Source organism: Carassius gibelio, chromosome B3 (genome assembly GCF_023724105.1).
Source record: "Carassius gibelio isolate Cgi1373 ecotype wild population from Czech Republic chromosome B3, carGib1.2-hapl.c, whole genome shotgun sequence".
Classification (NCBI taxonomy): domain Eukaryota; kingdom Metazoa; phylum Chordata; class Actinopteri; order Cypriniformes; family Cyprinidae; genus Carassius; species Carassius gibelio.
This window is the reverse complement of record NC_068398.1, coordinates 6,934,914-6,999,306: the sequence shown is the minus strand read 5'-3', so window position 1 is coordinate 6,999,306 and position 64,393 is coordinate 6,934,914. Positions and strand designations below refer to the sequence as shown.

Below are 64,393 nucleotides of genomic sequence, written 5' to 3'. Positions count from 1 at the left end.
ATATTAAAATTGTGTTTGAGTATTGTCTCAAATTCTTATTGTGAGAAATGTGTCGTCTTTTTTAAAGCTGGAAATGTGTGAAGCAATTTATATACATTCTTCGTTAGGCTATTTAGTATAGGGTTAATAATATTTAGAATTTCCATGTTCTCATCATAGTCTACCCTCCAATCAGGATGTGTCAGAGATTAGAAACTAAAGTCCGCAAACATGAATAGAAGAGAAAGATGCGTGCAGCTTTAGTACACAGACCCAGATCTCTCGTTTGAATGACTTGAGCCCACATTTGACAGGCAAATTTTTAGGATGTAAAAAAAAAAAACTCAAACCATCTTGAGTTATTACTGGCATGTAAGCCAACAGCATAGTCTATATGTGATATCTGTGCCTGTATTCACAAAACATCTTAAGGCTAAATGTAGCTAGTAACAATAATAATGGGAAAATAATGGGAGTGTCAGTACTTAATTTAGGAATCCTACATTTTTTATCTAAAAGTTTTTCACAAAGCATTTTAGTTCTAAAACTAGCTCCTAAATCTGTAAAAGGTTAGGAGTAGTGAAGAGGACTCCTAAGTCACTAAGATGGCTTTTAAAATGACTGTTGCCAGTAATCTGCCTCGGGAGGTAAGCATTTTAGAAATATCTTAGGGTAATGAGATTTTATAAAAGTATCATCTTTGGTTTTTGATTATATCCTTGTTTTCATTAACTAATTGGCCAAGAAGTAAGTCAAAGTCTGCTTTATTGTCAGTTCTTCCACATGTACAGTGCACACAGATAACAGTGACAGTAGAGTATAAAACACAGATGGATACAGATTAAATGTAAAATACAACTATACAAATAAGAGCATGTAAAGAAAAAAATTTAGTTAAATAAAACAGCACAAGGCACATGGCAGATAGATTGCAAACCAGTGAAGTAAACAAACAGTGCAGATAAAATTGTTGTAGCACAAAAGAGCTTATTCAGTCTGATTAAAGTGCCAAAAAGGTCAGAGAGCAGTTATTTATTTAAACTGACTGAAGAGACTGAATGAGGTAGTGAGCAAACCACAAAGTGTCTGGCGCAGGTCACAGTTTGTTATTGGGAGAGGGAGTGGAAGGACCTAAGAGTTCACTGGTACCAATTAGCTGAACACATTTCTATTCATTAGTAAAAGTTCGTCTCAGCAGCTTTGTGAATAGGTTTTAAGAGAAAACTCTTTGCTAAAAAAAACGTTTACTGCAATTTAGAAGAACTATTAGTGTTAAGATAAAATGTTTTGTGAATATGGGCTCTGATATCTAGTGCAGTGTGGCCAAATTTACCATTACTCAGAGAAATTTATGGGCGAAATCATTCAAATAGGAATCCGTGCAATTGGGAGTTTTCTGTGGAGATGGGAATTCAACGCATTTACCAACAGAAAAACTGCTTGAAAGTTACTAATTTTAAAGAGGTCCTATTAAGCTTTTTCACTTTTTCAACTTTAGTTAGTCTATAATGTTGCTGTTTGAGCATATAAAAGATCTGCAAATTTCAAAGCTCAAAGTCCTATTCAAAAGAAGATATTTTATTTAACCAAAATCACTTTTCAAAAACTACAACGAACAACTCGTTTGGACTACAATGTATATTGAGTGCTGCCAATCACAACACACACCGCCCCAGCTAACAATCACAACAAATCTCGTTTTTCAGAAGACCTTCATTCGATACAGGAACTCTTCAAGCCGTTGAATATAATGTGTTTTTCGAACAACCTAGTATGAGAGCCTGTTCTAGTGCACCCCAAAACAAAATCAAGACTTTGTTAAAGAGCGTAATAGGATCCCTTTTAGGAAGTTATGTTTTCTAAATCTCTACACTAATAATAGCCTAATGGACAGTCAGTGAACCTTTTATGTCCGCAAAATTTCACAATAGGCTACTATACTGCTGCAATATGAAATTTGTAAATTTACATCGTCATCTCAGAAATATAATGGTTATTTTTTAAATTTGGAATTCAATTTTGTTTAGCAATATCTATGGGTGTAACGGTACTTGTATTCGTACCGGACCGTTTCGGTACAGGGCTTTCAGTACGGTGCACGTGTGTACCGAATGACCGAATGCATTATTTTGTATGTGGAACAATAGGTACATTTTCGTGTTTCCAAACGAACATATTAAGTGGCGGAAGTCTCCGCTTTCAGTGCAAATCCCGCCCATAGACAGTAAAAGAAATGGACACAGCGACCCCATTTGAACTCATGTGAAGCCCATTTTTAGCGTTTTTTAGCTCTTCCGTTTCTGACGCGCAGACTCAAACGAAGCTTGACGACGTCAGCAACCTGTCTGACAGATGTAAATCTTCTAGTAGCTGTGCGTGTAAACTGCCATCGTTAATCTTGCAGAGACGGCGAGCTTGAGCGGGGAGTTCTTTGGCGTGAGTGAGCAGGAGTAAGTATTCTGATTAATTATTTTGTATAGTATTTTAAAATGTAACGCCAGTACGCCATATTAAGTTAATTGCCTGCGAGCTTCTCCTCCTGTCTGTACGGTAATTTCTTTACTGTGCGACAGAGAGTCGAGTGGTTATGACACAATCGTTAGCCTATTTTTACAAAAACTGTTTCTACAGGGCCATAATGTAACATAGAAGGTAATGGAGCCCTTTATACATTGTCGTGTATCTTTAGAAATAAATAATGGACAAACGGAGTCTTTAAACGCCTCAGATGTAAAGTTATTCGCCGTCAAAGTGACGCCAAAAAGGGAATGGGAGTCAATGGGAATGCTAACGCAAGTGAAGTTCTGCTACAAGATGGCGGACACACTGGCTGCGTGGCGTGAGTGTGGCGTTTCTGCTGCGTGTTAGTTGCTTTGCGTTTTCTGTGTCTTTACACACCAGAATCGTGACTGACGTGGCGCTGGCGCGCTGCTGCTACTGTAGGTGACAGAGGTAGGCCGCCGACAGACCAGGTTCTTGTCTTCATGACAACAATATCTATACTTCATGTTGAGCATAAATATAAAGCCTACTGATAAAGGACACCGTCAACCGTAAAGACAAATGCAATATGCCAGTTTGTCACCAGCCTAAGGTTTTCAAAAGGCATCACGAGAGTGTGAACATCACTACAACTAGGAAAAAAATTATTGTAATTCAAACGCAGCTACCGTCGGCATTAAAACAGACCTTTGCTCTTAATTCCGATCGGTCCAACGCTATAACGAAACCTGAGCAGGTCTAAAAACTGTTGGTAGTGCACTTTACACTTTGGAAAAGTTTTTTTTTTTTTTTTTTTAATATGAGCAGGCCTACAAGATGGGATTGGTAATGCTGCACTATAATCATATTTATTTATTTATTTATTTATTTATATATTTTTCATTATATTTTATTATATGATATTGGTTTGAGACTGAGAGTATTTTATTTAGTGCAGAACTTTGCAGCAGTATTTTATTTATTATTATTTATTTTATTTTATATATATTTTATTTAAAAGTACTTTAAAAAAAGTGTAAACAAATTGTTAAAAAAAAGTTTATAGTAATAAACAACCTGCAGTTTAATGTTTGCATTTCATTCCCTCACTGTACCAAAAATGAACCGAACCGTGACTTTAAAACCGAGGTACGTACAGAAACGTGATTTTTGCGTACCGTTACACCTATAGCAATATCACTAACAGAAGTGTATATATGGGGAGTGATACATCTGCTAAATGAATAAATGTAAATGTAATGTAAATATAATGTGATCAAAAAGTTTAAGTTGTTGGGCTAAGATATCTAACCCTTTTATGATTGCAGAAATGTTATTTCAGTACACACATTAATTGTGACCGAACACAAAACACAAATTTTCACACACTGTTCAAAAAAAAAAAAAAAAAATATATATATATATATATATATATATATATATATATATATATATATATATATATATATATATATATATATATATATATATTATTATTATTATATTATTATTATTGTTGTTTATTTCAAAGGGTTAATAATGACACATCATTTTGGATATTTTCGTGTCTGGGATATAATTGGGATTAAACGGGTTAAGAGCCAGAATGGAGATCATAGACTACACGCTATACTGCATAAATATATTAAACATGCGATGTAAGGCCATTTGATTTTGATCGCAGTCCCCCCTGTCAGCAGGCTGCAGCCCTCGTGACGTCACGAGGGCGTTCCCTCCCTGTGCGCCAGGTGCGTCTCACCTGAGCTCGGCAGTTCTTCCTCTAGCGACGGGAGCTGCAGCATCCTCCTCCTCCTCCTGAAGATGCTGGCGCTGAGGTCCATCGGCAGCTGCCTGCCGTTATTCGTCATGGCGATCGTCTTCGACATCCTCGGTGTGATTCTGCTGTTCGTCGGGATTTTCGGTAACGTGCAGATGCACGGCGTGTTTTACGGGGATTTCCTCATCCACACCGGCGCGCTGGTCCTGTTCGCCAGCCTGGCCTTGTGGATCATGTGGTATGTGGGGAACATCAGGGTGAAGGATGAAGGTTTGGCGCGCAGCCCGAGCGCCGCAGACAGCGTCAAAAAACTCGCGAGGAAGCTCACGGAGAGACTTTCCAAAACACACCTGAAGGACAACACCGGTGAGATGCCTTTTATTATTTAACAGATGCTAAAACACCGACTTGAAATCCTAGAATTTAACATATATATATATATATATATATATATATATATATATATATATATATAAATACAAAGATCCATATAGAAAGTCAAAAATCCTGTTAAATCAAACATGTTCTTCAAAATAAAAATAGTCGTCTATTAAACCTAAAGATACAAAGCCACTCTCAAACACATTTTTTTAGTTCTTTCAAGATAATAAGTAAAAAGAAGATTAAATACTGATTAAATAACCATTACCAGTCTGTGTTTATTCTTGTATTTGTGTATATTGATTTAATAATAGAAGCTCATCTGTTATTTTTACACAGGTGAGAGAACAGGAAGCAAAGCTTCCACCCTTCGAAACGTAACTTGGGGGAAATCCACCTTTTTCCCAGGACACAAAGATCCCGAGTCGGATTTGATCAAATGTGATGAACTATCCAAAGAAAAGTCAGACGATGATCAGTTCATGTGCTACCAGAACCAAGGGTACGAGGACGAGGAGTCCTGCAAACCGATTCCAGAGGAGACAGAAGACCAGAGCCGGTCAGAAGACGGTCCTGAAGCAGACGCTGATCAAGCTCAGGAGGAGACGCCAGACGATCAGCCAGAGAGCATTGATGTTCGGCTCTGAGAAGAGGTAACTCTAAACTACCAGCACAATAATGTTCAATTTAACAGAAAAAACTCCCAGTATGTGACTCGATCTTTACAGTTTCATGATATGCACATGACATTTTCATAAATGAACATCCGTGTGTTTTATTTGAACTGGTGTGTATTGTTTACCAAGATAAGCTGCAAATCTAAACCTACAATTTAGATTATTTGCATAAGATCATACTTCTTGTATACATGCAGTATTTCTATGTACAGTCTTGCATGCATTGGTTTTGTAGTATTTATCATTTAAACAACATCATGCCTGACCTTTAATATCCATTTTAGATGTGCAAATGGATTTAAAAATTAAAGCACACTCTCTTATTCATTCGTGAATTCTCATGAAAAATTACGAAGCTTGTTTTCTTTTCTTTTTTCTAGGTCCTAATACAATGACTGAATAGCCAAGAACCTTCAATGGTCTTCAAACTTTTGCCATCATTTAGAGAAACTGCGTGCAATTGAAATGGTACAATATTACTTTAGTAAAACTGCTTAAATGTAGTGAAACACAACCGTCTGTTGTGTTTATATGGGGGTTGAAGTTTCTCAATGGCTTGATATCTATAAAGCAGGGTGGATGATATAACACTGTAATACATTTAATGCACACCAAACTGGTGAAATGAACTCTACTTGCAAAAAAATCATTAGAAGAATTTATAATGCTTCAACATCACCAGCCGAATGTTGATCATCTCAAAATGGCCAAAATACTGTCTGATGTATAGACATTCATTGTGTGTCATTGTGTCCACTTGTGTTTTGTTTTGTTATCATTGATATTCTCTGTTGGTGTAAAGAGCTACCCGGGTACAGCCCTTGTTTTTTTGCACATCCTCATTTGTGAATTCACGCACCACCTCATGCATTGTATGAATGCATTTCCCTTTCAAAGTGAAAGCTGAGAGTTCATGCAAACTCCTCCAGAGTCAAGCCATTTCATTTGTTACACTCAGTGATGTCACCAGCGACCGAACCAGTCCCAAAGCAAACACAGAGGACTGAGAGTTTAAACATGGGACCTGTGGCTTCATCTTGGTACACAAGCGAACATTTAAAAACTTTACATATGTGTATGTATATATATATATTTCAAAATATACAAACAGGGTCAAAATGTTTTCTAAAATGTTTTAAAACTAATGTAAATAACTTTTCTACCAATATATTTTGGCCGTATATATATATATATATATATATATATATATATATATATATATATATATATATATATATATAAATGTATACATGTATAAAAAATGGATGATGTATGTAAATATAAATGTCATCTTGACATGCCAAACAAATCGTGACTAAACACTCCCTCTTTGACTCACTACACTCTAGCTGCTGTTGTTGTGAGCAATGCAATATGAAATGTGTTTAAAGTTAAAGCTGTTTTCAGTTTGTATCAAAGATATACACGATTAAATCACATTTGACCCATATGACTGTACTGTTCTTGGTTCATTAGTGATGTTTGATTAGTCACTTTTGCTTACGGTTAGTGATTTGATCTAATGCCTAACCTCTGAGTGTTAGGGTTAATTTTCAAATTGAATCACAATTCATGTGACTTCCTGAAATGTGCAATGTGTTTTTTTCTGACTCATCTCATACTGGTTGTTTGAGTATTACGTAACTGAGATAACAACTCAGCAAAACTGGTAATGCTTCATCTGCGCCGGTGCTTTGACGAAGCTGTGTTTGACGTCTCTCCGAATCTGTTCTCAAGAGTTTATTTAGTAGATCCACTGTTACGGCGGATATGCGTTAAAGTAAGTCTTGAGATTTTCAGTATGTGTTCGGCTGGCAGTTGAACTTGTTTTGGTGGTTGCATGCCAGCCGTCAAAGAAATGCACCGCGCAAGAATGTGGGAGAGCTGCTTTCTGAAAGTCTTGTGGAGCGAACGTTCCTGTCATTCATTCTTCAGGCTCATCAACCTGCCACACGTCCCTCGGCTCTCCTCACCTGAGCTTCTCCAAGATGGACTGCAAGGAAAGAGTGGGACGCTGCTTCCTCTTTCTCTTCTTGGCCATTCTGTTTGACGTAGCCGGACTAGTTCTCCTCCTCATTGGCATTTTTGCTCCCATCAGTTTTTGGGATTTGTTTGTCCTGTCCGGACCGATCATCATCTTCCTTAGCTTGGTGTTTTGGATCTTTTGGTACCTGGGGAACCTGACGGTGCCATACCGCGAACTCCTGCCCAAGTGAGCATGGACCGGAGGAGGAATATAGACTGGAGACGTCGAATAAATGAACTTCAGGAAAACGAGATGACTCCTGGAATCTCTGAGTGACTGACAGAATGAATGAATGACGTGTCTCTTAAAGTCCTGCTGGAGTCAACCGTTTCATCATCATCGTCTTGGGAAATTCAACTCTAACAGTGATCTCAAGAATGAGAATGAAGATAAATCCTTTCAATGAATTTTTAGTAGCAAAGAACTGGACAGTTTGACATCCAAAAATGCAGCTACTTCAACTACATCTTCCATTTTTTGATCACATCATGAATGTGAGAGACTTCTTTTTTGAGTATCATGTCTAGTTCCTGCCTCTTTTTGGAAGATCCTGTCATGCACTTTATGGAAACTGTTGGAAAACCTCAGGTGAACCTCTCAAGTGCTGAGCTTGACCATAGACACTATGATTATTGCACTCTACTGAAAACGAATGATTGATTTATGATTAATGTCTTGCATTTTCCACAGTCCACAGCCATTATTTACAGGTTTACAAAAACTGTTGTTATTATAACCCGTGTAATCATTAAGAACAGAAAAAATTTTTTAATGTATAATGTTGATGTATAATGTGTTCCTGTAGCTCAATTGGTATCAAACGCAAGGTTGTGGGTTCGATTCCCAGGGAACACATGATAGGTAAAAATGTATAGCCTGAATGCACTGTAAGTCGCTTTGGATAAAAATGCATAAATTTAAATTAAATTATTATTTTTTTATTTATTTAATAGTTTACATTTAATTTATGTATAAAATGATGCTGTGGTTATTGTGAATGTTACACATAAGATTAATTTATAAAATTAAGTTTTTGTTTGGTCAGTGACGACTGGGGTGTTGTCTTCCAAAGTCTTTTGTTTTGGTCAGAGATGTGTTTCTGGAAACCAGATGAACTGGAAACGCCAGGCCAAACATCAGCAGTGAGCGTGAGAGATCCTCCCTGTGAGCATGACGCACAGTGTTTTCTCTTTCTGATTTTGTATCAGGTGCTTCCCTGTCCTGGTGTCCAGCAGGTTGAGATCATGTGACCAGTCCAATACTACACGTATCTCAGTAAACACCCAATAAGTCCTTTTGTGTGCAGTATAAATAGATAATGGTTGACGGTTTCCATAATGCTGCATCCACACCAGCAGGTGTCAGTATGAACTCCGCTGTCACATGATTAAACTTCTTCTAAACAGTTTGACAGGTCTGTTACAGATTATGTAAATCATGGTGATATTAATATTGCATTTCAGTGTTCAGATCTAAAGACATTTCTGTTCGGTACAATGAATACTTGATGTTTTAATGTAAACATTGGATGCTGAAGCAAAACCAGTTGGGATCTACTGACACACTGCATGTTGGTCATGCATTATTTATTTCTAAAGATACACGACAATGTATAAAGGGCTCCATTACCTTCTATGTTACATTATGGCCCCGTATAAACAGTTTTGTAAAAAATAGGCTAACGATTGCGTCATAACCACTCGACTCTCTGTCATATTACCGTACAGACAGGAGGAGAAGCTCACAGGCAATTAACTTAATATGGCGTATACGGGCGTTACATTTTAAAATACTATACAAAATAATTAATCAGAATACTTACTCCTGCTCACTCACGACAAAGAACTCCCCGCTCAAGCTCGCCGTCTCTGCAAGATTAACGATGGCAGTTTGCACAAACAGCTACTAGAAGATTTACATCTGTCAGACAGGTTGCTGACGTCGTCAAGCTTAGTTTGAGTCTGCGCGTCAGAAACGGAAGTGCTAAAAAATGCTAAAAATGGGCTTCACTTGTCTCAATTGAGTTCCAATGGGGTCGCTGTGTCCATTTCTTTTACTGTCTATGATATTTGCTCACTTCTGAAAAATCAATTCGCAAAGGTTAGATGCGTACATATGAACCGGCGGGACATAAGCTAACACACTTGCTGCACGTTGCATAAAACATTAAACAGTGTCAATATGTGTGAGTAAGAGAAGAGCACACTTATGGATAAATCTGACGACGCAAGAGAGAGCTCAATTGGGTCTAAAAACTAAAAACTAAAATGCCTAAAATATGACTAAATGTCATTTTAGTAAAAAGACTATTAAAAAAAGACAGATAAGGATCTGCCCAAGATAGTGAATCCTGGCTTTACTTCTCCTCAATGCCTAGATAACTTGAGATAGCCCATCTAGTTTAGATCTGAGATGTAGTGCTCCCGTGCCACATCTAGTGTTTATAAAGATGTTCATAACAAACGGGTCAAATGGGTGCTCAGGACGTTTCTGGACTGCGACTTTGGCCGTTGGGTTTTTTATGGTTTGTAATTTATCATGCTCCATTTGTTTAAGGAAACACGTGAAGAAAGGCCATCAGCAGATAAACTGACAAACTTACTAGACAGGTATCTGATAATGAAGACAGGTTTGTTATTGAAATATCTGACAATGGAGGGTGGAGGTGTGGCCGAGGTATGTTCACTTGGTCTGGTGAACGCTGCTCTTGTGCAACAGTATAATCTGTAGCTTCGGCTGACTGTTGTACGCACGTTCACGAGAGAGAGGCGTTCCAGCGCGAGACTGACGTAAGCCTAGCACAGGCTTCGGTGAGAAGTGATGAATGTGATAGCACAAAGAAGAGAGCACAACAAAACACCGCTCATAAATTAGAAGTAAAAAACCAGGATTTGTAAAGAAAATGTTGGAAAATTTCAGTATAAGCTAAGAGAGGAGACAGGTTTTCGTTTGCTGTAAACAACTTGATTCTCACAAGACTAGCATATTCTCAACCCATCTTTATGCTCTTACGTCATCCACTGGAACGTCACTCTCTCGTGGACACATATACAACAGATAACTATGGATTATAAAGTTTTAAATATGGATATTAATCCTGCCAAATGCATCAGTTCACTTCAGAATGCCTTTATTAAACCCCAGAGCGGTGTGTAGAACAATTTATGACCGTCATTCATTACCATTATAAATCCTGGAAGAGCCAGGAATAAAACAAATGCTGATTGTATTGGTCTGAAAAAAGAAAGTCATATGCATCTACTCGAGGGTAAGTAAATCATCTGGTATTTTTCATTCATTTTTTTTTTTTTTTGGTGAAAGATCCATTTAATTACTTGGAAAACTTCGGAAGCTAGTTTCCCCCATTCGATTAAAAAATTGAATAAGGTAATAACATATTTTTCATTAATCTAACAGCTTTGACTTTTCTGACATTTTTTATTAATTACGGTCTTGAAATTTACAGTACAGTATATATATTAAATTATGCAAGATATACAGTGAACTCAGAATTGCAAATGTGAGAAAAGGTTTGTGTATCAGAATTGTGAAATACACATTTGCAATTGTAGGAAGAAAAAAAAAGAATATTCTGTAAAACACTGTATACGAGCAGTAAAATCCCATGCTTCTGATTATTCTGATTCATGATGCCCCCGATGTTTATTTACAGTTTAGGGGCTGGGCTACATTTGCTAAATTCTTGTAAAAGCTGCTGAAATCCCATTCTGCATAAGTGGGATGCTTTGGTTAGCCGCGGTCCTCCAGCTGAGTTATTACACTGGTTTCCTAAATGGTTTCTGTAAGAGCTTTCCAATGTAATTGTTGGTTTTCTGGAGTGCTGAATATCGATCGATCCGCTCTTTATTTTAATAACCCATGAGCATGCATCCTGGTGGGCACTGGTAGATACAGAAAATACCACAATGAAGCACAAAAAGCAATTTATGTGTGTGTGAGAAGAAAGAGTGAAGCCATACAGAAGAAGAGAGTTAATGGATGAGGCCAGCCAAACATCATGTTTCATCACATAATAAGGATTGCATTTCGAATGATCCGTATAATTAATGTGGAAACTAATATGTTGGTATAATCCAACAATTCCTCCTTGTCCAATATGTGGATGCACTCGAGGTAAATGCACCAACAATATTAATGACCCATCTTTTTCACAGGGCATATACCATTTTTATTTTTTTTTTGTATCCAATGCTCTCTAGAATGAGCATGTCTCTCATTTCCCACAGTCCATTTTACTGTATTAATCTTTTATATATTTTTGATCGCATGAAGGATACTTCCCCATTTTTACAAAATCTCATATTGAGGAATAGTTCACCCTAAAATGAATACTAGCGGACAATAGTCGAAAAGGCCATCCAAGATGAGTTTGTTTCGTCATCAGAACAGATCTGGAGGAATGTAGCATTATATCAGTTCATCAGTGGATGCTCTGTAGTGAATGGGTGCCGTCAGAATGAGAGTCCAAACATCACAATAATAAACAAGTAATGCACACCACTCCATCAGTTAATGTCTTGAAAAGTGAAAAACTTGATTTGTAAGAAACAAATCCATCATTAAAACATTTCCAACTTCAAACTGTTGCTTCTGGGTAAAATACAAGTCCATAATTCATAATAACGCTTCCTTCTGTGAGGAAGTTGTCTCATCTGAATCAGGAGAGAAGCATTAGTTATGGACTCTTATTTTATTTGTAGGTCCCTTTAGTCTACTGAATGAATTTACATGAGTGTAACATTAGAATATATAAACCATGTGTGCTGTTATTGTTGTTTTCAATGATGTACAACCTGTTTTTATTCGTCATACACCTGCTGTATGCTTTTTTTTTCAATATGAATTGAGGTACAAAAAATATGGCAGTCAAATAACCATTATAAACAATGAACATTAGCTTGAGCAGTGATTTTATTTTATGAGAATGTCACCATACTCTCTCCTCAAGCACATGACGACAGCTTAACGTCTCCCTCTGGTGGCCAGGGGCACAACTTAACACAGAAATCACTTTATTTATTTATTTTTATGTAATATTTCTCACTTTTTAGTTAGGTAATTTGAATATATATAATTATTTTGTTTCACAATTACTTATCAAGATAATTCATGGAAAATTTGCCATGCTAATCTGAAGATTTCAACTGCCAAAATTCCACCTGGTTGAAAAACAAATACTATTAAAATGAATGTCGTGATACCCATTATGACCACTAGAGGATAATTGGCAGCAGAGGATAATTTATTGTCTCATTTACCATTTCCACTTTGTAATATAGTTCTTTTCACAGGTTTTGCTAACGGATTTTAGACATTATCAAATCCCTGCCATAGCATTTTTTTTAAATCTCTTTATTGTCAATGTTCAGCATGGTTTTGTATTGGAGTATGAAGTAGCAAGTGTTTTCAACTCATCAGATCTACCTGAATCACAGATGGCCTATTTTTCTCTCAAATGTAAATCAAACGGCCATTCACAAACGTGTGTGTGTGTGTGTGTGTGTCTGTGTGTGTGTCTGTGTGTGGGCATGTTTTTGTGACATATCAGGACACAACTCTGTATAATGACATGGGTATGACACAGGTATTACAAGGAGAGGGTGACTTATGAGACATAACCCATGTCCCCATTTTTTTAAACGCTTATAAATCATACAGAATGAGTTTTTTTTGAAAAAGTAAATATGCACAAAGTTTCCTGTGAGGGTTAGGGGTAGGGTTGGTGAATGGCGATAGAATATACAGTTTCTACAGTATAAAAACCATTACGTCTATGGGATCTCCCCACTTTACACAAAAACAAACAAACATTGATAATTGAGATAGTTTTGAATTAGACACTTTCTGTAATATTTTTGTATTACCTCCAGGTATTTAATAAAAAAGGCTTACTACAGCTTAATTGCTCAGTCACATTTGTTCTGGGTCTCAACACCCCCAAAATCTTGTTCTCCATCCCTGCATAGGCATAGTTGAAAGTTTAGACATCCTTGATTAAATTGTATATAACCAATAAACTCTGAAAATGCAAATGGACAATGTTTAACATCCTATTTGTTGTCCAAATGAATTTGTCGCACTAGTTTTGTCAAATGTAAATTGAGCTCTGTAGAAAGCTCAATTCTTTTGAATCCATGTAAAAAAAAGAAAAGAAAAGAAAAAAGGGGCAGACATCAAACACATAAATGCCCGAATGTAAAATTAGTTATTTTGTGCATTTAAATATGGTTTCATTTTCGAATTTCATTTTCATTTCAATATTAGTAAAAACCCATTCAAAAAACATGGTTCTTACTATACTGTAGAAATGGTTAAAAAAAAAAAAAAACCTGGTGCTTTTTAGCAAGTGTGAAAGCCATGGTGTTCTCTATTGTTAGGCAAACACCCTGTGCTTCCTCCAGGAGCTGTTGTCGGGTGTGATGGGTGTGAACACACCCAGCAGCACTGTTTACAAACACCAGGAAGAGATGACGTCACCCTGCACGAGCACATGTTCTGCGGCCATCTCCCTGTGCGGGTTCACGCTTCTGAAGAAACGGCCCCAGCTGAACTTTTAAAGGACAGAGTGAGTGTTGCTACTGAGGAGGGTCATCTTCGCGCTCACAACGCTCGAGTAAACGCGTTTGTTTTCATGACCTCCATACACAAACACACGCGTCTCGGACGGCGCGGAGGATTGTGGGGGAATCGAGACTGCAGACCTGGAGAGGACTAAACCACGGAGTGGATTTACTCCGTTTAAGTCACTCAGAGATACACTTTCTAGTTTCTAAAGATACATTATGATACGCGTTTATGAAGATAGATGCATGTCGGGTAAAAATGTGAACTATTAGAATATAAAATGCACCATGATCTAAAACCTTAATTATATTAAATCTCATTTTATGAATTAGGAACTTCTTTTTTTTTTTTTGCGAAATTTTAAACATAGTATGAAAACAATTATATTGAATTGTAAAGGAACTTTTGTTTGCAAGTTTGCTGTACATTAAAAAAAATGAATAATAATATTTAAAAATAAAAAATCTATATTACAAGATTCTGTTTTTTTACATACTTTAGTATTATATTAGATCACATAGTTATTTTTTTCAATATTCGTGTACATTTAGCCATTTAGCAGATACATTTATCTAAAGTCACTTACAAATGAGGACAATAGTGATATGATAATTCTGACTTTTTGAGTTTTTATATAATTATATAGCTAATAAATAAAAAATGTTATAGTTATAGTAAAAAAAAAGCTATTAGAAAACTAATAGTGCAAGTCTTAAATGTTAAAGTTTTGTTGTTGTTTTTTAAATGGTTTTAAATGTTTTTTTTTTTTTCGATAATTTATTATCGCCGTAGTATTATGAATTAATTTCAAGTCCATGACTGATCTCCAGTCCAGTGTTGACATCTCTCCACACACATGCGTGTTGAGGCACAGCGCAACCGACCTTCAATCCGTCGAGTCTTCCATATTCCTTATTTCATTGGTTGCGATTGAATTACTGCATCCCCTAACGCGTCTCTGATTGGCTGGCCTGCGTATCAATCACAGCGGCACCTCCAGCAGCACGCTTTGATTGGCTAAGGCCCCCTTCTCTTTCTCTTTGCGGTGAATCGCGGCGGTGGGTCGAGTCGCCGCCGCTGATGCTGCTGGTGTCCCTGGTCAGGCACGTTTAACATTTCACCCCCTTCATATTTTATATTCATATTTATCGTGCCCCGTCCCCTGTGTGTGGAGAGATAAAGATGGCAGCGATGGCCCGCCTGGAGGGCCGCGAGTTTGAGTATGTGATGAAGAAGCGCTCGGTGACGGTGGGTCGGAACTCGTCTCAGGGCTCGGTGGACGTGAGCATGGGCCACTCGAGCTTCATCTCCCGCCGGCACCTGGAGGTCTTCAGCGCCGCCGCCGAGGACACGGGCTCGGGGGAGTTCTATCTGCGCTGTCTGGGGAAGAACGGGGTGTTCGTGGACGGGGTGTTTCTGCGGCGGGGGGCGCCACCCCTGCAGCTGCCTCGAGTGTGAGTGATTATAACCTTCATCTTCTCGGTGTTCTTCATCCTCATCGGCTTCGCTGTTATTGTTGTGATGCAGAAGAACCGAGAGCACGTGCTAGTGTCCTTATGTTGCACATTTTTTCGTTTCGCTTTCAGAGCGCGCCGTGGGCCGTGTCTCAAACCCTAGTGAGCTGCCTAGCTAGAGAGCATTCGCAGGCGTCGTGTTGATGGTCATTGTGTGTGGCATCGTGCGCGTGGGAACGTTTCAAGTGCATGGAACGTTTCTGGGGCGTGATAAATGTGGCGAGATTTTTTTTTTCATCAACAGGGGGCGAGTGCGGCGTTTTTGGACACCCACCATACGTGCATGCAGTGTTTCGGGGGTGTCATAGGTGCATGCTGCAGCAGATTAGAGCGTTGCATGCCAATGTAGCTGCATTTTGGGGGGCATCGTGGCTATGTACATTTTTTTTCAGGACACTGCTTTGCAATAGTTTGGGGTGTTTATTGATATAAGCATAAATTTTGAGCAACATTAAGCATGCAGCGTTTTGGGAGTCATAGGCACATGTTGTAGACATTTTGTGGCATAGTAAATGTGTGCAATAGCATTTTGAGGGGCATCATAGGTGTTCGAGGCAGATTGGTTTGTTGTAGGTGCATGCAATGCATGGGCTTTATCATAGATGCATGTAACTGCATTTTTGGACAGCACAGGCATGCATAGCAACATATCTGAGCAACAATGGGTGCATGCAGAATTTGGGAGTCATAGGCACATGCAGCATTTTGGGGTGCTTGCAGGGGTTTTGGGGATATAGGTGAATGCTGTATGTTTGGGCATCATCACAGATGCATGCAGCATTTTATGCACCATAGGTGCTTTCAGTATTTGGGGGGTGTCATAGGTGTATACTGCAGCAGATTAAGAACATCACATGCATGTGAAGCAACATGTTGGGGGGCGTCTCACAGATTTATTGGGAAAAGTATTGGTGCTTGCTGCGGTTTGAGTTTTTTTTTTAGTTGCATGCAGTATTTTTGGACACCAAAAGCAGAATTTTGGGAGTCACCAGCACATGCTGCAGCAGTTTGGGGCATCAAAGGTGTATGTAGCAGCATTTTTAAAAAAATCGACTGTTTTTTATTTGTCAGAAATGTGCCTGAAAGAGAAAATGTGTTCTGTTATGAAAGATTGAGTGTTGTTTTGTCTCACTTGGAGTGTAAACATACTGAGATGGTGCGATTGTGTTAACTAGCAGTTATATCTTGATTCTCTGCATCGTGTGCTCTTTGTTTCTTAAGTGCTGTTTTTCGAAAAGCACAGCCTGTCAGTTAGGTGGGTTTGCTGTCAGCTGTTTCCATTTTCATTATTTGTTTGTCTTGAAGATGTTGGACATCTGGGTGTGTTGACATTATCCTGAAGTCGACCTGTGGATGGTGCATTATCTGTAGTGAATGTCTGATTTGTATTAAGTCTCACACACAGCTGGCCAGCGTATATCACAATGATTTTTCAGTGTAGATTTGTACCTCTCATGTATCTTTTTCTTTTCTCGCACATCATCAAATCACAGCATTGAGCACGACTCTAGTGTGCACACTTATCCCTTGGCTTTTTTTAACACATGACCCACATATCTCAATATATAGCAACAAATCTGTTGCACCCTACAATGCCAGCCTTAAAAGCAATTGTGTGCACAGCCGTTTTCTGCCCTGCAAATCTTTCAATGGAATTCTACACAGACTTAAAAAGGCATGTCACCCCGAGATGTTCATGTTGATATGCAGGGCCACATTTAGAGTGAAGTGAGCACATACAGTTTGACTGATAAGCTCTTTCTAAATAAGGAAGCGTACATGTTTGTTTGAGTCATGTTTGTTGGAGTTGCAGAGAGCTTCTCTGATGTCTTTGTGGCTTCTGAAAATGTAAATAAGGCTTTTTTTATAGCCAACATCTCTCTTTAAAGCTAGAGCTCTATAAAATCAGTTTAATTTTAAACCAGTTCCATTTTATTTTTCCCAAATGTACTGTTTTCCACTTTAGTGTGGTTTAGTTAAATTGTATTAATCAAAAAGGATGCTGAATTGATTAAAGGGAAAGTTCTGTCATCATTTACTCACCCTAAAGTGGTGTATGAGTTTCTTTCATCTGCGAAAGATATTCTGAAGAATGTTGGTAACCAAACAGTTGCTGGTAGCCATGGATTTCTGTTGTTTTTGGCTCTGTACTTTGGAAGTCAATGGCTACCGTCAGCTGTCTGGTTACCCACATTCTTCTTTTTTTTACAAATTTGCGAATTATTTTTTTTCAGTAGCACTCCAATCATCCAAATTGCATAGAATTCCGGACAATTCCATTTTTAATGACTTTTATCCAAAGTGACTTAAAGGGATAGTTCACCCAAAATATTTTAATTGTCACCATTTACTCACCCTTAATTTATTCCAAATCTGTATACGTTTCTTTTAACTGTAGAACACCATAAAGCTTTGAGGAATAGTACCGGTAACCAGACAGCTGACGGTAGCCATTGACTCCCGTAGTATGTGAAAAATCTTCAAATCATCTTCTGTTCAGCAGAAGAAAGACATTCATACTGGTTTGGAACAACTTAAGAGTGATGAAATTATGACAAAATTCACATTTTGGGGTTAACTGTTCCTATAAATTGCATTTAAATATGCATGATATATATTCAAGGTATATTTACTGGGAATCGAACCCATGACATTAGCGTTTCTTGGCTTATAATGGATTATTTCTAGCTGATTGCACTAAAATGGCTTGCAAGTTCCAACTTGAGTTTGTTTTTAAATGCCGGTCCTCAAGCAGCAGTTTTGCGTGTCTTTAAAGTTGTTAGTGTGCTGGATGTTGTGCTAATTATACTGCCTTCTCTGAAGATTAGAAAAGAGCTGCGTCCACATACTGTAATTAGCAAGAAATCAATCCGTCGCACCCGCTGAGACGCGCAGGACTCCAGATGGTTTGTATGGACTACAGTGGACAGCGCGTTTGAGGTAGAGACACTTTGAGTTACAATATTGATCAGGAAGCTAAAGAGCATTTAATTAGTGCAGCGTTTCGCTGTGATTGGCTCTCGTCAGCGCAAAAAGATGCTGACGTTTCCAACCGGCATGACGAGGAAACGACAGAAACCATGTTCTTCCAGCAGTTTTTGTCATCTTTGTTTGAGATAATCTGCGTAATGGATTCAAACATGTTGAAATGTGTAGAGCATCTTCATTTCTGTTCATGTAATCACGCTGGGCGATATGGAGCAAAAATATATCTCTATAAATTTTGCTATATCTCGATATACAATATATATCTCTATCTTTACGGGAAAAATAACCCCCCAAAAACTACTGCAGAAACAAATATGCCAAATATTACATGTTTATTACATGTCTAAACGTTTTGTTTTTTTTCTTCATCATATGTTTTGTGACCTAATTCTGTGTTTTATCATGTGTAATTATTTAAATGCATAAAAACAACTTAATTAGTTAAAATTTCTTAAAATAGCCTTATGTGAAATGTTTTTTCCCTTCCGAAATTCTGTGTATTTACATTTTTCTGGTTATCAAATGAAGGCATAAAACATTCATTTAATTTATCTTTTAATTGTTGAAAATTAAGCAAGCTTTATTTTTTGGTAAACAAAGAGGGATTTACTATTAAAACATAGAAGAAATGTTGTGATTATTCCTTGAAAAATATTTTATTTCATTTTAATAGTAGTAGTAGTTGTAGGCTATGTACATTCTGCTGAACAATAGTAATAGATTTCTGGCAAATACTTTTATTTTGACGGGTTTACCTTTACAGTTCTGTGTATGTGATACTAAAGTCTATGATGTGATATATGTTTTACTCAAATCAAACCGTCAAAAGCTCATGAAGTGACTCTCAGTGCAGTTCTGGAGATGTTCTTCATGTGTTTACGTCTTTATTTAGTGAGAAGACAGATGCTGAAATCACTGGAGCGTCACGTGCACTTCGGTGTGTGTGGTAAAGGAAGTCGCGCTTCTGCGCCATTTATTAACAAAGACACGCAGAACATGCAGGATTCATATTTAAATAGACTTTTCCAGATTTGATGTGAGGGCAATGACCTACTTTTGATTAATTTATTCAAAATTAGACGAATTCCGTGTAACTCCACGTTAAACTGTAAATTCCGTTTTTATGACTGGATTCCGCGTTTTCTGCGTCACAGAAATCACAGGGCCCTACAGTAGACATCTGCCTGCTGTTCGCCCGACGCCTTAAAACCAAAGTATCTCCATATAATGGAGCCAGTTGTCCTTTTTTTGAGACTAGTTCTGTAGACGCGATCGAGGGGAGGGGGGACAAAATCAAGGAGGCGGGGGGCGAGCGAGCAGGGGCGAGCACAGCACAGAGAAGGTAAACAAAGTGGCAGAATCAGAATTAAATATAAACAATATATCGATATAAACGATATGTCAAAATCCATATCCAAATCTTGATATATTTTAAATATCGAGATATCGCCCACTCCTTCTGCTGAGTCTTGATTTAACGCCACAGTTAAAACTGATGCTATCCCAAATCACTCATTCAGTCCAGGTGGTGTTTTTCCAGCGTTTCTGTGTTTTATTTTGATGGTTTTACGTAAGGTGACCGGTAAAGCCAGAGAAGCTCTTTGATTTGTAATAGGCCCGTGTCATAAAAGACTAAACAAATGCAGCTTGGCTGAACCCAGAGAAAGCCAAGGGTCAGCCTAAAACCTTTGGCCTAAAGTATTTAGTTAAAGTTAATACTTCAATCATTTGCCTAACAGCACATTTGTATGTCACTGTTCTGTGACAGTTTAATGGTTAAATAACATGCAGGTTAATAAACAAAATATTTTTAGAAGCTTTTTTTATTTTGTAGTCGTTTTATTTTTGTGTTACGTGGAAAGATGTTTTTGTATTTTATATTTATACAATAGAAGACATTCTGATAATCAGTCATTTGTTTATTCCTTTCATTTAAGAGTTAAAGGAGCTTTTTGACCTTCTTTGAAGCGTTTAGTATTAAATTACCCTATGCTTTAAATTATTGTCATTTGTATTTATTTATAAATGGACAATGCAGCTAAATATCTTTATATATATATATAGATATATATAGATATATATAGATGTTTTGTTATAAATTTGTTTTTCATTCTGTCAAAGGATGCAGTATTTTGACCAAACAGCTGTTGCATTCAAGAAGATTAAAAATATTTTACAGAAAGACTTTTACTGAGAAAAAGATTTTTCCCCATCCTTATATTAACAGCAGAAGATATTCATTTATGTGCAAAAATAACAAAAACAGTAATATGTATCTCCATACACACACTCTTCTCTGTAATTTTAGCCTATTTATTTGAAATTTTTAAAATACATTTTAGAAGTAAAAAAATACCAAATTAATTACTTATGCCCTAATTATATTTATTTTCCTAATGTTACAGGTTAAAAATACCGTCATAGTTTTTGAGTCTAAAGCCTTGTTCACACCAGGGAGCATAACAATAAAGAGATATCGTCTGTTCGTTCTAATGCACGCGTGCGCCTGTCACTTTAAATTCTCGAGCTCATTATAGCAGGATGAATCCGATTGGCTCTAAGTGTTTTCATCATTCATCACCTGGAAAATGATTCCAGTGATATCGTTTCTCTGTGCCTTTATCATTATAGTTGTGCTGTGGACTCTTGTGCTCTGCTATTCTTTAATACTGAGAATGATTTTTAAAACTATATCTTTATCGTTATCTTTAAAGTTATGGTGCTTGGTGTGAACGGGCCTTTAATCTCGGTTTACTGTCATGACTGTAGACTAGACAATGCTGGACGAGTGAGTCAGGTTTTAATATCTGTTATAAAGAGCGTAGTGACTTGTTTCCTGTTGTAAGGCAGTGAGTCACAGGGAATGGGGTTGTTTCTGTCTGGAAAGCATTAGGGTTTGGTGCTTTGGTCTGTCGTCGAGCACATACACCCCTGTCAATGACGTAATCTCATGTAGACTCGGTTCTCCTTCTCTGCTGTAGCTGTGGTACGCTTATATACTTCTGAAGTTCAACAAGCTGGAAATGTTTCATATCTTCTATTATTTATTTCAAATACATTTACTATTGTTGTTGTTATTACAGATGAAGAATGTAGCAACTTTTCCCTGGTGTATTTGTATGAAGTGACTCACCACAAAGACTTTTATGTCTCTTCTGGAAAATAGTGATTCAGTGTTGCACGTCGGCTAATTATGTTTTATTCGTAAAGCAGCTCTAAAAGGCAATAGTAAACATTATTCAGTTAAAACCAGCTCTTTGTTTGAGTTCAGTAATAAAACAACAATCAATTACTATTATTGTTATTATTATTTTGTAGTATAACATAATTGTATTATTTTTGTGTAAACATGCATTTTCCGTAAAGTTGTTTTGGGGAAAAAAAAGTGTTTAATTTTTTATTTATTTTTTTCACTTTTACTTTTTAGCCACTATTTTTTTGGAATGTGACCAAGAAAAACAGAACAAAGTTTTGGTTGTTTGGGTAAACCACGCTTCCTGTGCAAGATCTGTACAGTATTTTTGTAGAAACTGTGGTGTTTTGTGGGTAAGATGCAAGGAGATGTGCAGGAACAAGTCTGTTCGAGTCTCACACACACACACACACACACACACACACACACCACCCACAGGGAGGAATGTGAGGGCTTGAGATCCCAGCATTCCTGTTTTAAAGAGCGCCTCGTAGTTGCCATGCCGGGATTGTGCTCGGAATGGCTGCCTGGAGCAGAAACACATTTAACATTCAATCCTGAATAATCTAATTACAATTTGCATGAATAGAACAATTGTTGGATATCTGACAAAGACAGCTGGCAGAGTTTAATGAATGTTAATTGAGAGAGTCTCAATATTTTACATGAGAATAATTATGTTGCTTCTCTGAAATGCATTTGTTACAAACTAGTACTTTTAGTTTTTTTTTTATAAATGTTTTTTATTTCCTATTGTACCTCTGAGTCTCTTAGTATGTAAATGAGTTTTGTTGTAATTAACAACTAAGTATCAGTGCGGAATACTGAGTGTTTATGTAAGTGTTGATGTTCAAAGAGATTTGATCATTTAATATTTTTATCTTTGAAATGCAAGATAGTTTTACAACAACCTTTGTTAAAAAAGGGGTTCTGTAGATCTCAAAAAGGTCTTAAAGTAGGGATGCACAGTATTAGATTTTTGCCAATATCCGATGTGCCAATATTTTTCAAATCATTTTGGCTGATAGTTGATACCGATTATTATATATATTTCCCTTTGTTTTAAAACAACACTAAGTCTATTTTGGTTAGCTTTGAGCAAAAATATAATTAATAAACTTTATTAAAATTATTTTTGTAATGTGAGTACATTGAAAGCATTGAAAATAACTAATAAAATCAATTCCTCTCAGACAGATGCAGTTGAAACTATAACATTTTATTTGTGTTCAGCGTCAGTTTTCATAATCCTTTTGGAAAACAAATATATTACATATTACTGAATAAATGTAATTAATTTACAAGTGTCATGTTTGTGATGTTTACTCATGTAAGCTATAGATTCTGACCTTTAAATCAAAACAGACTCGTCATTTTATGACATCCATACTGCTCTGTTTATTCAGAAACGCAAGTATCCTAATGATATCTGTATTTTACTTTCATTTTTTTACAATTAGGCCAACAGCGCCAGTGGCAGTGGTTCTCTAACGTTTTGGTCATGCACCCCGATTCCACCTCAGACTAACAAATAATTCCACTAAACTTTATGAAAATTGAACGCTTGATGAGGGACAGTTCATATCTGTTGCAGCCGATTCCGATAACGTTCCGATAATATCGTGCATCCCTATTAAAAAGTATTTATTTGCCCCTTTCACAAATTAAGGCCGTATAAAGGGTCTCATTCATGAAACATTCGTAAATATACGAGTAAATATCTGAGTGATTTGCGCGTAAAGAGAACTTACCGAAAACACTTCTCCTGATTCACAAAAACTTCGTAAACGTCAGATGTGATAGTGAAATGTGTGTTTGTGTTAATGAATTCCAATCAGTCGTAAATGGGACGCGCGTGCACGCTCACTCTCACCCTCAATTACCATAAATCCCGCCTATTAAATCCGACTGACAACTATATGTGAGCATCATATTATGACACCAAACGAAGGATTTCAACATGTCTTCTCAAAAGCGACTGAAAAAGAAACATTTCTCATCTGCAGAAATTGAAGTTTTATTATCAGAAGTTCATTCAAAATGCCACATTTTATTTTCAAGCGTACTAGTGGCGTATCAGGTCCTAAAAAAGGAAGTTTGGCAGCATATTACAGATCCTATTACTGGCTCTCATAATAAAAGTTAAAAGAAAAACCGTATGTAATATATATATATATATATATATATATATATATATATATATATATATATATTTTTTTTTTTTTTTTCTTTTTTCAAAATGCTGTGTAAATATGTACCCGATTAAGGTGAATTAAAATGCAGCCGTATTAATGAGCAAAACATTCAGAAGTTAAACGCACTATTTACGCGTGGCTGGGAGCAGGTGTAGATTTCTTTCGTACCATGAATCCGAAAATTTACGCCAAAACCACTTTACACGCGATTTACACAAAAATTCGTTCTGCTCGTGTTTCATGAATGAGACCCAATGATATTAAATTTGAGCGGAAAGTTTTAAATTCAAGTCGTGGCATAAAGATCAATAAAGAAAATTTTAATTTTGCCTTCATATAACCTGTAGAAACCATGATTGTTTTAAGTACTGATAGTGAAGAGTGTTGATGTAAGTCTTGTTGGTCATATGAGCTCATTAAAGGGGAAGTACACCCAAAAACTCAAATTCTTTCATCATTTAATTACCTTTATGCCGTACCAAACCCGTAAGACTGTGGTTACTCTTAAGATAATTTTCATGTTAGGTTCAACTGTTTGTTAAACGTGTTTGTATTGTCTAAGTTTAGTGGGTTTTTTTTTTTTGCATTTTAGCAATTTTGCAATTTTGTGGTTTGGACAGGAGAGTGAATTCCTCTGTCATGTAGATCATCAACTCTTGTTTGATGAGAGAAGTGTTCTGTTTTATCACAACAGGACCTAGAGGAAGGGATTTGTCACTCGAGATAAGTCCAGCAGATGTTGTTGATAAAGCGTCTCAGTCCGCTGTTCATTCATGACTGCTGTGCATCTGAATGGAGCTTCAGTTCTGGCGTCACGCTGCCAGTGTGCATATGTTTTACTTGAGCACAAATCATAAGGACACATCATGTGGTGCTCTTATAGTGTCTTGTTGGATGTGGAAAATGTTGCTTTTATTTTTGTTCTGTAAGTGAATTGTTTATTGTAGTTTGTGTGCCACATTTAACTTCAGGCTCTAATCAAGAGCAGATTTGCCCACTAGAGAGATTGCAGTTTTTACCATAAAATGAGAAATAATTATACGAAATTTAGAAGTATTTGAAGCAACACACGCTTTCCAACACACAAATATATAAAAGCCTAAATCATCATTAAACCGCAGCGGCAACCTCGAGCTCTCTCTCGTGAAGCCAATAAGGAAGTGACTAAAACTGCAATTCATCGACTGGCCGCTTGAGGCTGGCTGCAAAAGAGAGTCAGTCCCATAGACTCCCCATGTTAAAATGCCCAACTTTACAGCAGAAAAAAACATGTTTTCAGCCTGGTGCAAAAAATGATTTTGGTTTATATAGCTAATTTTGCCCTTCATGACAACTGTGAGGGGGGTGACTTTTTTTTATAACTCATCCGTTTAATTTGTATTAAGCCTTAAAGTTCTGCATAATTAAGGGCGTGGCCACTTGAGTGACAGGTGAATTGCCGCTGCTGTCACACCCATCGCACTAGGTGGGCGTGGCTTCAGCAACCAGCTCCCGCTCTTTTGCCCATTTTCGATTGTCCGGGAGAGTCTACGGGTGACGTCGCGGACACTACGTCTATGTCCATTATATGGTCTATTCATTAAACATCTAAATAACTACAATTGAAATAAAATTCAAAACTATATATGCATTAAAATGAAAACGGCAAATAATCAACTAAAAACTGATTCAAATGAATGCAAATTATAATAGTATCTCAACGACTCTAAATTACATTAGAGTTTTTACTAAAATTTTACTAAAACAGCGCCATCTGGTGGTTAATTAAAAATAAATTGGCCAAAAGCCAATGAAAGTTGCTCCGTAGAATGAGGCATCTACCACATATTCCACAGATCGATTCGAGTTACGTGCACAAATAGAAGTCACAGTGTGTGTGTGTGTTGAAATACTGTCTCTGATAAATTATTTTACCCATTAAATTGTGCAATTTAATATCAGTAGGAATATCAATCTGATGCAATAGAAAAATAATGTACACATATGACAAATATAGAATTTTTCTGAAATAATTTGTATTCTTCATATATCTGACTGCTTGTATTTATTTACTTCACAAAATTGGATAAATGTGAAGTAAAATTTATAATTGGGGATGCAGTGCATCGTCAATGCATTGTGATATCGAATTGAACCGTATCGATGACATGATGATCGTATCTAAACTGAACCGTGAGTTCAGGTTTCCCTCATTCATTTAGATTAGACTCTCTCTTGTTTGAGCTGTCCAGAGGTGTTGCAAATAAGGTGGCTGAGTGACCAGACTTTCCTTCAAAGGGACTTTGATGTTAGTTGTTTTGTTGCTTTCTTGATTAAAATCATCATTGGCTAAATGAAATTATTGTTAGTGTGTTCGAAGGAAAGAAAACTAAAAATTACATGTGGCGCACGCAGCAGTGTTCAGCGCGCATGTTTCACTCTCCTCACCACTGCATGCTTTTACACAACGCTCAATATTTCGCTCTTATGAATGTGCTCGTGTAGCGCTCATGCTCACCAGAAGAGCAAAGTCCACTCAAATATCGCGCTGATGGGAAATTTCTACGCAGTAGCCTATCCTTGCTTCTGTTTGCAGTAGCGCTACTGTGCTGTAACATGGTGTAGGCTAGTTCAGCTACGCTGGTAAAATGATGCTACCTTCAGTGACGCTATGCTCTGCCCATATGCTCTAATTATAATAGCTTTGTATGACTATACATAATTTGGATAATTTGTCCAAAAAAAAAAAAAAGATATCTGAAAATTCGGTCCAGTTTTATTGTTACTTTTTAAAAGTGTGGTTATTATTTCTCTTTTTATCAAGTATCATTAAAATTGAATTACATTTTAACAGTCTTACAAAATGACTTTTATATTATTTAATAAAATAATAAATAATCATTAAAATGCATTTTCAGTTTTTGCTCAAGTGCATCCAGAATTTTCCGTTTTGGCCCAGAATTTTCATTTCTAGAAATAAGAATGTTCTGGAAAGTGATTTTGAGCCACACTGTGATGGTACCACGAGGCAGATCTCAAAGCTCTGGAGGGGATGTAGATTTGTAATTGTGAGTGGAACACAGGGGGGTGGGGGGGGTGCATCAGTATCTTAAACTTCATGCGAGCCAAAACTTCTAGCTAGTGCAAAGAGATAAAGAGAGGTGGGCCTCTTTTGGGTTTGTTGAAGACCAGTCGTGCCGCTGCATTCTGAATCAGATGGAAGTCCAGCCAGAAGAGGATTGCAGTAGTCCAGACTAGAAATGACAAGGGCCTGGGCAAGAAGTTTTTCAGCATGCTCCATTAGAAAGATAGAGCTGTGTGTCATCAGCATAGCAATGGTAGGAGAATCCATGTGCCTGTATGATGGGAATGTCACAATATATTTCAAATAATATTTGTATCGTGACAAGTATCGTGATAATATTGTATCGAGAGGATGCTTTTTTGATGAACAAAATAAAATTGAAAATAAAGTGTCAGTCACTTTAGCAATAAAAAACTGATTTCAGATCAGCACAGTTTCTTTTCACGGCTTTAGTTTCTTAAAGTTGAGTCCGGATGTTGGGCGTAACTTGACTCGGGACCGTATTTATTCCAGACACGTACGAATGGCGTCTCTGTTCCTGAACGAAGGCAGAAATCCTTCTTTCATTTGTTAGTGAATAAGCAGGATTCGGGATAATTGAAGTCGCTGGGTGTGATTGGTGTGCATGTGTGCAGGCCTGTGTGCCAGGTCTACAGGGGCCTGGCACAAAGTTTAGTACAAGCTTTGGCACAGAAACACAGCGCCCAGTGCCAGCCATATGGACCGTGACGCCGGAGTGGAGAGACTGGCTCTTGTCCACCACAGAGGAAAATCTCTCCACCGTTTCTGAACTCCTTCAAGGGGGGCGCTTGTGTTCTTCAAGAAATGTACCTGTTTTGATGTTTTCTGTCTCTTTTGTCTTCTCAGATTGTTCAGTTAAACTGATATAAAAATCAAAGTCTTTCTAAAGCAATGTCAAGAATTTATAACTTGGAAAAACGTGAAGCAATGTTTACTTGGCCTAGTTGAGAAAGATTAGAAGAGTACATGCATTTGTAATTGTATTTTAACACTTATACTAATTTATAATAATCTTGGAATAATTATTTGTAATTTTGTAGTTGATTTTTATTTATTCATTTAGTTTGCAGTGGATTTTTTTTTTTATAAATTAATATAAATATTTATAAGTATAAATAAATATAACAATATTAAAAAAGTTTTTTTTTTTTAATAAAGGGCTTTTTTCAGTTGCATTTCATTTAGAAAAAAAATATATATTTATGAGTACATTTTATTATTTATTGAACACGGTATCTTAATGTAATGCTGTATGATTAGCAGTGCCAAAATAACTGGTTCCTGTGTGAGCTGTGTTTGTTCATGTTTTGGAGGGTGAAGTAACTTGTGTACTCGTGGGGCTCGTCAAGGGGTGGTTAATTTTAGCATCACTTGGAGATCTACTTCTACTCCTGGGTTTTATTGCCACAGTCATTAAAGTCAAAGAAAACTTGTGTTTGAAGCACGTTAGCAGTGTTTACATGCATTTAACAAACCGATTACACTTATTGAACTGACTGCACATATTAACATCCTAAACTGTGAGTTTCTTTGTTTCTCTAACCTGTTTTTGTGATTTCAGTTTGCATGTAAACATTTAATGTGCTTGTTCCCTAGGACTCAATTGTAACACGTGAGCTAAATGTGTTTCTGTGTTAAATTTGTAAAAAATATTTACACATGGATTGATATTATGATTTTAGATGCCCTCTTCTTAATGCCCTCTTCTTAAACGCTCCACCCGTATGTTTTGGATGCATGAAGCTTTGTTTTGGCCGCAGATCTCATTTTTAGGTTCATGTTGATGCTTGTTCGATCCATAACGATTATGTCTCTTAAGTTACATAATCGCTTTCTCTCTCTTTCTCAGGTGCACATTTCGGTTCCCAAGTACGAACATCAAGATCACGTTCACTGCGCTGGCAAGCGTTAAGCGTGAGAAGCAGGAATCAGAGTCTCCGGTGAAAGCGGTTCAGCCACAGATCTCCCCTTTAACCATTAACATCCCAGATAACATTGCTCACCTCATGAGCCCCCTGCCCTCACCCACCGGCACCATCAGGTACAAATACTTTGTAATCAACACACACCATCAGGAAACACTTTATAAACGGCACAAAAACAGCATTACCAACACAGACCATCAAGTACAAACACAGCATTACCAACAAACACGGTCAGATACAAACACTTCATTACCAACACACACCGTCAGATACAAACACTTCATTACCAACACACACCGTCAGATACAAACACTTCATTACCAACACACACCGTCAGATACAAACACTTCATTACCAACACACCCCATCAGATACAAACACTTCATTACCAACAAACACTGTCAGATACAAACGCAGCATTACCAACAAACACTGTCAGATACAAACACTTCATTACCAACACACCCCATCAGATACAAACGCAGCATTACCAACAAACACTGTCAGATATAAACACTTCATTACCAACAAACACTGTAAGATACATACGCAGCATTACCAACAAACACTGTCAGATACAAACACTTCATTACCAACATACACCGTCAGATACAAACACTTCATTACCTACACACACCGTCAGATACAAATGCAGCATTACCAACAAACACTTCATTACCAACACACACCGTCAGATACAAACACTTTATTACCAGCAAACACTGTCAGATACAAACACAGCATTACCAACACACACCATCAGGAAACACTTTATAAACAGCACAAAAACAGCATTACCAACACACACCATCAGATACAAACACAGCATTACCAACAAACACTGTCAGGTACAAGCACATCATTACCAACACACACCGTCAGATACAAACACTTCATTACCAACACACACCATCATGTACAAGCACATCATTACCAACATACACCATCAGATACAAACACTTCATTACCAACACACACCATCAGATACAAACACTTCATTACCAACACACACCATCATGTACAAGCACATCATTACCAACACACACCATCAAATACAAACACTTCATTACCAACACACACCATCATGTACAAGCACATCATTACCAACACACACCATCAAATACAAGCACTTTATTACCTGCACACCATCAGGTACAAATGCAGCATTACCAGCACACACCATCAGATACAAACACAGCATTACCAACACAAACACACACACACACCATCAGATACAAACACTTCATTACCTACACACATGCACACCATCAGATACAAACACTGCATTACCTACACACACACACACCATCAGATACAAACACTTCATTACCTACACACACGCACACCATCAGATACAAACACTTCATTACCTACACACACGCACACCATCAGATACAAACACTGCATTACCTACACACACACACACGCACACCATCAGATACAAACACTTCATTACCTACACACACACACACACACTCCATCAGATACAAACACTGCATTACCTACACACACACACGCACACCATCAGATACAAACACTTCATTACCTACACTCACACACACTCCATCAGATACAAACACTGCATTACCTACACACACACACGCACACCATCAGATACAAACACTGCATTACCTACACACACACACACACACCATCAGATACAAACACTTCATTACCTACACACACACGCACACCATCAGATACAAACACTGCATTACCTACACACACACACACACACCATCAGATACAAACACTTCATTACCTACACACACACACACACCATCAGATACAAACACTGCATTACCTACACACACACACACACACCATCAGATACAAACACTTCATTACCTACACACACACACGCACACCATCAGATACAAACACTTCATTCTCTACACACACACACACACACGAACACCATCAGATACAAACACTTCATTACCTACACACACACACACTCCATCAGATACAAACACTGCATTACCTACACACACACACACGCACACCATCAGACACAAACACTTCATTACCTACACACACACACGCACGCACACCATCAGATACAAACACTTCATTCTCTACACACACACACACACACACACGAACACCATCAGATACAAACACTTCATTCTCTACACACACACACGCACACCATCAGATACAAACACTTCATTACCTACACACACACACGCACCATCAGACATAAACACTTCATTACCTACACACACACACACCATCAGATACAAACACGTCATTACCAACACACACCATCAGGTACAAACTGTTTATTACCTACGCACACACACCATCAGATACAAACACTTCATTACCTACACACACCATCAAGTACAAACACACCATTACCAACAAACACCATCACATACAAACATTTCATTACCTACACACACCATCAACTAGAGACACTTCATTACTTACACACACCATCAGCTACAAACACGTCATTACCAACACACATCATCAGGTGCAAACATTTCATTACCAACACATACCATTAAAGATTAATGTTTTTACTTTATTTTATATTATTATTATTATTTTACTTTTAATGAAATCAACATTTTAGCAGAATGAAATGAAAGCTTTGTTTGAAATATTTCATGTGCATTTGGAACAGAAGCTGTGATGTTTGAGTTTGAATTGCAGCTGTGTCCTTAATGGACTACTTTGATTTGATTGATTTAATTGAGTTTGGCTGCTACACAAATGAGGCAGTTTCCTGTTCTGCATAGAAAATTAAACTTCCTCCTTTCCATCTGTTTCCATTGCTCTATTTCAGATGTTGTTTTTGGAATGTTTGGTAATGCATTTCTGTCGTTTCTCTGTCAGCGCTGCTAACTCGTGTCCATCCAGTCCGCGTGGTGCGGGATCGTCCGGTTACAGAATGGGCAGGATCGTGCCTGACCTGCAGCTCATGAATGATAACTCTCAGTCTGAGAACGACAAAGAGGCATCAGAAGGAGACAGTCCAAAGGTGACAAACTTTCTGTACTGATAAGCCTCACACTATCAGAGATGTAATAACCAGAGACATCCATGATACCAGTCAAAAGTTAGCAAGGAATAAGATTTTTGTTAATGTTTTGGAAGGAAATTTATATTTGCTTACCCAGGCTGCATTTATTTGATTAAAGATACGGTAAAAAAATTTGAAATATTATTGCAATTTAAAATAACTGTTATCTGTTTGAATAAAAATTTGAATTTGAACCCAGGCTGCATTTATTTGATTAAAAATACGGTAAAAAAATGTGAAATATTATTGCAATTTAAAATAACTGTTATCTGTTTGAATAAAAATTTGAATTTGAATTTTCAGCATCAGTCTTCAATATCACATTATCCTTCAAAAATCATTCTATGCTTCAATATTATTGTGGAAATGGTGATCATTCAAATTTATCAGTCAAGTATGATTACAAAAAACAAGAAAAATATTTATTACTTTTAATTTAACAAGGATGCATTACATTGACCAAAGGTGATTTTATGATCTTAGTTCATTGTTGTTTTTCAAATAAATGCTGTTCTTTTGAACTTTCTATTCATCAAAGAATCCTGAAATATAAAATGTCTCAGTTTATCACAAAAGTAAAAAGCAGCACAAATTTTTTAAACATTGATAATAATTATAAATGTTTATTGAACAGCAAATCATCATATTAGATACATTTTATATTATATTTTTGAAGCATCATGTAAACACTGAAGACTGCAGTACTGATGCTGAAAATTCAGCTTTGCATCACAGGAATAAGTTACATTTTAATATACATTTACATACTAAACAGCTATTTTAAATTGTAATAATATTTCCCTTATTTCAATTTTTTTACTTTATTTGTTATCAAATAAATGCAGTCTTGTTTAACAGAAAAGGCTTCTTTCAAAAACTTTAACGCATTCAAATCTGAATTATTCAAAGTTTTTGTTCTCCTAAAGTACTCTAAAAAACTATTGATCGGATCTAAATGAGTCAATCTTAAAGGTCAGATCTAATAGTCTCTCTCTTTCTCTAGGATGACTCCAAACCTCCGTACTCGTATGCTCAGTTGATCGTTCAGGCTATAACGATGGCGCAGGACAAGCAGCTAACACTAAACGGCATCTACACACACATCACCAAGAACTACCCGTACTACAGGACAGCAGATAAAGGCTGGCAGGTCAGTCCCACACCGTGCTGTTAGAACTGAACTGACAACCTAAGAAAGGAGTTACAGTAAATCATAAATCTGTTGAGAAACGTAATGCTTTTTGGTGCTCTCTTAGCATTCTGTTTTTAAGTAGGTGAGTAAAAAAAAAAAGAAAAAAGTTTTTATCATTGAACTATTCATTATTCAAGAGATTTATTCACAATTGCTGGTTCATCCTGTAACAAGACAAGCGTTTATGAATGAGACACTGAATTAATAAAAAAAAAAAAAATTCTAAGATTCTTTTTTTTTTTTTTTTTTCAGAATCATTTGAACTTTTTTTTTATTTAGTTTGCAACAAAATAATTTGTGGTTCTCAATTCATACAGAATCATACATCTGTAGCATGCATGGAAGATGATGTCCTGCATGTGCTATTTATGAAACATTATAATAATTTTGCAATATTTATTTTGAATTATACGTTTACATTTTAATTTAATTAATCGTTTGTTATATAATTTTCTTACTTAACCTTTTTTTGTACTTAAACTAAAACTACTTCATATATATATCATTTTAATCTGATTTAGACAATGTTAGATATACAGTTGTATATGAATGAATGAATTTCTCCGTTTCAGAACTCGATTCGTCATAACCTGTCACTGAATCGGTACTTCATCAAAGTCCCGCGCTCACAGGAAGAGCCGGGCAAGGGCTCGTTCTGGAGGATAGACCCGTCATCTGAGAGCAAACTCGTGGAGCAGGCATTCAGGAAACGCCGGCCACGGGGCGTCCCATGCTTCAGGACCCCGATGGGACCCCTCTCATCCAGGTCAGAATCGTAGTACTTTAAACATACAATGCTCTCATCAGTGTTGAAAACAATCGTCCTGCTTCGTATTTTTATGGAAAGTCTGAAACATTTTAGTCTTTCAGGATTCTATGATGAATAGAAATTTCAAAAGAGCTGCATTAATTTGAAATATTCATATTTTGTCTTTACTGTCCCCTATGATCAATTTAATGCATCCTTGCTGAATACAAGTATTCATTTATTTTGGAAAACAAATCTAACTGACTCCAAGCTTTCAGGCGGTAATGTATGTAAAATGTGCTGATGTGTTGGTCTCTGATGACAGGAGCGCCCCGGCGTCGCCCAATCACTCGGGCGTTCTCTCCGCCCACTCCAGCGGTGTGCAGACCCCCGACAGCCTATCACGGGAAGGCTCACCGGTTCCCATAGAGCCAGAGCCCGCCTCTGCCCCGCCCCCTGCTCCTGCCGTCCAACCCAAGCTCGCTGTGATTCAAGAGGCCCGTTTTACCCAGAACACCACAGGTACTCGAACACAAACAAACACATCCACTCTAAGAAACTCGTGATCTTTAAAATCATTTTTTATTATTTGTATTATCTGTGCAAACAAACTTGTCTGTAACACTAACTGTAACCATGGAATATTGTTACAAATGTTATTACATTATTCATATCAGGGTTTGTACAGCCTTTTGAGAGAGAAATTCAAGCAAATCAATGACTACAAGTGTTTCCAGCACTTTAAAGCTCCTAAGTGATTCATTTTTCAATGTTATTTTCAACGGGATGACAAAATATACGGTGGTGAATAAACGCTTATGTAACATTAAAAATATGCATCAATTCACCATTATAACTTGTAGATGGCAGGAGAGGAGCACTTATTGGCTTATTAGTCATTCATTTATACTGTTTCCTTTGTATTTTGAAGTAATAATTATAAAATCACTGTTATAAAATATCAAATCATCAATAAATCAGATTTTGCCGGTTCTGTTTTTTTTATGTATGAAGTAAAAAAGTCACAAAGTGCTTTGAAAAACAAACTTTTCTTCAGTTTGCAACTAAATCACACACAATCACTGAAGTTGTTGGTCAGTTTCATATAAGACTAAAGAATAATGGTACATTTAATAAGAGTACAATATATATCTTTTCAACATAAAATTTTGAAGCCAACTCCACTTCAATATTCTATTCTCAGAGAAGTAAAGCAATGTCAAAATATATTAGTATGACTGTGAGTGCATTATTATTTATGGGCTCTTCTGTGCGTGTCATTAGTGCTTTAGTAAGTTTACAGTAAGTGTGTGCTTGTTTCCTCTCCCAGCGTCTCCCATCACCTCCCAGCCGGTTCTGATTGCGGTCCAGCGTCCGTTAACGCAGACGATCAAACCGGTCACATACGCTGTGGCCGCCCCAGTCACGTCCTCCACGTCTGCGCAGCCGCTGATGCAGACGCTGCACGTGGTGCATCAGATCCCTGCAGTGGCCGTCAGTACAGCAATCAAAACAGAGACTCTGGAGAACGGAGAGGAGGTCAAAGGTGAGCACTGAGGTCCAGGCACTTCACCTGGTTTGGGTGCTTCAGATGAAGTCAGTAGCTAAATGTGTTCTCTCTCTCTCTCTCTCTCTCTTTAGTGAAGGTAGAGTCAGTTCCTGGCATCACTCATGGCTCCATAGGCTCAGCCAATAGGATCATTCAAAGCAGCACTGCAGCCACACCCCTCCAGACGGTTACCATAGTGCAACAAGCCCCATTGGGCCAGCACCAGCTGCCAATCAAAACCATCACCCAGAACGGCACTCATGTAGTGCCCATCGCCACAGCGATACAGAGCCAGGCTAACACAGGTATTCATTCACACCTCTGATGTCACACGAAACATTATTCATATCTATAGCAGAATCTGAAAACAGATTTTCTTTTCTATTCATATTCTTTCTTTTTTGTTGTTGTTGTTCCCTTCATTTCGTATCTGAAGAAGTCATGAAAATGGATGATCTCTTAAAGTCATAGTCATTTTAAGTATTGAAAATGATGTTTCTATATTACATTTCTATATTTTCTGTACATTTCTGTTTTGGCTATCCCAAAGTAACTCTTGAATGTGAAGAAATTAAAGTAGTGGAAGTACAACAACTATGACTTAAATTAAAATAATTCATTTTGTATTAAATAATCATTAACCCTTTAAAGTGAAGCAAAAGTCAATTCTAATAGCAATAAAGAAAAATTTAATTAGGCTAATTCTAATGTTGAATAAAACCAAAAACTCAAAGATTAAGCTCTTGAAATTGATGAAAGTAAGTCACAAATCTTATTTACTACTGTACATTAATAGTTTTAAACAACTGCTGTTAACCCTTTTTAAGCAACACACAAATTAATTCTAATTCCAAAAAAGCTCAAGGCTTAAACTCTTGAAAGAAATTGAAGTTGGAAATGTAATTTTACTACCCTAAAGTAATATAATTAATATTCTTAGGAGATTTTATTATATATATTCTTTTTTGCATCCATTGTTAATCCTTTGAAGTGAAGTAAAAACTGTCAAAGAAAACCAAAACCAAAACTTTAATTGAAAGTAAAGAAATGGAGTCATATGCATTGCAATTTTACTATTGTAAAGTAAAACTATTTTTTATTTATTTTCACAACTGCTGTTAACCCTTAGAAGTGAAGCAAAATGAATTCTAATGTCAAACCCCAGTCCTTAAGACTTTTGAAAAAACTTTTGAAAGTATGCTTATTTGTTTTTAAATTTACAGTGCAGTTGTTTTACAGTAGTATTAGTGATATATTTCTGTCTTAGAAATAATAATAGTAGTGCTTATTAAGAATAAGGAATCTCTGATAGCACCGCAAGCCAACACTTGAGATAGGTTTTTAATGTCAAGCATCTCTTTCTCTGTGTCTAGTGTCGAGTCCGTTACACATGTTGGCCGCTCACGCCTCGGCGTCCGCCTCCCTCCCCATGAAGCGGCAGAACGGAGAAAACGGGAGCGAGCCGCCGGAGAGCAAACGATTGAAAACCGAGGATGAAGAACACGTGGTCACCACCGACCCGAACGGGACCGCTGCGGACACAAACTCCACCAACCAGCACAACTAGACATCCATTAACCTCCACCACCTCCACTTTCCCTCCCCTTATTCTGGTTTTCTCTTTTCCTTTTTCTCATTCTCATCACGGTTTCTCTTCCACCCAGCAGCTCACAGTGCCAAAACTGAAGGCTTGGACAATAACTCTTCAAACCGAAGCAAAAACGTCAAAAAAAAAAGAACCAAATGCATAAAATCCTATCCGTCGTTTTCTGTAGCAACCCTTCTGTCTGTTTTCCGTTTTAATACTCGAACGCCTGATTGAACAAAAACTCGCACCTCGAAACACAAGAGCAACTGCCACCTGGGCATTTTTTTACAAACTTTCACCGATGTTGGAGGCGTTCGTTCAGCTTGGATTCCGTTCTTTGGTGATGTTTAGTGACTCGCGGACAAAATTAAAAAGGAAAGATGCCCTCCGGATGTGCAGATGTGGATCCGCTGCGCCCTCAGAAGGATTCTAGAACCTCCGGAACTCGTGTGTTGCTCACAGTAGGCTGAGAATTCCGAATCCGGATTTTTTGGCGCTGACAATGGAACACTGGCTTCGATCCAACATTCCAAAGTTTGGGAGTCCACTTACAGAGGGTGAAAAGCCAAGAGGATGTCCTGGAATGGAATTACACTCCATGAACCACAAATAGGTTGTTGTCTTTAAAAAAATAATAATAATAGTGCATACTTGGGTTGTACGTGGAGCCAAAGGGATCAAAATATTCCGAAACACATCAGATATTCCTTAACTTTCGGCAGCTAGCCTGACAGCATATCCCACAATCCCCTGCAGCCGTCGTAGTGGATAATATGCAGTATTTTGTCATTCATACGTGGAGCTTAGGATCTGGGTGTGTTTTCATTTATAGAGACGTTTTAAAAAGTAATGATAACAATATATATAAGCAGAAGTGGACAGGCGATGTCCAGACTGTGTCTGTTTTCTGTTTTGTGAAACTAAGCGTAGTTTCTTTTCTAAGATGGATAAAAAATGTATCAGTGGAGTATTTCCTTCCTATGTTTTTCCTTTTCTGTTGATTTTTTTTAAACCGGCTTTGTTACACCGACATATTTTCATACAGACGCTGGAGTGGACGTGTCATTTCCATGTGAAGTCAAACTGTTTTCATTCAGCTTGCATGTAAGGGACTAGACAAACGTACCTGTGCCGTCGATGTAATCCAGAAAATACAAAAAAGAAGCAAGATTCGAGAAACCGCTTTGAATCGGACCAGATCTGCACTTGATTCGACTGTTCTTTTTGTTGACACTTTCTCTGTTTCCTTTCCCGTTTCGTTACCCTTCTTTTTTTTAGGCTGTATTGGTGTAGGCCGGTTCTGTCTGCTTAATGATTTGATTCTGGTCAGGCTGGTGAGTTTGACAGATTATATGTGTTTCAAACAAAAGCAAAAAAAAAAAAATATGATTGATGTTTGTTCTGCTTCAGTGGGTCAATGCTTTTTTTTTATAAATTAATTTAAAACCATACGCTTGCTGTGTTCTTGTCTTTTCTTCAAAGTTCAAATTCAAAGGTTTTTATAGTTATTGAGGCTGCATTTAGAAGTTAGATTCTCAAATGAACAGTAAAAGCTTTTTAGGGCTGATTCAGTTTATACAAGATCTTTTCCAAATTAAGTGTCCCAAAATAATGTTCTTATTGATGAGTTGTGATTATCCACAATCAAATTTCAGATTGCTTGATGACTCAAAACTAAAAATCTGGTCATTCCTCAGATGACCACTGTGTGGCGCTGGTGTAGAAGAATTCACATGCAGCATGTAGCATTATTCAAATGACCTCTGGTGTGTGTGTATGAGAAGGAACATTTCAAGTCCTGTCGTCCTACAGATGATCTTAACACATGCCGAGTTGTTCATGTGGTCTAGATTTTTTAATTCGCACCGAAAATAGTTTAAACTTTAACCTCTTTTCATAAGATGGATCTCTAGAGAATACATATCTCTTTAGCGCACTGTTAGTAAAGATGATTTGATGGACCTTCACACCCCTCCTGAGGGGCTCGTCCTCTTCTTGTTGAGTTTTGACCCCTTTATGGAGGCTGAATTTGAACATGAGAGATGGCGTCTAGACATGCATCATCTGTACAGCTTAAGATCTGGTGCTAATAAATAAAGAGTTTGAAATGCTAAAACCATAGATGTAGTGTTGAACGTCAATATGGTTTGAGTTTGTCACATAGTTAATGAGATAAGACTAGGTTTCACATGTCAAGTTTGAACACAGGATCACATCCAACCTAAACTTATGTTTACCATTCTTGAACTAAATTTAGAGGGTGAAACGCTCTCATTCCAATCTATCTTATAAACCTTTATCAGGTCAGATGCCATAGTGAATTTATCCCGGATTAAAGTGCACATGCTTCATAAAGGTCTTAAAATTTCAACTCAGATTTTTCAAAACATTATCACAACAAAGTGATTTTTGTTGTAAAGCTGTTTCATCAGCTGAACAATCATTAAGTTGTTATTGAGCTGTGCTTCATATCAAAGTCCCTTCAAGGCAAGTCATTTCACTTGACGGTCATCAAAACGCCCCTCGAGTACTTCAGTCAAGCAAGTACAGCTCCAAACATCAAATTCTCTGAAGCTGTTCATCAAGCTTATGATATGAGCATATCATGATTTAATCTGTTTTATAAACAACCATCTCATTAATGTTTCTAATAGTCAAAAAGCTTTTCTTTTTTGGCCAGACCAGCCAATGTGCATGTGCTGTCATAAAAGCGTTCGTCTCAGAACGTGGATTGTTTCCATCTAGCTTTTTCCTACAAATATCATTATAATAATATATATTTCGTAACTATTTCATTTTACAGCATCCATGTGAAAACAAACCTGGAAAGAGAAGAGAGTTAAAAAAGAGAAATACTTAGTGCATTCCAGGGAATTAGTCATGGTTTATAAAAACTGCTGGGTTAAATATAACCCGGTGCTGGGTAAAATACGGATGAACCCAGCATTCAGGTTACCGCCCAGGAGGTTGGGTTAAAGACTGAACCCAGCTGTTAGTTGAACACAACCCAGTCTCTGGGTTTGTCAATATTTAACCAAGCAAAATACAAATGAAACATGAGGAGCTTTTCTATATTGTTGTTACATCGCAACACATTAATATTCAAAACGTAACATTTTCCTGACTTCTGAAAATAGAAAACAAAGGAACATTTTGAAAGCCCATTAAGTAAAAATGACAGATAAGGATTATTTGTAGTGCAGTCTTATGATTTGTTCCAGTCTTTTTGAGTGGAATTTTCTCAAACCGGAATTGCCTCCCATAATTTAAACGCAGTAGGCTTGTTAGGAAAACGTAAGATTAATTTACTTGCATATAAACCAGAGTTTTTTTTTTTTTTTTTTTTTTTTTTTGGAGAAGTGGGATTCTTCCGCATTATTGTCTTTTGTAAGTAATATGAGTGTACTGTTTGTGTAGGTCTGTGCTGCGTCCGAAAGAACTAAAATGCTGCCTTCGGATGCAGCTTTCCAAGGCATTAAGGCACGTCCAAATCCAAATTCTGCTTTACTTTCTGTCTCCGGTACTTTTGTTTGATACATTTTTTTAAGGCAGCATAATGGTGTCCTCCGCTGCCTTTGATATCCCACAATCCTCTGCTTTCCATTCCGTGACTGTTGAGCTTAAAAATAAAGATGGCGTCCGAAAGTTGCGTTTGGTGGTCAGTTTGTGTGTAAATGTATATTTGACTAACTTACTGTGCTTTGAAATTATTTCTAGCGACAAATCAGTATTATAGTACTTAGATATTAGTTTAGTTATCACCAAAATTCGTTCTATTTTGTTGTAGATCATTAAACCTGTCCGAAATCACTTTCATGAGGTGCCTTTGGGCATAAACGCTGCCTACAAAGTCATTGCCTCATAAGTCGGCTGCATAGGCTTTCAGACACAGCCCTAAAGACTGGATGTTTTTGCCTGTGATATTTATGACCGATCCGCGGCATTTTTAGTGAAATCTGATTGTTGGAGAACACATGACTGACAGATAAACATGAGAGGATGAACAGAGACGTTAGATTCAGCTATTCATCAGGGTTGAGTTTATTTTTTTATATGTTATAAGTTATATGTTCAGTTTCAGATGAAATACTCTCCTTTTCTTCATATTCGGCACTGTAAGGCACAAAAACCATGCCTCATCAGTCAGACAGCAGGAAAAGGCAGCAGCAGAAGATCGGACGAAGCGCTGAAAGCTAGAAAGCGAGACTGTGGGAGGTAAATTAAGGCTGTAATGAACACATCTCACTGAAGCACTGACGTGGGAGGTGTTGCCATGGAGACCGGCCACTGAGTGATGCTGATGAGAGGAAACGATAGGAGCCCGACCGAAGTGTGTGTGTGTGTGTGTCAGACTCCTGCATCTGCCTCCATCACACCTTTCAGACCTCTTAATAAAGCAGGACCTTGAGCTGCACCGCGTCCATAGCTCATAGACTCACACGTCACACCTGACGCAAACATACGCCTCAAGGCCATACTACTCAAAGAAAACCTGGACAGGTAAGAAACCCGTATAATGCATGAGGACGCTGTCTCTCTCGTTCTTCATGCAGGTCTCCAGGATGTGTGAAACACCCAGAGGACCTGCTAAAGTATCCCACAATGCAAAATGCTCTACTTGAATGCATACGTTCAAAACGAAAACAATTTAAATTGAATCAGAAGAAAAACGCAGAATGCGAAGATATGAAATTCTTTATATTTTGATTCATGGTGTAATTATATTAGAGTCCAACAGCCATTTCACCGTTTGTATCACTCCGCTTGCCGAAGTTGCCATATTTTTCACAAAGAGTGTTATGGGGGACACCCAAATACACTTAAATTTAAAAACAATAATACTGTTTTGTATATATATCAACATAACATCTAACTATATCATTTAGATGTTAGATTTACTATATAAATATAGATATTATCGTCCAGCTCTCATATGCTATAAGCAAATATATAAGACAGAATGATATTATTTTATGTAAAGCTTCCTTTGGAATGGTATGTTTTGTGAAAAGCACTTAACTTTTTCTTCTGCAATCTGACTGTTGTGCTCTGTAGCAACATATGGTGGTTTTTTCCTGGTAGCGATAAAGAGCAGGATCTGGTTCAGAGCCCTGTCGATCGTCTTGTAGCTCGTCTCTGAGAGCTATTTTGTCCTGTTGACTAATCTAGATCCTCCTCTAGCCCACAGTCCTCGTCCTGACCCCTGACACAGAGGTCAGTGAGGGATCAGCCACAAGCTGATTATCTCGCCGCTGTTTTGCTAACAAGCTTCTCGGCTATTTGGACAAACTTTTTCAGTATTCTAGGTCACTAAATTTAGTTGGTCTCTGTCTCTGTAGATGAGGTTATGTACAGTTTTGTTCAAAATAATAGCAGTACAATGTGACTAACCAGAATAATCAAGGTTTTTAGTATATTTTTTATTGCTACGTGGCAAACAAGTTACCAGTAGGTTCAGTAGATTGTCAGAAAACAAACAAGACCCAGCATTCATGATATGCACGCTCTTAAGGCTGTGCAATTGGGCAATTAGTTGAAAGGGGTGTGTTCAAAAAAATAGCAGTGTCTACCTTTGACTGTACAAACTCAAAACTATTTTGTACAAACATTTTTTTTTCTAGGATTTAGCAATCCTGTGAATCACTAAACTAATATTTAGTTGTACGACCACAGTTTTTTAAAACTGCTTGACATCTGTGTGGCATGGAGTCAACCAACTTGTGGCACCTCTCAGCTGTTATTCCACTCCATGATTCTTTAACAACATTCCACAATTCATTCACATTTCTTGGTTTTGCTTCAGAAACAGCATTTTTGATATCACCCCACAAGTTCTCAATTGGATTAAGGTCTGGAGATTGGGCTGGCCACTCCATAACATTAATTTTGTTGGTTTGGAACCAAGACTTTGCCCGTTTACTAGTGTGTTTTGGGTCATTGTCTTGTTGAAACAACCATTTCAAGGGCATGTCCTCTTCAGCATAGGGCAACATGACCTCTTCAAGTATTTTAACATATGCAAACTGATCCATGATCCCTGGTATGCGATAAATAGGCCCAACACCATAGTAGGAGAAACATGCCCATATCATGATGCTTGCACCTCCATGCTTCACTGTCTTCACTGTGTACTGTGGCTTGAATTCAGAGTTTGGGGGTCGTCTCACAAACTGCCTGTGGCCCTTGGACCCAAAAAGAACAATTTTACTCTCATCAGTCCACAAAATGTTCCTCCATTTCTCTTTAGGCCAGTTGATGTGTTCTTTGGCAAATTGTAACCTCTTCTGCACATGCCTTTTTTTTAACAGAGGGACTTTGCGGGGGATTCTTGAAAATAGATTAGCTTCACACAGACGTCTTCTAACTGTCACAGTACTTACAGGTAACTCCAGACTGTCTTTGATCATCCTGGAGGTGATCATTGGCTGAGCCTTTGCCATTCTGGTTATTCTTCTATCCATTTTGATGGTTGTCTTCCGTTTTCTTCCACGTCTCTCTGGTTTTGCTCTCCATTTTAAGGCATTGGAGATCATTTTAGCTGAACAGCCTATCATTTTTTGCACCTCTTTATAGGTTTTCCCCTCTCTAATCAACTTTTTAATCAAAGTACGCTGTTCTTCTGAACAATGTCTTGAACGACCCATTTTCCTCAGCTTTCAAATGCATGTTCAACAAGTGTTGGCTTCATCCTTAAATAGGGGCCACCTGATTCACACCTGTTTCTTCACAAAATTGATGACCTCAGTGATTGAATGCCACACTGCTATTTTTTTGAACACACCCCTTTCAACTAATTCAACTAATTGCCCAATTGCACAGCCTTAAGAGCGTGCATATCATGAATGCTGGGTCTCATTTGTTTTCTGAGAATCTACTGAACCTACTGGTAACTTGTTTGCCACGTAGCAATAAAAAAATATACGAAAAACCTTGATTATTCTGGTTAGTCACATTGTACTGCTATTATTTTGAACAATACTGTATATTTTGCACTGAAAAATCTACAATACCATGTCAATACCTTGTTTTTATAAATAGGCCTATATTTGAACCATTCTTTTCCATTTAAACCTGATTTCTGTACTGTACAACAATAAAGGCACTTCAAGTAAATGTAAATTAAATACTGTTTACTTGGAAAAAAAGGCGTGAGTCAGGTAGATGTTTGTAGATGTTTTTATTTTTTGTACATGATATCATGGCAATACTATGTTTTTTTTGTTGTGTGAGTTTAGTATTTCGGGTCAATTAATTTATAAATAGTCACACATATATGTGTCAAGTATACATGAGGTTTTCACGTGAAAAAGTATTGTGTTATTTCCAAGGCTTTTGGACTTGGTTTTACAATAATGTCTTTGTGTTTGGACATTTTGGTTTTTCTAGGTCGCTACGTTTAGTTTATGTGAACCTGAAAACCTAATATAGTTTTAATAAAGTACTGTGATGCATTGCTAAAAAGAAAAATCATATGATCAATAAATCATGGCAATGTGTTTTTTTTCATTATTTTAACTGGTTAAAATATTTTACCAGTTTAAACTTTTTATACAAGACTCACATACTGAAGATTTAAACAAATAAATTAAATAGTAAAAAAAAAAAAAAAACTTATACAGCCAATTTGATAATACTTTAAAAACTTAAGGCAGCCACTGAACTTTTTATTTTTAACTGAAATGTTACCAAGGTTTTTTGGTCATGGTCGCAGTTTTCTCTCATGAGTCAAGAAAACTGCTTTCCACCAATCAAAATTTCATGGCAATGATTTATTGAACAACTGAATTCCCTGCTAAGTGCACTGCAAAAAAATAGTTTCCTACTCGGTGTTTTTTTCTTGTTTATCAGTAAAATACAGACAGCATCCTCAAACAAAGATACATTTACTTAGAAACAAAATGACAAAATATGCATCTTGTTTTCTGAAAAAAATTGACCAAAATTAATGATTTTTAAAAAGAAAGTATTTTTTCCCCTTTTATATTAAGTAGCAATATTTTTATCCTATTGGCAGATTATTATAATTGTTTTTTCTTATTTTAAGCACAAACTCAATTTAGAGATTTTTTTTTTAATCTCTTGAAGTCATTTTGTGTCTGAAGTCAATGCATCCTGATTCAAGAATGTTTGATAATAGATATCTGTACTGAGAAATACTAAGAATGAAAATCTTGACTGTGAGGGTGAATCATTACTGCAGCGGTGGAAAGTGTGTACGTGCCTCTCCGTCTTCCTCCACAGCGACACACGCTCAACAATCACCACCGCTGACAATCGCTGCAGTGTTCAGCTCGTTGATTGATCCCTTGTGATCCTTATTTTGAAATCACAAAGCCGAACAACAATCTCTTTTGTGTTTGGAGCGTGTAATTCTGTGTAATTCGGGCCCTTAGGAGGCGCGGGTCAGGGTCCAAGCTGCTCTGAACCGGCCACCGAGAGATTACATTACGAAAGAGACTCAGGTTAGCGGTGCTCGGATCAGCTAGCACTAACTTCAACCTGTTTTTAGCTTTCTCTCGATGCAGTTTTGTACTTGAGGCAGGTGTTTGGGATCTCCCTCTGTACGTGTGTGTGTGTGTGTGTGTTTCTTTCTTGGGTCCTTGAATTGAAATGTGTCGGAGGCAAACAGATGAAGCTGCAGGTCCTCACACTCCCTCATGGTGGCGCTCTGTGTTGAAGCAGTGAGATGGGAGTATGGCCTAATTGAATGCATTTCTCTCTCTTCAGTGTCGGTCTGTTCTCGTCCCGTGCTGCCGTGTGGAAGTGGAGAGTTTACCAAATGGCAGGAATGAATATTTAAATTTCCAAACAACGTAAAAGTGATGACTTGTGCACTGTATTCCTAGACTTCAGAAGCCGTGTGATCGTTTTGTGTGAGGGACAGGTGCAAATCTACGAAAAGCCACATGAGAAATTGTTTGGTAAAGCGTAAATATGATATAAAAGTTATCGTTGTGGCATCATGAATTGAAATGATGACACACAAAGTTACATTTATGACATCAATTCAATCGTGAATCGAATTTGCGATAAGTCATATGATAATTAGAAATAATTAGACAAAAATGTTAATGACAAATTTTAAACGTATTATGACATAAGCCATAATTATGACGAATTTAAATTGAGATTATACATATAGGCTACAATATTGACTCAAATTTTGACTTAGCATGTGCTAGTTTTGACATTTTATCTAATAATTTCAATTTGTCAGTTGAATTTTGATGTCATAATTTAAATTTATGTCATAGATAAATTCTTATAATTAACTTAAGTCATCATTTTGACTACATTATTTGACTTGATGTAAGAACTTTGACATTTTACCTCATAACTTTGTCATGACTGACTTTTGATGTCATATTTTATATATTTTTTTTTCTTTTTTTTTTTTTTACTTTTTTCATAATTAGGCTACATTTTCTTGACATTGGCTTAATGTCAATTTGAGATTTGGACTTCGTGCAATTTTAATGCACTGACATAATCATTAGATCCACTTTATTGTTTGAAAAACAAAAGTGCTGACATTCTGCCTAACATCCGTTTTTAATTTATTTGTATGTTAATTTAATCAACAGAAGAAAAATAAGTTAATATGGAAAGTGTGAGTAAATGATGACGTACTTGTTATGTGTGAATGCAGTGTGTGTTGTTTTCTTCTGATTTGGGCGCTAATATTTGGTGCTATAGCAAAAGACTTCTGTTCTTCTACAAGTGAACGTCGCTTGATTGTGCCATCCCAAAGAAGCACAAAGTCACTTTTACAGACTTTTAAATTAAATGTTCCCTCCCGGTGGAATGACCTCCCCAACTCAATCCGAGCAGCTGAGTCCTTAGCCATCTTCAAGAATCGGCTTAAAACCCATCTCTTCCATCTTTTTTTGACCCTCTCACTTTAACACTCACTATTCTAATTCTATTCTTTAAAAAAATCTAACTACCTTTCTAATCTTTTTGTATTCTATTTTCTTTTCATTTATTATGCAATTATATATATGTGTGTGTGTGTGTGTGTAAAGACCTCTAACTAGCTTGCTCTATTCTTTTTCTATTCTGTTTTCTTTTTATTTATTATATTATTTAAAATCCCATGCTACGTGTACTGTGTTAACCTAACTGAAACTTGTTATAGCACTTCTATATCATTGCTCTTTTGTTGTTTTTGATTGCTTCCACTGTCCTTATTTGGATAAAAGTGTCTGCTAAATGAATAAATGTAAGTCCTGTCACTGAATATCCCAAATATGTCACAATATGGAAGTAATGTTGTTTTCAGCATCACCCGTATCTTAAAGATCACAGTCCAGTTCTATACATGTAGCCAGATCCAGTTTCTACATGACTTGGCATAAACCCAGATTTTCTGCTCTTCGAAGCAAGTTTAATGTTTATCCATCTGTTATCAGAGCAGCATAAACCTCCACACTGCCAGACAAACTATTCTAGTTAATAAATATATCGCAGGTTTGTTTGTGTGCTGCTTCTGTACCGGCTCTCTAATCAATAAGTGTGCAGATGGAGACATCTGGGTTTCTAGACTTTAATTAGACACAAATGGGGATGTTGTACCAAACCACTTGTACACTCTCACTCTCTCCCTCACACACACACACACACACACACACACACACACTATCCCTCCATCGTAGCGCAGGATTAACAGTGACTACTGGAAGCTGCAGTCTCTCTCTCTCTCTCTCAATCATGTTCCTCCTCTCTCATGCAGGGTTCGGTAGAGCAGATGTCCTCCCGCATGTCAGAGCGCCTCACAGGTGCATTCTGGGTCTTAGACATCAGCAGTCTTATTGCTTCTTCACTCTGGTGTGTTGTGACTGTCCCTGGGTCTCAGTGGAGCTGTTGTCAACAGTTTCTGTCTTCGGGGAAGTTCTGGCTGTAGATTATGTTATAAATGAGAGCGATTGTCCCTCGGACGCAGCTGCCTGACACCTGCGCACAGGAGGATGTAGCTGGGCAGATGTGGTTTCCAATGAAGGGGCTTCAGTTTGGTGCAGAGAGATTTGCTATCCATTTAGTGAAGGAAATGAAGGCTTTCAATAGATATACAAGCAGAGCATTACTTAATATTTTGCAAATATATTTTTGGGTCAATCTCTAACCATGTTTTTTTTTTTTTTTGGTTTGCAATTTTACTTAGACATCCCCATGCTGCAATGGATAAATACGTCTCTTGTTTGCCTCTGGGTCGTTTTCACTTAAATGGGTTTATAACAGCTGTTCCCTCAAACACACTGATGGCATGTTTCATTTCCGTTTTGAGCTATAAAAAGCCCTTTGCGTGGTCGTCAGACTCAGGGCAGCTGAAAATCTCATGAATGAAGCAGACTCCTCTAATCTCTGGATTAGGACATCCGTGTGTCATGAACAGCATGCTCTTTAAGTGCAGGCTTGAGGACCTCTTTCCTCCTCTCCTTTTCCTGACCTGCTCCGTGGTCTCAATGTTATTTAGTGAGACCATTAGAGTTTTCCAAAACAACAAAAGATAGAAAGCAAAATGGATTTAAGTCCATAAAATGTTGTTTTATTTTGTTCTCTTTATGTTCTTTTATAGGTAATAATTTTTTTAGGTTCTCAAGTTATTTTATAACTTGTAAGTTCTCTATAAGTTCGAGTGTTAAGTTCTATAAGTTATTTTGCAAGTTGTAAGTTTTCCATGTTTTAAATTGTATATGTTATTTTGTAAATTTTAAGTTCTGTGTAAGGTTTAAGTTCTCCATAATAGTCATTTTATAGACATTATTTTTTAAAGGGGTCATCAGATGCCCATTTTCCACAAGTTGATATGATTCTTTAGGGTCCAAATGTAAAGTCTATAACATACTTTGGTTAAAATCTGTCATTGACCTTGTCAAAATCAGCTCTGCAGGAATCAACCCGTTTTTTTGCATGTTACTTTAAATGCTAATGAGCTCTGCTGACCCCACCCCTCTCTTCTGGGGGATGAGGAGCCCTGCTCTGAGGTACTAGCTGTGTCTCATTGAGAAGGCTGCACCCTCCGGAGGTCGAATCCGCTGTTGTGTATACGAAGTGTCCTCAACCTTGAAATAAATGAGACTGCATTCATAGGATGGGTACATCCTATGGCGGTGAAACAATGGTGGTGGGACTGTAACAGCTCACTCAGGGCGGGTCTAAGGTAAGACGGTGCTGTCAATCAACAACCGTGGAGTGGCCTTCGTCCGTGTGACATCACACAGACAGGAAGCTGAGAACGGCCTGATTTGATAAAGAGGATATTATTTTTAGGAATTAAATAAAAAACATTGGATGTTTTTTTTATCATTATAGGGTAGATGTGTACACACACCGCCAAAACAGATTTATTTTTAAACAACATGTAAAAGTGAATTTAGCAACCGATGATCCCTTTAAGTCTTTTTTAAGTTTGATGTAAGTGTTAACAATGCATGAGAGTATTTAGATGTGGTTCTGTGACCCACATGTAGCTTAAATTCAGTTCTCTAAAATAGTCATGACGTTATTTTGTGGTTTTGTGGCTCTTGTGTTCCTGCAGACCAGCGGATGGACGCTTTTGCTCTTTCTGTGTTTGATAAAACACTGAAAGGACAGATTTTAAAGGTCAATGGCACAGAGGGTCTCTGGCGGGTAGCTGGTTTATTCTGCTGAATTAAACTCAGCTGGACTCAAAGGTTCACTGTTCTTAAGACAATAAAAAGCTATGGATGTTCATCAAAGCGTGTGTGTTTTCTCTTCCTGTCACATATCTGCGCTCATGCCGTTTTCTCTCTCCGCAGTGCATACCTAAGAATCCGGAAGCAGAAGATGAGAATGGAAAAATATTCAAGAACAAAGGGAAATTTTAAAGATATCAAGATGGAGTTGATTTCTATCTGTCTGTCTGATGAGATCTTGAGGTCCAGGTGCCGTTCAATACAAATGCACCTGCTGTTTATAGTACCGGTTGTAAGTCCACTATCAGTCTGACCGCTGCTGTTAGTATTTGCCAGGCCACAGACAGTATTTCCCTCTCTATCAGAGCTCTTATTAAAACAATCAGCTTCAGAGGTCTGGTTTTACCCATCAAACTCCCTCTTTGCAAATCACATTATGAGATAAATGAAGCAAAAGACAAACAGATGAATCATCTATTTCCTTTCCTTTCAAAGGAAGCTCAATTAATCAGTAAAGTGTCGATTATAGATTGCTTTTATTCAGCTATTTTTAGCGTTTCCGTGTGGGACGTTTCTGTGTTAGTCCCGTGACCGTCAGCAGTACACCCAGACTTCAGAAGTCACATGACCTTAAGAATGGCAGAACAGGATTGCCAAGATGTAGATGAGATTGTTACTTTATCAGATTTGGAGAAATGTAGCATTACATCATTTGCTCACCACTGGATCTTCTATAGTGAATGGGTGCCGTCAGAATGAGAGTCCAAACAGCTGATTATAGCACAATAATCCACAAGTAAAGCTGGCCCGATTTTAAGCCCGATTGATCGGGGGTGTGACCCGATTTGCAGCTTGTTGCAAGCGATAAAGCACAACCCAAAAGAGTCCAAAACTAATATGTGGGTGGATTTTCAATGTGAGAGACAACAGGAGATTTTTACTGGATGAGGTGTTTATAGCAGGGCAGTCCTGGCCTAATGGTTAGAGAGTCAAACTAGTAACTCAAAGGCTGCAGGTTCGAGTATCAGTACTGGCAGGTGCTTTGGGTGTGTGTTCACACTTGGATAGGTGAAATGCAAAGCTTCCTTTTCTTTCCTTTCCTTTCCTTGTTAAAGATTATAGACTCACGTTGTATGTGTATTACAAACACGCAGCTTTTCACTTCACAAGATGTTAATTGATTGACTGGAGTGGTGTGGATTACTTGTGGATTATAGTGATGTTTTTATCAGCTGTTTGGACTCTCATTCCGACGGCACCCATTCACTGCAGAGGATCCATTGCTGAGCAAGTGATTTCTTGCTACATTTCTACAAATCTGATGAAGAAACAAACTCATCTACATCTTGGATGACCTGAGGGTAAGTATATTTTCATCAAACTTTAATTTCTGGGTGAACTATTCTTTCAATCAAATGGATTTAGATGATGATGTAAACTAAGGAACTCTTTACTGACCAATCAGAAATCAACCCATCAGAACTGTCAGCCATCATCATTACATCACAGGTCTGTAGACTCTAGGAATCATTCCTCTATGTGCTGTTTGGTGAGGTCTGGAAAGATAAACTATGAATGTTTACCAAAGAGTTGCTTTGGCAGACTGCAATGTCCTCGACTTATCCATCTCCCAAAATAGCGCAAAGAATCCACAACCTGAGTAAGAACAGCTCTACATCAGCTTGAGTTCTTCCATGCCTCCCTTCCCACTGACGTACTGTTTAAATTTGAGTCACTTTTGATTGTTTAATATCAAAACACACCCACTGAACTTTTTATAAACCAAGGGAGCTGCCCAGATCGATGACAATGTAGTATATAAAGCCTGTTCCAAACAGTAGGCCCAGAATGCACTGCAGTATTTCAATACGCATTTTAAAAAGCAGCTTCAATTAGAAAACAATTTCGTTTAGTAGTGGAAAGAACCTATGATATAACTCATTACCCAATATTTGTGTGTAAAATGTATTTTTATGTTTGAGTAATCTTTACAAATTCAAACACAACTCAAGCATTGATTTCTCAATGTTGTTAACTTTGGAATAGCATACTACTCTTAGGCCCTGTCCCAAATGACACACTTCATGTGCACTTGCAGTATTGTAGACTTATTGTGTGTGTGTGTGTGTTAAGTCCACAAGACTGTGTCCAACAAAGTGTCCAATTGTCCATTTTAGCTTTCAGTACGGGTCTCCCATGTGCTTCATGCCAGGAGCCTAGCTTTATTGCGTGAAGAGTTGCTGCCTTTGCAGGGTGTTTTAGGTTCCACTTAGCAAGGTGCAGCGGAAAGGAAAATAAAACTCTCTAGAAAAGGCAAGGTAGTTTCCAATGTAGACCGAGGAGGAAGAGAAGAGAAGGAACTATGGATTCTTTATTTCATAAGAACATTAATCAGATTTTTGATGTTATCTGCTCCATATATCATGTTTTCCTTTCAGCTAGGACAATGCTACTGACTGTTGATAAGATCATGCAACCTTTACATAGAAATAACATGTCCACGCGTAAGGTGTGAATGTTAAAAGGCCTGGGGCTATGTTCACAGTTGCATACTAGTGTACTGGCATGGTGCTCTGAGTTGATGTGGTTTGTGGCTTGTTTTAGCTGGTTGTCATCCACCAGGGAAAATGATTTATAACTTCAGACTTCTGTGTCAAGGCAGTGTTATACTGCCTTTTTTTAAGCATTGTTTAGTTTTTTGCACAGAGCGATTGTTACGCTTTGAAAGAATTCACTATATTGTTAAGAGCAAAGGGGATTCATTTTCTGTTCCTTGATATGTTTTTTCTTAAAGTGACAGTGGCCACTGAGTTGCATTTGATGAATCGCCAAGGACCACGGTTTCAGCTAAAAGTCTTCTTTACTCTTCTACTGAATAACAATAATAATAACAATAAAAGTCACCTACATTTTGGATGCCCTACAGGTGAGTAAATTAACTGCAAATTTTCAAGTTAAGTGCACATTATGAAAAATGTAATAAGTAATCCAGGGATTTTGTACGTACAGGAGTTTGCATATTGAGAATAGTAAACATATTGTAGAAATAGGGAGAGTTTTGTAGTATGCTATTCTAAAATCAGTGACTGTATGTTGGTGAAAGTCTCATGATGATTCTTCAGTGCACAAACACACACACACACACTTGTGTATCCTGTCACACACACTTCCCCTGATGAGGTTTACTCAGCAACAAGAGCTGTCTGCTGTTCCCATGGAAACAAAGCGAATCTATATCTCTCGTCAGCCAATCTGAGCATCTTCACTCTCTATATGCCTCCCTGGATCTTCTCTAAATCTCGAGCACGCCGATGCGCGCCACTGCCTGGACTTCTCTGCTTACTGTAAATGAAATGCGTATTACTCATAAAGTCTTTGTAGTCTAAAGCGCCTGGCTCTTCGTTGCCTCGAGACCCACAGGAGGGATCAACTTCAGAGTACCTCATATGACTGTAATGTAGAATCTGACAGAGAGAAACTTCCTGTTTTGATTGTGTTTACAGGAGAGCGCTGTGGCAACGCTTCAAATATTCAAACACTCATCGCCAAAGTTCCAAATTGAATTTGCGGCGATGTTCTGACCTCAGATGAGCTGGAAATCACACACACACACACACACACACGTCACTCTGACCAGAGATGCACCGTGCGGGATGGACAGGTGCCACGAAGCACTTATGGTGATGCATGGCCTTGCAGAGAAGGACGACTAACGACTAATAATCAGCAAAGAGTCCAGTACATTTTAAAGCTTTGCTGACCAATAACGGTCCATTTATTGTCTGGCTGACGTGGAAAACCAAGCAGAGCGGTAATACATAAAATATACCTTTCTGATTGTTGATAACTGGTTTTCTTGTGCATCTCGAACCAAACTCAAAAATCGGATGTCATGAAACTAGTAAAATTCCTCAGAAGTACTCATTGAAGCTGTCTGGGAACATGCAAACACAAACCACTGACCCTCAGAAACCGTAAGTTAACCAGTCAGACTGGATTTGGATTATAAGAAGTGCAATATGCCTCAGACACTAACTCTCTGATCAATAACTGTCCATTTAAGGTCTCATTGTCATGTAAAACCAAAATGAGCTTCAGTCTTTAACTTGATGTTCAGTAGTGGGTCAATTCACTATTCACACAAATGTTCTAATCTTCAAATTTTATTTAAGATTAAATTTCAGAAATCCATTACCAATTTCCTTGACCAATTAGTTATTATTATTTTTGAGTAAATGTTTGTAACATCTTGAACAGGATATGTCTTAGATCAGGCTTTTTTGAAAGTGGTCCGCAGCCTCCTCAAGAAGATGTACTGTCTCTGATATAAACTTTCAGAGCAAAGAATTATAGATTATAGATGGTTTTCTTGCGCTGCTCAAACAAAACTCAAATATTTGTTGTCATGAGCTTCAAAGTCCTCAGAAGTGCTCACTGAAGCACTGTAAACACGACAAACCTCTGACTCAGAAACTGTATGAAGTCAACCAATCATACTGGGAAAGGTACAGTATGCAGCCGACACACTGACACGTTTGACTGTGTTTCTATACATTTGTGCATTGCTGTTAAACATTAGCACAAGGACAAACATCCACTGAAAAGCTGCTTCTGAGTTGCTTTTAAAACCTTTATGCTCCCCCATCTCTGTCTTTCTTCTCCTGTCCATTTCGATTAGCTGCACTGAAAGGCTGTGGTCGGGATGAAAGGCTCATCATTGGGCTACGATTCTGTGTCTTTCTCCTGCATGAATAAGCATATCCCAGCATCTCCAGAGCCCCAGGGGCCTCCTGGACACTCTCTCCTGCTCCGGGCCTCCTCTCCTGGGACACTGCTTTCCTGCCTTTCTACTGCTGCAGATGTTACAGTACATCCAGGAAGGTCAAACAAATGACAGAGCAGCACCTTTCCTCCAGAAGACGCACATAGGGAAGTCGTGGCCTAATGGTTAGAGAGTTTTGACTCCTAACTCTAAGGTTGTGGGTTCAAGTCTCGGGCTGGCAATACCACGACTGAGGTGCCCTTGAGCAAGTGACTTTATTGTTCTAGCTGTGGTGTGAACTCTACTATTCTTTAATATTGAGAACATTTGAATGGACCTTTAGGGGTAATTAGCTTGAAGCAGTAGTTTAAACGAAGAATTCCAGGCTGAAAACCAATTCCAAGAAAATTCGATTCAGAGGCACTGGGAATCAGGAATCTATTCCTCATTTATGGCCCTTTTCGGTTCAGTAGAGCTTGCTTTATTCACCTCTCTGTTGAAAGAAATTAAATGAAGAAGCTTTCCATAGGGCCCAATCCAATCAAATGCCAAAGATAATCAATATCTGTGGTGTTCAGGATCAAGAATCAATTCCAAAGTTGAGAATCGATTCCGTCAAATGGAAAAACGTACCCTGACTAAGACGGTCCAAAGTGTAAAACATAGAGGGTCCACAAGCAAGTGGGCATGAGGACGAACTATGTTGGCCAATGGAAACACTAAAAAAAGATTGAAACCATTTCAACACCTTGCTCTGTAACCCAAAGAAGTTCTCCAACCTGGACATCAAGATATTGTGGTCAACCATATCAACTGCAGAGCTTAAGTCTAAAAGCACTTAAGCCACAGCATTCCCTTTATGTGTTTATAGTAAAATATACTTTTAAAAGTGCAGTGTTGAGACTTAAAACCCTTTTGCAATATTTAAAAAAATATATTATTTGACATCAAATGGGACTGCAGCTGGGTCGACAATTTTCTCAAGAATCTTCGAAAGAAATTACAAGTTTGATATAGGCCTACAATTATTCCAATTTGAAGAATCAAGATTGAGCCACTTTAATGATGGAGTTGATGTAGCTGTTTTTAGGCAGTCAGGAACAACCCCAGTAATTAGACTAGTATTAAAAATAGTTAAAATATCATGTCCAACAGTATTGAAAATCTGTTTAAGAAAATCTAGATGCAATATCTTGAGAAGATGAAGTTGATCTTAAACGTTCAACAATGCACTTACAAGATTCAAAAGAAACCGGCTGAAAATCGCTCCATAGCATCAGACTGCTTGATCTCTCAGGTTGAACAGAGTACCCCAAGGGCAGGTGAGATCCTAATTGATTTTTTTTAAGATTGCAGCTGTTATTTTACATTGTCGCATAATGGCATTACTAGAGCGTATTTCTTCGACTCTGTCATGGTTATGTCACACAGAAATGTTCAAAGTTTTCCAGATAAAGTTTGAACTCCAGAAATTAACTTAGTTTTTGGTCCGATTTTGTTCAAAATATCCAGTCCACACCAGTTTGTTCATTGAGTGCTTGAAGCTTATGCAGAGAAGTGGTTATTGAGATGGACAGATATACAGAATGCAGGTGCAAAGTCAATGCGTGTGACCTTTTATGATATGAGTCCTGCTGTATAAGTGTGTGTGTTGGGTTCCAGGAAGACAGGTTCTCAGTAAGAGTGCACAACATCTCCGTTTAGAATAAACCTAGAGACCCACTGTCCTGCCAGGGGGTATCGTTTACTGTACCACCCCTGACTCCTCACTTTCATCCCAGAGTCAAATTTTATTACTCAGAGGTCATTCAGGAGTCTTTCAGGAGCTGAAGTCTCCATGTGTTTTTCCATTTATTATCATTACGGTCTATGAGAAACAAGATTTTCTTTCCTACACTCTTAAAATTGTTTATTCTTTATTGACATCAACTGAAAGGTTATTTGAAGTGGAAAAAAAAGTTCTTTAAAGATTCTTAAAAAAAAGCTGTTCACTGAAAGCTTCTTTGTGCAACCCAAAAATGGTTCTTCTATGGCATCACTGCAAAACCCCCTGTTTGGAGCCTTTATTTTTAAGAGTGTATAAGGATGGATTAATTATTATTATTTTAGGACTGAATCCAATTATCTGTCTACTTTAGAGCAGATTTTTGCACCAATACTCAAAGCCGATCTGCAGATTTTAAGAAGTCAGATTTGACAGATTTCACAAAAAAGAAAAAAAAAAGAACTTTTGTCCATATAGTGTATGTGCAAGAGTTTGGTGAAGAGTTTTTGGCTCAAGGTCAAGTTTAGCTGGAAAAAGTACTTGCTTTCTGAAGACCACTCAAGTTCTTCCACACTGACTGAATCAATCTTTTCTTTTTGAACCTTGCCTTATATACAGAGACATTATGTCATGTTAGAATAGAAAAGGGCCCTTCTCGATTTTTTATAACACTTTAATTTGCTTAAAGTGTATGATCATCAGTCGTTTAGTATGTGATGGCCAGTTTTAAGGGGTGTTAACACCATGTGTGATGCCTGTTGTTTTAAAGTCATGTAGTGTATAAAATTCCTTAAGATTCTATTTGGAATTAAACAAGGAAAAGGTCATATAGAACCAAATGTCTCAGTGTGTTGAGTTGCAAAGTTTGAGACATTGTCGATACCTCTTCGGAAACTTAAGAAGTGAGACATCTATGATTACAGGCCTCTTATTTTCTCTCAGGAGAAACATTCAGGAAAAAGTCTCTGATTTATATCCATTTGGTCTCATTGTCGTCTAGGAAAACTGTTCTTTCTTTCCTACATTGATTTGTTCTTTGTTTCTCTTTCAGAGCGAGGTGAAAGGGTCTCATTTGTGGGTTGAGTCATGTCTGATGTCTGGCTGGAACGTCAACATCTCATGACGATATTGGCTGCAGCGTTTGAGTAGCATTCATTCAGTGTTTCACACAATCGTTTAAACCCTTCGTTTGTCTGTCGGCCTGTCCTTGACAACTTGACAATCTCTCTCTCTCTCTGTCACACTCTCAGCGTGGGGCGAAACATTGTTCTACTTCATCAGACGGCAGACAGAAAAGTTGAAGAGACTTGGGCCTACTCAAAATCAGCTGGAGCCGTGATGGAGCTGTGGAGTTTGGATCAAGGGATGTGTTTTGGCTTCAGAGGAGCCCATGAACAAGCCTGTCTGATCTTGTCTGGAGCGTTGCCTCGCATGGAATGGAAAATACCAGCCTCCTGCATGAAAATCAAGGAGAGGGAGAGGTAAATAATGGTGTGTGGATCAGATGGATAGTCTGACATATGCGTGAGGGCCCGTTCTGTGTGTGTGTGTGTGTGTGTGTCAGTGAGTGAGTGGGAGAGAGGAGGATACGAGACTGGCCTCTAGGAGAGGAGAGGCCCTCCTGCCTGTGGTATTCTGGGTGCCTCCGTGTTTAATCACATTACGAACACTTGGAAAACCCGGAGCGAGACAGACTGCAATCCACTGAGCAGCTCATGAAAGCTGTTGAGAACATGTCTAGGACAGATTTAAGCACAGAATCAGAAGAAAGAAGAAGGATTTTGTTTGGTCTGAAAGAAATTGAAACCTGTTCGTAGGACCATTATGATTTACATTATCTCATATTGAAAACTAAGCACATTTCCCCTCAAACAGCAGATCAGTGTTTCTATGTAATATGCTCACAAATAAATTTAGCAAGTCATGGTTCTTCACAAGTTAATGTTGCATGAATTTCTGCATTTTGCTCCAACGTGAGATGAACTAGATTTGAATGTGTGTGTGTGTGTGTGTATATATATATATATAATCACACACCATTTTTGCTTACATATACACACTCACATTCAACAACTGACTATTATATCTGAAAATATATAATGGTCAGAAGTTGTTTTAAACAACAAACATACGATACATCGATACATAACATATACTGTAGATCATTTCTACATAGAAAACAAAAATACATAGATCATATACACAAAATGCTTTATGACATGTTATTACATTGTTCAATACATTTTCTCTGTCGAATGCCATGAATTTTATTTATTATATACTTAAGAATCTTTTATAATAAAGTTTTATTTACATTGAGGCCACTTCATGATGGTAACAAGCTGCTGAATAAATAATAATGTTTGTTTGTTTGTTTTAAAAATCAATGTAGTTTCTGGTTAAAAAAGCAGCATGTTTAAGGGCCGTGAAGAGGTTTATTTATTTATTTCTTAATTATTATTTTTATATTTTTGATCGGAATTTGAAGACTGTTGCCCGACTGGACATTTTAGTTAGAAAGGGGGTAAGACACAAGCATCCGGGTCCCCCTCTGGGCCTCTGGGACCTGAGCATCAGCTCCAAGTGAACACAGCAGAGATTGGTGCACTCCACCACCCCTGTCTCTCTCTCAGCGCTCTTGCTCCTGTCCAGCCGATCCATGCCTGGTTTTCGTTCTCGCATGTTCCCTGTGTGTAAAAGTAGGTCAGTGTTTGCTTTGTATTATTCAGCAACTGGGCTGATTAGAGAGAGGGAGTGGGGGGTAGAGAGGGATCTTTAACACGATCTCACATCCAGGCCTCATCATTGCATTAGTGTGTGTGTGTGTGTGTGTTTTGCAGTCTCATGCCAGCCTGTGTCTGATTGCTCATTAGCAAGGGCTGCTGCTCCGCAGACCGAAGGTTGTCAGCTAAAATCAGACCTGCATTCCGGAGACACGGAGCACCAATCCCAGCAGACCTTGCAGCACACAGTACGCTACTGTTCCTAACCTTCATCTGCCGCTTGCTCTTCCCCTCCTGATGGCTCCGTTCCCTGTGATAATGACCCAATGTACTTTCCTCTCTGGCTGTTTGCTGCATTCCTCCGCCGGAGGAAGTCCGGGAGGCCAAACAGAGCGCTTGTGATTGTGGGAAAAAAAAATGAAGTCAATTAAACTCATTACAAATACATAAATTAAAGCATAAATGTGTGCATTTTATGCAATACAGACATGAGATGTTTACCATTTTTAAAGAAAGTTTTAGTGGTGCATGTTCTAGGGTGTCTTGGGTGGTCACTAGGGTGGTACTATGCAGTCACTAAGGTGTTTAGTAGCTGTTAACATGCCACTTGGTGGTCCAGGCTGGATTCTAGCAGAGGCTTGCATTAGTACTTGAATGCATTTAGTTTAGCATTGCTAATTGAGTTATGAATATTGACCTCTGGGTGGTTTTTAACATGCTTTAATGCAGTAACTAGTATGCCTTCTGTGACATTATAAATGGCTGCTAAGTAGTTTTGAGCTGTAGCTCCGTCTTCATCTTGGTAGCGCGTCACTGTGTGACTCTCTCCGGACAATCAGAAATGGGCAAAAAGGCGGGAGCTGGTTGCTGAAGCCACGCCCACCTAGCTCGACGGCAGTGTCAGCAGCGGCAATCCACCTGTCACTCAAGTGACCACGCCCTTAATTATGCAGAACTTTAAGGCTTAATATAATTTAAATGGAGTGCATCTACAGCCCTGCACCCAGAGTCCCGCATCCTTAGCCCCCTTGTAAAATACATACGAATTGGTAGATTTGTCTAAACCCCTGTGTCGGTTAGGTTTAGGGCCGGGGCAAGGTCAATCGTATAAATTCATACGAATTGTGCAACTCGTAAAATACGAACGATTTGGCAAAAATCTTATGAATTTGTACAAGCGTGGTCTTGCGAATTCGTTTGACTTAGCCACCTCATAAAATATGTACGAATTGCCGTGAGATCGAGTTGCAAGGGGTCTGAGAATGCGGGACTCTGAGTGCGGGAAAGTAGATGCAGCAGGCTCCGAGACTGGCACTGTGAAAGTGAAAAATCTAGTGACCAGGGAACAATTGCCGGGAGACATTACCCGTGTATTTTCCTTCCTCGCAGTGTGAAAGGGACTTAAGCGTTTGTACATTGTAATTAAGTTCTTAGGGTGTTCTGCGTGGTTGCTGAGGGAATTCCATGTGGTTGCTACTGGGTTGTGAATGGTTGCTTGGGAAATGCTACAGTATTGTAGGTGGTTGTCAATGAGTGTTGGGAGGTTTTTAGCTTGTTGTTGTGCAGTTGCCATGGTGTTCTGAATGGTTGACAGTTTGGAGACAGTCTAGGTAGTTGCTTTAGTTTTTGTGTTGGCTTTGTTATTTGGTTGCTTGGGTGTTCTGCTTATTGGCCAAAATTATTCAACAGTTATAATAAGTGTTTTTTTTTTTCTTTCACTCACAGCAAAAAACTGCTATGAAGATGTATTTTTATTCAGTGCAACTGATACTTAAAAATCGTTGAGATACAACTACGCTCTGCTTTGATGTGTTTTGTGCATCAGCTTCCTTGGTTACTCTTGTACGAAAGTGTGAAAGCAGAGGTGACATTTTAACCACATTGAGCAGTGTCAAAAATAGTTGAGTTTTCCTGTTGCTCTGAACCAGTCGTTTCTGCATTTTTTTTAATTCTCTTTGCTGATGCGACGGTTTCTGCATGTGTTTGCGCTGTGCGGCCCCATGTTTGTGTTGTAAACTGTTTGAGGCCTTGAGAAACAAACCTGGTATGCGTGTAAAGCACTTGTTGCTGTTTCTACTAACCTGTGCTAGCGATTGCATAATCACAGACCTCAGATGCCCCTTGAATAGGTTCTTTCACTTTTGACCTTTTTAAGTGACTTCGTTTTGTTAAGTTTTTTTATTTTTATTTTTTTATTCCCACAAAATTCCAAGAAAACAACTAGATGCATTATGCGTGCCAGGCCAGTAAAGTAAAGAAACACTATGCAAATGCGCACAAATGCATTCATATGGATTGAACGTGTAATACGCCATGCGTGACTGCCCCATTTTCACAAATTCCTATTTTTACAGGAGGCGCTATCATCAATTATTCATCCGATTTGGAGAAATGTAGCATTACATCACTTGCTCACCAATGGATCCTCTGCAGTGAATGGGTGCCGTCAGAATGAGAGTCCAAACTCTTGTTTTTTCCATTGGAAAGGTTGTCTCATCTGAATCAGGAGAAATATACATGGATCGAAAACGAAACAAATATTTCAGTGCATTTTGATGTTAGAAACAACAGGATATGGACTTTTTCACTGAAGGAAGCTTTATTATGGATTATGAACTCATATTTTGGTCAGAAATGTCAGTTTAAAGTTAAAATCATCTTAATGATGGATTTGTTTCTTACAAAGAAACAGCTTTTTACCTCACAAATACATTAACTGATGGACTGGAGTGGTGTGGATTACTTGTTTATTATTGTGATGTTTTTATCAGCTGTTTGGACTCTCATTCTGACGGCACCCATTGACTTTTAGCAAATGTTCCTTTTTTGAACTTTCTTTAAAAACACACGTTATCAAGCAGTATACAGAAGTTTCGTATAAAGATTGCTTGAATTAGTTCTAGTTCATTAGTTGATGTTATGAAAAAAAAAAAAAAAGAAAAGAAACAACAACACCGGAGGAGCCGTTTTATGGTGTGTCATTGATTATGTAATAATGTGTTCAGTTAAAATCAATGTATTTCTCCTCGGGCTGTTTGTGGGCATGTCCGTACTGTGAAGGTGACTCCAAAACAGAATAAACTGAAAAGCGTTTCATTGAAAACTCGTGAGTTTGAAGAGTATTTTTCTTTCGGTTGAGTCAAACACCCTTGAGATATTTTCTCCATCATATGCAAATCTATTACCATCTGATCAGGCTGTAAAATGATTTATGCAAAGTGGAAATATTCAGATGCACCTAAGCCGTTACCAATAGCAACCTATAGCCAGCGCTTTAATGATACAAACAGTTTGACGCCTGCAGGAAAATTAATGGTGTGTGTGTATAAAGTGTGTGTGTGTGTGTGTGTGTGTGTGATTCATTCACACACAGTATCGCTGTTAGACAGCAATGACAATAAATGGAGAGCAAATGGAGACTTTAGCTGAAGTCATCTGCTCCTCACATGTGTCATTTCATCCAAACAGTGTCTCATACTGTGCTCAGATTGGCAAAGAGAGCAAAATCTACAAACAAGTCACAGATCTCAATGTTAACCCAAGCTGCTGCACAATTTTCACAATTTTCGAAATATTCTGTTATACAGTGCATCCGGAAAGTATTCACTTCACTTTTTATAAATTTGCAAAGATTTCAAACCAGCTTCTTTAACGTTGTCATGTTGGGGTATTGTTTGTAGAATATTAAGGAAAATAATGAATTGAATCAATTTTGGAATAAGGCTGTAACATAACAAAATGTGGAAAAAGTGAAGCGCTTTAAATACTTTCCAGATGCATTGTATTTTGCTGTAGACGTAAATCATAAAAGTACTTGCAATTTTTGTATTTATCTTTTATTTATTAAATACTGTACATATTTGAACAATTTGCTTAAGTACAAAGGCAATATAACAGCTAACTTATATTGAATCAGATCACAAATGATGAGATCAAGTGCAATATCTGAGCAAGTGGTTAATGGCCTACTTAGCCCACAAACCAGGAAGTCTCTTGCCCTGTTCACTAAATCATATTCATGAGAGTAAGGCGGTTGCACCAGCACATGATTTCCTGTTTCGTGAGGTTGCTCTGATGACCTTTTATTCAACTCGTTTGTCGCGACAGATTCCACGTAGTGCCCTTTATGAACAATGTGACCCTGTTCACCTTAGCTGACATACTTTTCATGCTGTGATTGAAATAGGCGTGCAGATTTGGCATTAAATAGAGTAGATTGTATCTGGAGTGTGTCACTATCTTTAAAAGCCAATCTTTTGAAAAGCATAGTTGTCATTTACTTGCCCTCATGTCTTTTGGTTTTGCTGCTTTTAAACGCAAAATGCAATTGCAAGCTGTTGAGCTTTTATATTATGGATACAATGCTCATGAACATGATTTTGTGGATATTCAGCAAAACATCTCCTTTTATGCTCCGCAGAAGACAGAAAGTCACAAAGGTTTCAAACGTTGTGTATTTGATTTCAATAGCCCACATATTCAGCTTATACTGTCAGTCTGTTGCTACAAGAATGCAGACGCCTCTGTCAATCTGCGTCTATGTTTCTTTTGTAAATAATAAAAAAGAGCAACCTGTGCTTTTTTATTTCGCCTGCCCACACTCTCACAACTTCAGCTCGACAACCTCCACATGTACAACTGCAACATTTCCTCTTCCTCATTGCTCTCTCTCTCTCTCTCTCTCCCTCTTGGAGGGGGCGGTGTAGGCGTTCAAGGCTCAAAAGAACCAAGGAACATCACCGCTACAGTCAAAAATATCTAAAGGAAGCACACATATGCGCATCGATTGTGTTGGCATTCGTGCTGCTGGCAGGGAAAAACAGTGTTGCGCCGTTGCGGAGGATATTTCCATAGATAAGCAGCAGAGTGGCTTTATTTTTAGATAAATCACTCTGAGCATGCAAAGAAAGACATTAGCCACAAATCAGTTTGGGGGCAGAAGAGCTTCTTTGCAAACACACTTGACTCAGCGAGGGGATGAAAGGTCACACAAACACACACAAAGACAGCAGAGATGCAGCATATGTTGGCGTACGTGTCTTGCTGGTTTGTGATTTTATGAGTAGTTTGTGTGTGTTTGAGGCGGTTCATGTGTCGTTGTACGTCAGTGCACAGTGTGTCCTCCAGCTCAACCTGGACAGACCATATGCTGGCACAATCATCCACCGGAGACCCGATTCTCTCACATCAGAGTAGCAGAAATTATAAAAGAAGTCAACAGTACAATCACCAAAACCCCTGTTTTTTATCAGTAGTAGGATTTATATATATATATATTCCGTTCATTTTGTGAATTGAAAAAAAGTGAAAGTGACGTGACATACAGCCAAGTATGGTGACCAATACTCAGCATTTAACCCATCCAAAGTACACACACACACCCAGAGCAATTGGCAGCCATTTTTTGCTGCTGCACCCAGGGTTTCAGTGCCTTGCTCAAGGGCACCTCAGTCATGGTACTGAAGGTGGGAGAGAGCACTATACATTCACTCCCCCCACCTACAATCACTGCCGGTACAAGACTTGAACCGACAGACTTTGGGTTATGAGTCCGACTCTTTACTATTAGA

The 64,393-nt window shown here is 37.9% G+C and overlaps 2 protein-coding genes across 2 annotated transcripts; both read left to right on the top strand.

The window, feature by feature from the left end:
* Positions 1–4,224: 4,224 nt before the first annotated feature.
* LOC127953711 (uncharacterized) lies at positions 4,225–6,464 on the top strand. Its single transcript, XM_052552983.1, has 3 exons — positions 4,225–4,603; positions 4,958–5,271; positions 5,676–6,464. The coding sequence occupies exons 1-2, from the start codon at positions 4,282–4,284 to the stop codon at positions 5,263–5,265; spliced, it is 630 nt and encodes a 209-aa protein (XP_052408943.1). The 5' UTR covers positions 4,225–4,281; the 3' UTR covers positions 5,266–5,271; positions 5,676–6,464.
* An 8,477-nt stretch (positions 6,465–14,941) lies between these two features.
* On the top strand, positions 14,942–38,368 carry LOC127953227 (forkhead box protein K2). Its single transcript, XM_052552214.1, has 9 exons — positions 14,942–15,360; positions 28,731–28,922; positions 31,654–31,798; positions 32,844–32,990; positions 33,605–33,798; positions 34,106–34,302; positions 35,111–35,326; positions 35,422–35,634; positions 36,703–38,368. The coding sequence occupies exons 1-9, from the start codon at positions 15,089–15,091 to the stop codon at positions 36,894–36,896; spliced, it is 1,770 nt and encodes a 589-aa protein (XP_052408174.1). The 5' UTR covers positions 14,942–15,088; the 3' UTR covers positions 36,897–38,368.
* Positions 38,369–64,393: the final 26,025 nt, after the last annotated feature.

Excerpts from the sequence above, each read along its gene's own strand:
- LOC127953227 (XM_052552214.1), top strand. The coding sequence starts at position 15,089 with ATGGCAGCGATGGCCCGCCTGGAGGGCCGCGAGTTTGAGTATGTGATG. Across the intron at positions 33,799-34,105 it reads ATGGGACCCCTCTCATCCAG|GAGCGCCCCGGCGTCGCCCA; the intron begins GTCAGAATCGTA and ends CTCTGATGACAG. Across the intron at positions 35,327-35,421 it reads GAACGGAGAGGAGGTCAAAG|TGAAGGTAGAGTCAGTTCCT; the intron begins GTGAGCACTGAG and ends CTCTCTCTTTAG.
- LOC127953711 (XM_052552983.1), top strand. The coding sequence starts at position 4,282 with ATGCTGGCGCTGAGGTCCATCGGCAGCTGCCTGCCGTTATTCGTCATG. Across the intron at positions 4,604-4,957 it reads ACACCTGAAGGACAACACCG|GTGAGAGAACAGGAAGCAAA; the intron begins GTGAGATGCCTT and ends ATTTTTACACAG.